This window comes from Vigna umbellata, chromosome 4 (assembly GCF_029865625.1).
Source record: "Vigna umbellata cultivar VRB3 chromosome 4, Vumbellata_1.0, whole genome shotgun sequence".
Classification (NCBI taxonomy): Eukaryota; Viridiplantae; Streptophyta; class Magnoliopsida; order Fabales; family Fabaceae; genus Vigna; species Vigna umbellata.
The window spans coordinates 50,718,261-50,790,349 of NC_142168.1; the positions used below are offsets into that span (position 1 = coordinate 50,718,261).

General features: G+C 37.3%; 2 protein-coding genes across 3 annotated transcripts in view; both read right to left on the reverse strand.

The window, feature by feature from the left end:
* Nucleotides 1-2,906: 2,906 nt before the first annotated feature.
* On the reverse strand, nucleotides 2,907-6,861 carry LOC148200513 (somatic embryogenesis receptor kinase 2-like). The gene is made up of 4 exons (XM_088113213.1): nucleotides 6,317-6,861; nucleotides 5,891-6,232; nucleotides 4,249-4,643; nucleotides 2,907-3,568 (listed from the first exon to the last, which is right to left on the reverse strand). Exons 1-4 carry the CDS (start codon nucleotides 6,534-6,536, stop codon nucleotides 3,254-3,256), a joined length of 1,272 nt encoding a protein of 423 aa, XP_087969339.1. The 5' UTR covers nucleotides 6,537-6,861; the 3' UTR covers nucleotides 2,907-3,253.
* A 63,694-nt stretch (nucleotides 6,862-70,555) lies between these two features.
* LOC148200514 (somatic embryogenesis receptor kinase 2) overlaps nucleotides 70,556-72,089 on the reverse strand; it is a 13,523-nt gene continuing 11,989 nt past the window's right edge. For both annotated transcript variants that reach the window (XM_088112540.1, XM_088112541.1), the window contains exons 10-11: nucleotides 71,898-72,089; nucleotides 70,556-71,217 (exon numbers count right to left, since the gene is read on the reverse strand). The exon at nucleotides 71,898-72,089 is cut by the window's right edge and continues 203 nt beyond it. In XM_088112540.1, the coding sequence (XP_087968666.1) occupies nucleotides 70,903-71,217; nucleotides 71,898-72,089 (507 nt within the window). In that variant the 3' untranslated portion in view covers nucleotides 70,556-70,902. The remainder of the gene's footprint in view (nucleotides 71,218-71,897) is intronic.

Here is a 72,089-nt window from a genome sequence, read left to right on the forward strand (position 1 = left end):
TTCATCATCCGACAACCCCTTAGCATGTGCTTTTTGTTTAATATCACTTTCTTCACCCTTATCTTCTTCATCAAATCTTCTGTATTTCCATCAACTTGTACCTCAAAACCAATATCAATATCTTCTACCTCCTTCACGTCCTCATTAATCTCACTTGAACTAAGATGTTCCATATATACTTCATCCTCATTGTTCACTTGCACTTCATCCTCACTATACACCTTCACTTCAACCTGTCCATGCACCTGCACTTCATCCTCACTATTCACCTCCACTCCAACCTCTATATGCACCGCACTTCATCCTCATTGTCTACCTCTACTCCAGCTTTTGTGTGTAGCTGAATATCAGCCTCAGTCAACAACTTAGCCTCATTTTCTACTTCAGCTTCACCCTCCACAAATCCTTCATCACCATCCTCAACATTTGCTAAATGATCAACATCACTACCCTCACCACTCTCTAAAGGTCTTCCACAAAGATAAAGATCTTCATTCACATCATTTTCAACAACCTTTGGCTTGTTCATTCCATGTACACCAAACAAGTTAACTTGCCCAAAATATTTTGTCACGTTGATCATATTCATTTCACCTCTATCATCATATAACTTATATAACATAGTTTGTATACTATAAAATAACTCATTTATTTCAACGTACCCCAAATCCTTAAGGGCACCTAGTATTTCAAAATAACTTCATTTGTTGGGGTCAACGTCCCAATAAGTTATCCCCTTATCTATATACTTAAAGGGCATCTCTTTTATCAAGGTCGCACCATAGTGAACCACTACTTCAAACCTTTGGTTAGACATCCCAAATCCAACCCTACAAATGGAAACCAGGACCATTAAATAATCTTAAAGTAACACCTATAAGACCAATAAAAAGCCCCCAAAACGTGACAATTTTAACCATAATTAAACACAAACCCACAACGAATTATATTCAACATAATTACACCCAAACCAGCAAGCTTTCACTACACAATTACAAAATTTTAACCACGATACCCATGCCCAATCAAACAAAAATTACATTTAACCAAATTAACAGATTCAAGCACAATTAAACCCTAACACCAAAATCCAACAAACACAACATGAGGTTACGAACACTTCCCTGACCTAAGCTCTTCCAAATGCAATTTCAATGAACCACTAACCCAAATTGAACACCAATTTCACTAGTTTCTTCAACCCAATTTCACCCTAATCGCAAATCCCTTTGGAACTAATTGTAATTTCTTTTATAAAAACCATTTCACTTTTAACATTGTCACAACACTTGGGCTGGTATTACCACGTATTTTAAAACTGAACAACTCATTGAATATTGGCTAAGGTAGACATTACATCATTATCGATTTAAACATCGTTAGCAAAAAGGACAAAATTGAACAATTTTTACAAAAGAATGAACTACTTTGAACATCTCAAAAAAGTGAGACCATTTCGAACAAAACTAACTAATATAGGGATCAAAATAGGTATTAAGCCAAAAAGTTATAAATAGTTCATGCTAAAAGTTTTGATATTGTTTGGTTCCTTTACTTTGAGAAACAATGGTTTTGGTCCCTAATTTCAAACGACATTAAGTTTTATGCTTTGTGATAAATTTTGTTCCACATCTGATTACATGAGTCTGCTACATGCTAATTTTTTTTTAAATTAAAAAATTATTAAAGTATTATTCTTCTTCCTCCATGTCTCAACTCCGATATTTCCCACTTCTATTGTCATTGATATCTTTTCTCATTAATCACCTAGAAACAATCATCACAACTCCTCTATTTTTCAACTCCATTATCAACCCCTTCAATTTTCATACAACATAGAAATCCATCTTCTCTAATTTTTGGATTTCCCCTATTTTATTCATTCAACTTCAACAAAAACATACACCATTTTTTCATATTTACAATTTTCTTCTTGTGTAACCAGGATGTTTCGTCATCTGCTCCCACATTATCAATCACATAAAAATCACTCTCATTTTTCTTCACCTTTCATCACACAGAACCCTACAATACCCCTTCATCTACTCAAATTCCTTTGTCACCCAAGATGGATGTATCATATTGAACTTTATATGAAGATTTTGAAATGGTACATGAAAAATCAATATCACTCAAAAGCTTCGATAATTGAGAGTTTTATTGCTAATATAAGTATTGAGTTTTGTTCAAATTACATGCAAAAGCAAATATGATAGGAGTTTCTTCTAGATCATGGTTGAAAGGTGTTCTATAAGTAGGTGCTTTTGAGGTAAATGTGCTAACCAAAGATCGCGATGAATTGTTGCAAGCACATCTATACATACTAAACAACACATATGAGGTGATCTCTTACTTATATGCACAAAAAGTCATTGTGAAGAGAACATTCTAAGACAATCAGAGAAATAACAGCTGATGAAGCATAATAGTATATTAAAACCTTGTTTAAAGCTGAGGTTTTGAAATATTCAAAATCTTGAAACTTTGATGTGACTAGCAAATGGACTGATGTTTGATATTATATGTTGTACATGTTGCGAAATTAGTAATTTCACTTTTTATATGAAGTCTGTGGATTATAAAAACACAGTACAAAATAGTGGAGTCAACCTTGAAGTTGAGTCGCCAAAATTTTTTTCATCCAAAGATCAAAATCCTGTATTTAAATCAATGACGTATGGTATAATAGAAGAGATCTCGAAGGTTGATTATATTCTGTTTACTTGTCCAGTGTTCAAATGTAAGAGGATTGACAATAAGAATGATGTCAAAATGGATGAATCGAGTATGACGCTAGTTGATTTTTGGAAGGTGGGTTATCCAGACGAGCCCTTTATCATGACATAATAAGCATCTCAAGTTTTTTTATGTAAAATATCATGCATTTGAACATTGGTATGTCACTCTTCGAGACAAAAAAAAATTGATATTGATAAAGAAGGGTGCAGGGAAAGTCTCCCACAATTTCACAAACATCATCATCAAAATTGCAGATTATAGAAAAGTATGAAAGATAGTGTGCATAGTTCTGCTGCAATTGTTTAATCTAAGTAAATTTCACTTCATCAAACTACAGCAGAAGCAGGTGATACACATTGTAACTCAAGAAAGCGACCCTTATGCACAAATGGAAATGAATACAATGCAGTGGACTGGACTTACAGGAAGGAACAAGAGTGAAAGAAAACTTCTATAGCTGATAAAAATGACAAATAATTCTATTTTCTCCCTTTAACTTACTATTGTGCCAGAGTTACCTTGGACCAGATAACTCAACTGCATGTAGATTTTCAGTTGAGTCAACAATCCAATCAGAATTGGAATGAGGGGTGAGATCCACTTCCTGGCGCAGAACCTCCACCTTTTGCCACTCGTCCCATCTTTCGGCCAAACCGTCACCGTCAAGCATTCGCACCACTTCTGACATCTTAGGCCGGTCCATAGGGAAACCTTGTGTGCAAAGCAGTGCAACCTGAATTAACTGTTCCACCTCAGCATCTATGTAATTGCTATGGAGATCAGGGTCCACAAGCATTTCTAGCTTCTTTTCCTTCAAAAGTCCTTTAACCTAACAACATACTCAGCTATGTCAGATCTGGACATGACATTACTATAAAATATTATGCATTTCAGAGACAAAAGCAATAAGTACTAAACTATGAAATTCTTGTCGACAAGTAACATGGACTATAATTTAAAACTAGTGATTGTTTCATGGAAGATCATGAATGCACAGTTCAAATGACTACAAGTCAATGTTCAACATCATGTTAATCCTTTTCCAATTAGAGGCATAGCCTGTTTTTTCTTTCCTAAATCAGATCATGATAAATTATATAGGCATTAAGTAAATTTCAGTACTGACAGCTGCTAATAGCATTAGCAACATTAACCTTGACCTAATTTTCCTAGCCTGCACTAAAAAAGTATTATGAGTTAGAACTTGTTTTCTCCTGCAAGACCTAACAGGCCACATTTGATGTCATAGATACCACTTTCAATAATAAAACAACAGTGAAAGTATTTAGAAGCACAAAAGTAGCATTGAAATTAGTACAGTGGTGGCAAGAAAATGGAAAAAATGGAAAATTTGAAATATGTTCTGCATGCTACCATCTGCGGGCATAATTACTAGTCCTATGTCATCCTTGTCCGAAGTATTGAAGGAAGGAGAAAACTACTTTAAGGGTGAATGAAAACAAATGTAATTAACGAATACACAAGGATATGCATTTACAGTCAACATACCCAATCCAGCAACATAACATCATCATCATTCGCAAGTCGAGCTAAGTCAAAAGCCCTTTGTCCAGTGATCAGCTCCAGAAGCATTATACCATAACCAAATACGTCAGTTTTCTCTGAAGATTTACCAGTAGATAAGTACTCTGGGGCTATGTGCCCAATTGTGCCTCGTACAGCAGTCGTAACATGGGTGTCCTTGTAGTCCATCAGTTTAGCCAACCCAAAATCCCCAACAACAGCCTCAAACTCCTCATCCAACAATATGTTTGCAGCTTTTACATCACGGTGGATAATCTTTGGATCACAGTGATCATGCAAATATGAAAGACCTCTTGATGATCCCAATGCTATTCTTTTTCTTGTTGGCCAATCAAGGGGTTGTTGATGTGCTGGACGCTCTATAATAATGCAAATACGAGATCATGAGACAACACAAATTAGGGAAAGATAATGTAGAAGACTCATGTTTGACATAAATAAAATAAAGAACTGAGTTAGTAGCACAAGTTTAGTTGACATGTGGTATAACCAAGTTCATTTCACTTACTGTAGCATAGAATGTTACACAACAGTAATAAACATCATGGGTCTTTTGTTCAATGACTATAGTGTTAACAAACTCAATTTGCATAAATCGGGCAATTTCTTTATCTTATGGTGCTTTATCTTCTCTTCTTTAGTCTGAGTCTATATTTCATACATACTTTCAGCAGGAAATGGTAAATCAAGCGCAGAATCATTTTCCAAGCCAGAAGATAACAAAATCTATAAGTGAAGTCAATGGTAGTTAACACTTAATCCAAAAACGGTGGCCCAAAATTCCTCGTTTTGATGTATATGTTGACATGAATAAGAAAAAAGAGAGCAAAAGATAGAGTGACTTTTGTTACTTTCTGATAGGATCTAAGGCAAGGGATAGAAGGCGGGAAAATGAGAGAGCGGTTAGGAAAGGCGGGATGGAAGATCTTATATAAATAGAGTTCTATTCTTTGTTAGAGGGCAGCTAGCCGTACACTTTTGTGAAAACAGGTCTTGAACCTTGTTGAGGGGGATTAGGCTCCCGTTATTGTATTTCGTTATACGTTCCAGTAGATACATTCACAGAGAAATTCATTCTATTCCTTTGTTATTTATTGTTTCTGTGCTGTTTGGGTGTTTGGATATTGTGAGAAAGTTAGGTTTCTCAATCGGAAACCTAACACTTTCCTTAACATCATATTAGAGAAATAACTCTAGGGACTTTGGAACAAGAAGTCTCTTTTAAACCACAGATGACACAAGAAAACTTTTTTCCAATCCACATGTCTTTACAAATTTAAACCCTAATTATCTTTTTCATTAGTATTCTATCCACGTACCAGAGCTGTAGCACATTAAAACTATCCATGTACTTCAAATGCCAGTAGCAAGGATTGATAGAATTTGAAAATTGAGAGGAATAACTGACAATGACAGGTAATCAAGAAAGGAGAGTGCATGACAGTTGAAAAAGTAAAAAATCAAACTGATATCTTATGTAACTTGTTTCCATCCCCTGAAAAGCTAAATTCAAAATAACTACATAGCAAAACTGAAGGGCTTTTAACATAAGCCTGTTCTATTTTGTTGCTAGGCCAAAGACTGGAGGAAAAAGGAAATGCCATACCTCTTAAGCATGAGGCAACACTTCCATTAGCCATGTAAGGATATACAAGTAGTCTTTCTGTTGGTGTCATACAGAACCCACGTAAACGGAGGAGATTTCGGTGCACAGCCATGCTGATCATCTCTACTTCAGTCTGAAACTGAAGTTCCCCACCAGGTGTGCGCTCCTCTTTCAATCTTTTCACAGCAACCAGTGAACCATCTGCCAAGCGTCCTTTGTACACCTTACCAAATCCTCCCCTTCCAAGAATGTTTTTATTACTAAAAGTATCTGTTGCAACTTGCAGTTCCCGGAGTGAGAACCTCTTGAGCTGCCCAAGGTGTACTTCTGGATCTTCTTCAGCTGCAATTAGATGAAAGGAAAGGAGTCAACTCTCCAATTATTCTTCCAATGCACTACTAACTCGAATAGGAAGGGAAAGCTCACCAGGTACATCAAAGAAAAATTCTTGTGGTTTCCTTCGACGCCACCATGCAAATGCAATTGCTGGAGCAGCAAATAACAGAGCAGCACCTGCAGCTACTCCTCCAGCTATTGCACCAGTGGCACTATTTCCTCCTGCAATTAGACAGAGGAAATCACGAAACATAAGTGCTTCTTTTATATTAGCACAAAATAACTGTAAACTCATAGCATAAATAGGCATTGAACCTATTAAAATGTATGACTGACCAATGACTAGATAAAAAAAGAATTTAATCTTCAAAACTTCACAAGACAATAAACAGCAACAATGGATAATGAACAATAAGTCTATGTAAATCTACACCAACTCACTGGCATGACACAATAAGAGTCTCAACGTTCAACGGAAAGAAGAAAATAGTAACACCAATAATTAAATTTCAATAAACCAAAAATAGAAAAATCAGGACATGGAATATTGGCCGGTCATCACTGTTGAAATTTAATGTTTATTATTATTATTTATGTATGGGAACCCAACTTTAAGGTTAAGGTTTACGGAAGTGCCTTGACCTTTTGTATTCTGCTCCTTTGTACTCTATAAATACAGTAGTAAAATTGTGACAGTGTAATAAGTACNAATTGTAAGACGTGGCAATCGTGAGAATTCAGTCCAACAAGCTTTAAGTCCAGCATTGACACTAAGCTCTGGATATTTGAAGAGTATCCTTGTGGTACCTTGATACTCTTTAAACAAAGACGAAAACTTATATTCTGTTGTCTGGACATTGTGTAACATGCAGGGGGAAAATAAGTAGGTTTACCAATCTCTCTTGGTGCCAACTCTTCTCGGATCTTCATGTCAACCAAATCCAAACGCGCATTCACTCCATCTTTTGTTTTTCCCTGAATGTTTAGTAGTGTACCAATCAAGCTATCACAAACATTCTTCTCTACATGCATCACATCTATGCAATGTCTAACATCTAACTTTGACCAATATGGAACATCAAAGAATATTGATTTCTTCTTCCAAGGGGTGGTTACAGAAGACTTCTTGGATGTTTTCCTAAATACATGATGTACTCGATTAACTTTTTCAACAACTTCAAGTCCAGTAAGTGGAATGGGTGCATTGTCTTTCTCTTGTACTCCATTGAATGTTTTCTTTAACCTTCAATATGGATGATTAGATTGTAAAAATTGCCGATGACGCATATACATTGTCTTCCTTCCGTGTTTTAATTGATGAGTTACAGTGTTTTCTTCACATATAGGACATGCTTTATCACCCTTCACATTATACCCCGACAAATTACCGTAAGCTGGAAAGTCATTAATGGTGCAAAATAACATGGCATGCATCATGAAAGTTTCTGAAGCAAAGACATCAAATATTTCAACCCCATTAACCCACAACAACTTCAAGTCTTCAACTAGTGGCCTGAGATAAACATCTATGTCATTTCCAGGCTGCTTTGGACCAGATATGAACATTGACAACATTATGTACTTTCTTTTCATGCACAATCCAGGAGATAAGTTGTAAATTATCAATATAATGGGCCAACAACTGTAATTTGTACTTAAATTACCAAAAGGATTCATTCCATCAGTAGCTAAGCCAAACCTAAGATTTCTACACTCTTGACCAAAGGGGGAATTCTTGATCAATATTTTTCCATTGCTTTGAATCAGCTAGATGACGAAGCAGCCCATCAGTTGTTCTCTCATCTGCATGCCATCTTAGGTTTTTAGCGTCTTTGGGATTTGCGAACAAACGCTTAAGTCTGGCCACCAGTGGAAGGCACCAAACTACTTTCAAAGCATAACCATTCTTTTCTGTGTGACCACTATCTTTACCGTTGTTCTTTTCCTTGTATCGTGATAACCCACATTTTGGACACTTTGTCAAAACATTATACTCATTCCTATACAATATGCAATCATTTGGACATACATGTATCCATTTATACTCCATACCCATCGGACAAAGAATTTTTTTGCATCATAATTACGAGTGGGTAATGTATTTTCATCTGGCAGCATTTCATTCAACAACGAAAATAATTCTGTAAAATTCTTATCAGTCCATCCATTGCTCGCCTTTAAATTCATGAGCCTTAACACCGTTGACAACCATGCAAACTTAGTTGATTCATACACATATGCTTAGGCAAAAGCTTCTGCGCCAACATCGCGGATCATGTCCTCTAAGTTGTCTTCTTCCGGTCGATCTTCCATATCCATGGTGGAATCATATACATTTTCAGTTGGATGTTGGAAAGTTTGTTGCCTCGTTGGGCCATATCCATGTTGTATAACTTCGTATGAAACCATCATAGATAAGATGTTCCCTAATATCGGTTGCATTCAACTTCCTCCCATTCAAACAGTTCACACAAGGACATCTAAACTTGACTTCATCATAACCACTTGTACTCGCATTACGTTGCGCAAACTCTATAAATTCTTCTACCACTCTCTCGTACTCAGTGCTGATGCGTGGTAAATTAATTCACCCTCGATCCGTACGCATGTTTACTGAAATTGTTTACACAATTCAATAATCTTGAATGATCACTTTAATAGTGTTTGTATTCAAGGTGTGACCCTATCCCATTCAAGAAGATTCACTTTTTTTAGTTTATTAAACATATCAATTTTAAACAACATATCTAAAATTTCACGAAATTTTGTCAGCATTTCGCATTGGTGTTCAGGTTACACGAAATGAAAGTGATTATAAATCACAATCAAATATGCACCCAAAGATCAATACAAAACACAACTGCAAGATTTCATGAAATTTAAGACACATATATTAAAATTGATAAGTATTAATAAACTATGAAAAAGTTATTACACTTCTTAAACTATCCAACCGGAAAATTCAAGATTAAATACTTGTAAATTATTATTACTATCTCCTTTCTATTCATTTGTAAAAGTACATTTGTTAAAAAAAACGGGAGATAGTCAATAATTTTTGTATTGAATCTCAAACAGCAAACTAAGGCTAATGCACAACAACAATATATATATTCAAACACACAAATAATTACATATGCAACATACAATATATTCACGTAAACAATATATTGAAGCAAACAAATAATTACATGTTCATATTAAAAGGAAAATTTTAAGAATATGAATCTGGGAGCGTGAAAGTCGGTCAACTATTGAGAATAATATCTCACCAAATGTTCGCATATAATATCTCACCACAAAAATATAATATCTACACAAAAACAAAGCACACATTAGTTAGTTTTCTTAGGCTAATTATTTGCATTATTAACTGCAGGAAAATTGTTGAATAATATTTTGAGACATTTGGAGGACAATCACACAATTCAATACTCTCCATAAAAGAAGTGTGGACAAGAAGGAGAGCTCAAAAGAATTTGGCTGATTTAATACAAAGTCCAGCTGCCACTCACATGGGTTTTATTTTTTATTTCAATTAAAGAGACAGTTTCTTTCTACACTTCTATTTATATATAAAAAATCTCATTTTAAAAATGACTTCAAAATTGCAGAACTCAAAAATTAAGACTCACTGTATAATTCAAAAATAGAATGAAAACTTTATTTATATGGAGGTGCAAGAAGAAAATGTCCTATGATTGGTAGAAAAGTGTGACTAAATTATTATAAATTCTTATATTTGAGTTTGACTTCTTTAAAGTAGTCAAATCTAGTGACAACTCTAAATTTCTTTCCACAATCTTGATCATCATTCATTGTGCACAGAATGGCTCCAAGCAACTCCTCTTCAAACTTTAATTTCATGCATTAGTAATTTATTTGTAACAATATTAGCATTTGGTTGACTAATTTCTTCATAAATCAATAATTCCCTCGTTACTCTCTTAAAGTTATTTTTGAAATAATTTATTTTTTCTTGTTTTTCTATAAAATAAAAGGACACCAAAAATAAAATTATACCTTAGAACAATATCATTTTAATAAAAAGTTTCAGTATATCTCATTTCCACTCTACCAATAGTTCTTCACATAATATCTTTCTTTTCTTTTCCATTTTCTCTTCTCAGCCAAACCTTTTCTTCCAAATTCTCTTCACCCATTATCACCATCAAACCAAGCAAAAATCAAAAGGTGAGGAAATTAAGTTCAAATAATTAAGCTTAATCTAGAATTACTTTTTGAAATAGCAGAGAACCGAATCAAACTTATGCTACTAAAATCGCATATAGACAATTGAACCAACATATTTGAACAACAAACTTATTGCAGAGAAAGAGGAAATTAGTTTTCTTCAAAGGGAGCAAATCATATATCACACATGAAAATGCAAATCATCAACATCATTCTAAAATAACTCACTTCTGTACCCTTTTCTTTTTCTGACAAATGATACAGAATTAGACCCACTAAATGGTCCTGCTATACACAATTTATCCAAAGCTCATAATTGCTTCTGAGGAAAACTTAGGGATACCTTTATCAAAGAAAAGATACACAAAAACTTAAGCGCAGTTAAGCTTCAATGATAACAACCGTGTGCAGGCCTCACGAAAAATATCAGAATAACACAAGTCATAATTATATAATTAATATATCATCATGCTAACTCACTCTATATATACATATAACAATTTCTTATTTATTTTTCTCTTTCTTTTCTTCATTGCAGGAAAGCATGAAAGAGATTTATTTTATTCAATAGTTTCTGTATGTCACCCACCGTCAAGGAGTCAGCTTTTCGGTCTTGCGAAAGTTGTCATTTTAAAAAGTTTTCTTCAAAGGGAGCGGTTTTAAAAAAACTTACCACGAAGAACAAAGTGAAGGGATGAACGCCGTGGAGAAAGCGTTGAAGTCCAGCGGTGCAGGGTGGCGGAGTAGCGACGGTGTTGACTGGAATGGAGGCACGAACGCAACACAGAAATGCAACAACGAAGATGGCGAAACGGAGGCACCAACGCGCATGAGAGGATACTTCGCTGCAGAGAGCAATGAAGGTGCGACTAGGGAAGAAGAAAAACCAGTTTTGCAGGGAGAAGAAAGAGGAACAACAGTAAGGTAAAATGTTTTTACATCCCTGGAAGTAATGTAAAGCAGCCTCTACTACCTCGAGTTAATCCAATAAACGAGGCAATAAACCACTATATGCTTCAGTTAACCCAATAACCGATGCCAAAACTCCAGAAAAAAATCTTATACACCTCAGTTTACCACCTAACCGAAGCATAAACAACTTTTTACACCAGCTCTTACTTAACTGATGTCGTATGGTTTGCACAGAAAAGACTTCAACGTTCCATAAATCAGATGTGTCAGTGATGGACAAGACATATTGCCTCGGGTCCCCAATTAACCGAGGCAGTATGTTTTATAAGCCTCGGTTCACTATGAACCGAGTCATAAAAGTTTGCCTAATTTACGAATGTGCCACCGTGTTTTAATAGGCTTTGGTTCGGCTAAAAATGAGGCATATTGTGTGATTTTAATTTACGAATGTGCCAACCCTAATCATCCCCAATCGAAGGTCAATCTTGGTCTTCCATATCCAAAGGTTAGCTCAAGTCATCACCAGCCGAAATTCAGCTGAGAATGTCCCAACAAAATTTTGACCGAGTCGGTCTCGACTGAAATTCCACCAAGTCAGCCTTGACCAAAATTCCACACCGAATCAAGTGTTCGAATCACACAACTGAATGTTCACATGAGGACAAAAACCAAGAGAGGGGTGAATTGATTTACTTAATAAAAATTGTGCCCTCTTAAAATTTTCTTTTTTATGGATTGATTTCATAACAAATTTATTCGTTTAAAAAAGAACAATAAGGATAAATAATGTAGGGAAAAGACCCTACATCCAATTCTTAATCTCTCTAAAAAGGATTAACTAATCACTAAAAATAGAAAGAACTTACAATAACAAATAGTAGAGTAAAGCTTAGAAAACACCTCTTTTGAAGGCACGAACAACACTTTCTTTGACACACAAAGGATGTACAACTTTTCCTAGTCACAACAGATGTACACAATCACTTAGACACACTAAGTGAAAGCTCTCACTTCTACCAACACTAGGCTTTATAAGCCACTTTTCAAAAGCACAAAGAGTTTCTTTACAACACCATACTAAACCTCTAAAATGAATAGTTTGTTCGAAATTTGGTTTAAGCAAAATATATAGACACAATATTTGAAAATTAGGTTAAAAAGTTGAAGAGTCTTTTCACAATTATCATTGAAGATCGATTATCATAAGTGGGAATAATCTGAAGCTATTTCAAAAATTATTTTCTCTTTATGATAATCGTTTACCAAGTGTGATTAACTGGAGTAATCGATTATTAGTTATGATGGTTGATTATTCTAGAGCATTTTTGAAATTAAACTCTTACCTATGTAATCTTATGCAACTAGTTGTGTATTCTTCTAAGTTCAACATATAACCATAAAGGACTTATTATAAAAGCTTAAAAGTAAACAACAAGTCCTCTAACATATTTGCAGTGTTTTGGATTCTTGGACCTTCTTTTTGTCATCATTTAGAAATTCATATCTTTAATTCTTCCCTTATTGCTAACAATGTCCAACAAAAATTTGGCGAAGTCGAGTCCGACAAAAATTTTAGGGAGTTAAGCCTGATTGAAAGTCTATCGTGTTAGCCCCAACCAAAATTTGAACGATTCGACCACGATCGAAATTCGATCTAGTCGACCCTAACCAAAATTTGGTAACGTTAGCCTCGACCCAAATTCGACCGAGTTAGCTCTAATCGAAATTCAACAAAGTAGACCCAGACCGAAATTCGACAGTGTCGACCCTGGCAAGTCAATCCAGACCGAAACTCAGTCAAGTAGGGCTCAATCAAAATTCGATTGAGTTTGTCTCGATCAAAATTAGCTGGGATGGTGTCAATGGAAATTTGACTAAGTCAGCCTAGGCAGAAATTTGACCTGATCGATTCAGGATGAGTGAATTGTGGTCAAAATTAAAAATAAAATTGAGTTAACTCTGAGTGAAATTCAATCAAACGGGCTTCGACCAAGCTATATAGGTCAAATGTTGGTTGAGTCGGTTCTGACCGAAGGTCAAGTTGATGAATGCATATTTATACCTTCATTTAACTTTTAATATTGATTTCTTAATTGATTTTTGTGTTTAAAATTTTGTTTTAATCATGATTTTTTCTAAGATAACTAAATGAACTTGAGAGGTTAAAAATAATTTTTTAGCTGAATAAATGTTGTTTTATTATTTTGAGGTGTATTGATGCAATTGAAGTTAGGTTTAAGGTCATAAATTATCTAAACTACAAAAAATCAAGTCAAACATTGAATGAAGAAGGTAAGAAAAAAATAAAAAAGTGAAGAAAAATATGACTACTGAAAAACTAATTTAGCTGAACCAAACTTAATTTGATTAAGCCATGAAGAAGGAATGTCCAACAAAAATTGAACTTTGTGAATTTCTCTATTTTTTTTTCACAAAAAGAACTTTGATAATTCAATAATCTTTATGATAAAAGATAGTTTGAGAAAAATACTTTAGATATTTTATTTGATATTTTGAAATAAATATCTTATTTAATTATATAACAAACATCAAAACATAATAATTTTGAAATCTTTTGAAATATGACAAAATCTTTTTGAATATTTTTAAATCTCCATAAAAATCAAATATATTATAAAGATATTAGATTTATTTAGAAAATAATTGTCGTTGGAGGATATTACGTTATAAGAAGAAAATTACAACTAAAAAGTCCAAAATAAAGCATAATTCAATTTCTATATAATAAATCTTAGAGAAATACATTAGGAGATCTTAGGAACCTTCCAATAACCTTATTTTGTCATATCTATTCTCTTTCACGTCATTTGTCTATATTTTTTCCTTTTATGTTATTTTTAGGTTTCATGTATTAAATTTTTAGGATTGTTTTTTATGTAATTTCTTAACTTGTTGTTACATTTTCTTAATTTAATTTTGAGGTTAAGTGGAATTAGTTTGTTTTTTCTTTTGATCGTTATTTATATTTATTTTTTTTCTTTTAATCAAATAAAAATAATAATTTTTACATTATAATATAGTTAGTATGATATTTAATCTATGTGCAAACTAATTAATTGTCGAAGAGAAATGAGTGGAAAGTATCAAGAATGATGTAATAAAAAAATTTGGTTATATGTTAATATATTTAGAAAATTATTTATAAATTTTTTTTAAAATAATTTAATGTAAAATATAAATTCTCAAAATTATAAATTAAAAGTAAAATAAATTTTAAATTAAGATAAAAAGTGATTATAAAATTTCAGTGAATAAAATATTATATTTGAGTATAAAATATATTATAATAAATTGTAAGAATGTAAATAAATTTATTTTATTTTATTTTAATATAAAACATGTACTAGCAAAATATCAATTTTATTTTATTAATTATTTTAATTTTAATTTTATGATGATAATAAAATATATTTTTAAATATTGAATTATTATTTATATTTTTATATTTTAATTATTGATTTTGTTAGATTAAAAAAATTAATCTTTTATTGTATTTTATTTAGTTTTAATCGATTCCATTTGTTTAATCAATTATGGGTTTCGTTTATAAGTAAAAATAAAAATTAATGAAATATTTATAATAAAGGTTACTTTTTTAGCCTATAAGGATGAAAGTGTAAGGTAGAATTTGTAAGTGTTTTTTTGTGATTTTCGAGATTTGGGTTTTATTAACCTTGATATTGATTTCTTGTTGTAGATATTTTTATAGAAACTAAAATACTTTCTATGTTTCTCTACTATTAAAATTAAATATTTAAAATTCAAAAATTTATATTGAAATTTTGATAAATTTATTCATAAAAGTAAATAAGGACTTTTTTTTCTACTTACAATCTCAAAACATTATAATCCAAAATTACTCTCACTAAAAGTGATTCTTTCTATATTTCACAGTCTAAAATCTATTTTAAGATCAAGAAAATATATTTCAGATTATACAATTTAAAAATAGTAATAAATATATATTTAAGATTATACAACCTAACATATATTTATATAGATTTAGAAGGATACTAAAGATTATATAATTTACAGTATGTTTTTCTTATTGGTTTTGGACTTTATAATTCGGAATATTTTTGAATCCGAAAACACATTCTTGATCATCTAGTCCGGAAGGTATTATATAAAATACATTATATTTAAATTACTCTTAATAACATTAAAGAAGTATCTTCACTAATAAATATAACTCGATGAATCTAGATAATAAATAAAAAATTGACATTGATATATGTTTAATAAGTGAATTATGATATTGTCATTAAGATATTTAAATTATTTTAATAATTTTTATTAATAAATATAATAAACTTAGACAAAACAAAAAATATTAATATGTATTAGTAAAGATATTATATTATTGTCATTAACAATAATATAATAATATTATATTAATAATAAAAATCATCATAATATCATAATATTATAATAATAATAATAATAATACCGAATTATACAATTTAGGATAAATTTCCAAATTTAAAATATATTTTAAATTATGAAATTCAGAAAGTTGTAAATAAATATATTGAGTAATATTATACCATCTAAAATATATTTTTGAATCTGAGTATATATTTAGAAATGTATAATTCACATTAATAAAAATCTGCACAAAACCTTCTCTCATGTTAAACAAAAAGTGTTTTGGTTGTATGGGCTAAGTCGTACAATGTCTCCACGTCCTCCTCTTCTCGTCTCTCGGTCGTCCGGTTCTCACTCCTTACTTCTCGATTTCCTTCTCTGCATGCGGGTGGGAGACCTGCGAAGATTCTCCGATGTCAAAGTCAATTTGAGAGTAATGGCGTTTTTCGATAGAACAGTAATAAATGTGCAGTAAATGCAACCTATCTACCACTCACCCTGTATTTGTATTTATAGTTTTTGCTATGGGCATGAGATTAGTGAAAAGTTAATCACGACCCAAATTCAGCCCAATAGCTTTTAGCAACTACTTACCTTAATCTAAATCCTAACCTGGTTAATTAGCGATGTGGTCGGCTGGTCTCCCGAATTTTGGTCTTACGACCGGCCGACCCATATAGGCAATCTGGTTAATTGACGATATGATCAGCCGACCTCATATGAGTTGTTGTTCATCCAGATGGCAAGCGGCAAGGTTGCATAATTGGATGATCATGGACATACGGACGTCCGGCCTATCACGCCCGACCCCTCCTGATGACGAGCGGCAAGGTAGCGTGATTGGACCATTATGGTTATGCGGACGTCCGGTCTGTTTGATGCCTGGTCCCTACTGGTACACAAGCCCCCCAAGCCCTAGTATATGCAGTGTATGTAGGGCTTTGAGCGTGGTGTCTGCCCTGATTGTGGGGTAGCGAGGTTTAGTGGACTGGTATTGGGCCGGATCTCATGGGCTTTGGGATCTCGACTTTTCGAATTTGGATTTGGACGGGAAATACACGTGTCGCGTTTGCAGTGGCGAAAGTTGAAGCGGCCTCGCATCTGGAGCGTTGATCGTGCTGGCCTTGGACGGTGCAGATGTGCTTGACGGTTACATAAATTTTTCTATAAATAGGGAGAGGGGGTGCTGTCATTTTCACTTTCTCCATTTTCATTCAAGCTTGTATTCTTTTTCCCTCAGGTAATAAATGGCTGTTGTCCATATTGATTCTTCTTCTGAGTCGTCGAGCAGGATCGGGGGAGTTCGGCGAGGGGCGATGGTGAGCGAGGTGCTTCTCCAAGTTCGGTGTTGTCGTCCTTTCTGGAGGAGACCGTCCGATCTTCCGGACTGGAGCCTCGTTCTCCAGAGGCGGCGGGCGGTCGGATCATCAACGGAGTCCCCATCTTCCTGCTCAAGGGCGACATTCGCATAGACGACTCCCCATATGAGTCGGACGGTGATGGTACCCTGGTGACAGAATATGACTGGGCTCCTTATGGTGCCAGTCTGTTTGCTTCAGCATACGGCACTGATGACAAATTTATGAACACCGAAAAACGGTGCCACAAACTTGTTTAACAATCGGCAAGTGTGACCGAATCGTATCAAGTAATAAACTCGGTAAGACCAAGTATCGTTCTCCCAAAGGACTCACGGCCTAGTTTAGCTATATGATTTGTTGATTATTTAAGACTTAAGAACAAATTGATTGTAGGTTTTAATGCAAGAGACAATAATTAAATATGTATGCATGAATTTGATCAATGGAGAAAAACAGAATACAAACACTTCAATGAATTAGATGGATGAGTATGTTGTTGGGGTTATCAATTTCATCTTATCCACTCTCATATACTTTTAGGAATTCATCATTCTTATCATCAATTGCTAATGTCACTCTCTAAATCACCTTGCAAGAAGGTCTATCCTTAATTACGAGTTCATATAATTCCTAGCATTCCTAGTAATTAGTTCTGAAGTGCAGGAGCTAAAAGGCAACCAATATGCTATTGGGAGAAATTCCCCGGATCTAGACTTCCCCGTACGTTCCCGTATCGACAAAATCAATAATCATGGCAATGAATGAGTTAAACAAAGCAAGCAATAAGCAAAGAGGAAAAACCCTAACTAAAGATGAAAGAAAACCATATATCTTAATATAAGACGTTAAAACAAATTCCATATATGAGAGTTTCACAAGACTACATTGATTCCCCAACAACAATACAATGTTTAGTTCACCATATTCATGGTGAAACTAGATGAACAATAATGAAAGAATGAAAGATAGAACCCTAGAAAGAGGAGGAGGTAGCCTGAGCATCCAAGATCTTCCTTCAAGGGGTGGAAAGAGAGTGTTTGTTTCGTCTCAGCCAAAGATACAAACCCTAGGACGTCCTAAAGCTTATATACTATTCTAAAATTACAGAAAATTAGGCCCAAGCCCAAAATAGTGTCGCTCAGCAGTAAACTACCGCTCAACGGTAAGTGCGTGAGTTGTTTTTCTTCCCTCAGCGACCTTTTCACCCTCAGTGGAGCCAACGTGACTGCCTGAGTGCCGCTCAACGGTAAACTGCCGCTGAGCGGCAGTTGTGGCTTCTCCTTTTGCACTTTTCGATGTCTTTTCTGATTCCATCTCTATCCTTCTTCACTTCTTTCACCAAATTCACCTTAAAACCTGCAAAGACACTGAAATCAAGCATAAACCTGTCCAGCTCTCTTATTTCTAAAAATATAACCAAACCATGATTTCAAGCTAGTTTCTAAGTGTTAAAGGTTGCTTTTAGTATCAATTTTAAGCATTAAAATAACAGTTTTTCAACTGTTATCAGGCACCCGCGAGTTACTAGCTTGGAGGGTCAACCGTCTTCATGTCATCCGGGACGTGGAGGATTCTAGGTTGGTCCGGGCAGGGTTAGTTTGAGGAATGAAAGAGTTTATTATGGGAAGAGGTCGAGCCCGGACGACTTCTTCTATATGTATGCCAATGTTTTTGCTCAACTCTTTGTCCCGGTGCCATTTACGGAGTTTCAGATGGCTGTCCTTCGAGAAGCGAACGTAGCCCCGGCATAGCTGCACCCCAACTCCTGGGTGGCCATGCAAGCATTTCTAGCCATGTGTGTGGCCGTGGGTGTTACCCCGACAATCCGGGTCTTCTTCCACTACTTCGAGGTCCGTCCGCCCCCTCAAGGCGGTTGGGTGTCCCTAACTTCTATTTGGGATAGGACACTCTTCCGTCCTTACTCCGACTCATTCAAGAACTTCAAGCATCACTACTTCAAGATTATCATCGATGCTGTCGGTCGTCATGAATTCCATGAGTCTGCGGGGAATCCCTTGTTCCCTTTTTACTGGACAAGGGTACCCCAGAAAATAAAAGTGTTCCCTGTCGGGGTGTTGGGTCCGGCTGACTTAGAGGCTGTGCTCACCATTAACGCTCTTCCCCGCCGAATTTCCGTCCGTCACTTAGTCGAATGCCTTCGTCATGAGGATTGTGAACGAAAGGCGTTTGGTATGGTATTATTATGTTGAATTCATTTTCTTTAGTATGTCGACCTTAACGTATCTGAGTTTTCTTGTTTTTTCCAGATCTGATGACTGCTCCTGCACCCCGCCAAACCAACTTCATGGCCTCCAGGAAGTGAGCCGGGGCTGTTAGCAAAAATCAAAGATGAAGTTTTGATGATGAACAGATTTACACAAGTCAAGATCCATAAAGACAAATTGAAGATCTCTGTATTTTATAAGGCTTTTATAATAATCAAAGTTGATGTAATAGTGCTCAAATATGTATTAGGGTTGATTCTGGTAATTTATATTTGATTTATTTACTGTTGAGAATCATCCACAAGCTGTTTTAATCGATTAAACCCAGTTTTAATCGATTAAAACGAGGCTGGCACTGAAAACCCAATTGCCCCTGTAATAATCGATTAAAGCTAATAATAATCGATTAGTTAATCGATTATTCCTGAGAATAATCAATTAACACTAGCCGTTGGGGGTTTCAGATTTGAAAAACTAGCCGTTGGGGGTTTCAGATTTGAAAAACTAGCTGTTGTACTCATTATTAATCGATTAATATTTATGTTAATCGATAAATGCGTTAGATGGCCCATTTCGAAGAATGGAAGGGTATTAGGCTGAGTCTATAAAATGGCTCACTCTTTATCTCAAAAATAACTCTTCCCTTGTGCAAAAGATCTATGAACTCTTTGAGAACTCTGTGAGATTGTTGAAGCTAAGGAAACTCTTGTCTGCAAAGTCCTGAAGTGCTTCTACGGTGATAGAGGAATAGCTTGTTCATCCTTGGTGTTTCTGAGGAAGTGCCTGGAAGAGAATCATCCTTCGTGAAGCATTCGAAGGAGGTGGTCATCCTTTGTGAAGATTCAAAGGAAGTGTATGTTCGTCTCTTGTGGTTTCAAGAGAGGTGGTATTTCTAAACTCTTACAAATTGTTTTTCTTTGTGACTAATATTTGTAAGTGTTTTGTGTTAGTGAAAAAGGTTTATCTTGTTTGAGATAAGCGACTAGACGTAGGATCCTAGTGATCTGAACCAGGATAAAATCACCTGTGTAATTTTTCTCTTTCCCTTACTCTGTCATTTATATTTAATCATTCGCCAGTAAGAAAAATTAAGAGAAAAATAATAAAAGGCACAATAAAAGTATATAACCAATTCACCCCCCTCTTGGTTTGTTCCACGCTAATAATTCCGTTGCAGCGATTCTAACAATTGGCATCAGAGCTTGCTTTGATAGTCATTCAAATGGCAGGATCACATCAAACCTTTGCAGAGGGTGCATCAATCAATAGACCCCCACTATTCACAGGTGAAACTATGCATTCTGGAAGGTAAGAATGCAAATATTTATTGAATCTATTGATTGTGAAATTTGGGATGTTATTGCGTCTGGCTCTTCTGTTCCTACTAACAATACACAGGAACCAAAGCCCAGTGGTCAATGGACCACTGAAGAAAAGAAAAGATTTCAGAATGACGTAAAAGCCCGGAATATCATTGCATCAGCATTGACTGTTGATGAGTTCTACAGGGTCTCTGTCTGCAAAACTGCTCAAGAAATGTGGGACGTACTGATGGACAAATTTATGAACACCAAATTATGATGTCACAAACTTGTTTTTCAATCGGCAAGTGTGACCGAATCGTTCAAGTAATAAACTTGGTAAGACCAAGTATCGTTCTTCCCAAAGGACTCACGGCCTAGTTTAGTTGTGTGGTTTCTTGATTAGCTAAGACTTAAAAACGAAATATTTGGATTTTATATGCAAAAGACGAAAATTAAATATGTATGCATGAAGTTTTGATCAATGGCAAAAGCAAATGATAAACACTTTCAATGAAATATATGTATGAATATGTTGTTGGGGGTCAATTTCATCTTATCCACTCTCATATATTTTAGGAATTCAACATTCAAATCATCATTGTTAATGTCACTCTCTAAAGTACCTTTCAAGAAGGCTTCTCACCAATCACGAGTTCATACAATTCCTAGCATTCCTAATGATAGTTCATAAGGCAGGAGCTTAACGACAACCAATATGATATTGGGAGAAATTCCCCGGATCTAGACTTCCCCGTACGTGCCCGTATCGACAAAACCAATAATCATGCATCGAATGAGTTAAACAATGCAAGCATTACGCAAAGAGGAAAAACCCTAACTAATGATGAAAGAAAGCATAGATCTTAAATAAAAGATGTAAAAACAAATTCCATATATGAGAGCTTCAAAAGATTACATTGATTCCCCAACAAACATACAGAGTTTAGTTCACCATATTCATGGTGAACCTAGATGAACAATAATGAAAGAATGAAAGAGATAGAAAAACCCGAGAAAGAGAAGAGGAGAGCCGTCACCATCTCCCAATCTACCCCCAAGGGGTGAAAAGTGTGTTTCTACTTCCTCCCAGCCAAAGATACAAACCCTAGGACGTGCAAGTCCTTAAATAGGGCATAAAAATAACATAAAACAAGTCCAAGCCCATAAAACAAAAAAAGAAAACCGGTCCAAGCCCACTTAGAATGCCGCTCAGCGGTATTTTATCGCTGAGCGGTACTAGCGCATGATCCATTTTGCCCCCCAACTGCTGTTTTGCCCCTCAGCGGTGATTTCGGCACCGAAAAGTGCCGCTCAGCGGTATTTTTCCGCTCAGCGCCACTCGGTCAGACTTTTCTGTGTTCTGGTTGGTTTTTCAGCATTCTGGTTGACTGGTTGACTTTTCTGGTTGACTGGTTGACTTTTCTGGTTGACTGGTTGACTTTTCTGGTTTCTGGTTGACTTTTCAGCACTCCAATCATTCGGTATTTCAATTCTTCTTTCAAATCATTCAATTAGCCTACAAAATCAAGGGAATCTTGCACAAAACCATTAAATTCACTTTCAACTCTTTATTCTCAAAACTAAAGAAAAAATATGAATTCAAGCTAGTTTCTAAGTCTTAAAGGTTGCTTTCGGTATCAAATTTAAGCATAAAAATAACGGTTTTTCAACCGTTATCACGTACTCAGAGTGACGCATGAAGGAACAGATGATGTAAAGAGGGCAAGGAAGAACTCCTTAATCCAAGAGTATGAAATGTCCGGATGAAGCAAGGAGAAACAATTTTAGACGCTAAAAAAACGCTTCACCAACATTGTCAATCATCTCATTAGACTGGGTAAGTCATTGATACCGATGAACTTAACATTAAAATCTTGAAGTCTTTAGACAGGTCGTGGCAACCAAAGGTGACTGCAATCTCGGAGTCACAGAACCTCAACACCATGACTATGGCGGCACTCTTGGAAAGTTGAGGGAACATGAACTAGATCTTGGAAGACTTGATGAAGAAGAAGCAAAAGCCAAAACAACAAGAAAAGTTTGGCATTAAAGTCGGAGGTTGAAAGAAGCAAAGGTAAATCGGAAGATGAAGACTTAGACGAAGAAGAAAATTTGAGACTCATGATAAAAAGGCTCAATAGGTTCATGAAATCAAAAGACAAAGGAAGATTAAAATTCGAAAAGAAAGAAAATCAAGGATCTTCCTCACACTATAAATGTTATGGTTGCGGAGAAAGGGGGCACCTAAAAGCAGACTGCCCAAATCAAAAGAAGAGTGAAGACAAAAAGGAGAAAAGATTCTTCAAGAAAAAGAAGGCCTACATTGCATGGGAAGATGACAACGAAACAATTTCCGATTTGAGCGAATCTGATGAAGAAGCAAACATTGTTTAGTGGTGAACGACGACGCTGGAAGCCAAGTAAGTACATCTAGCGATTCTGATAATTATAGTCAAATTAGTGAAGATGAATTGCATGAAACTTATGCTGCTTTAATAGTAGAATCTGAAAAATTAGATAAAGCTCATAAGAAATTGAAAAAGGATTTCAAAAATTTAAAATTAAATTTTGAAAATATTCTTGAAGAAAATAAAAATTTAAAATTAAATTTTGAAAATATTTTTGAAGAAAATAAAGATTTGAAAAATAAAGTTTTATTTTTTGAAAAGGGTAAATTTACTAGTAGTGATGAATGTGCTTCTTGTGAAAATTTTAAGAAACTACTAGAACACACAACCTTAGGAGAATGTAGTAAAAATAACGAAAATAAGGTTGTTAAAAATAAGTATGTTCCTAAAATTAAAAATAAACATAATAATAGAACCCGTAGAACATGGGTAGAAAAAGGAACAACTTATAGGAACACAAACTTTGTATCATGCTTTTATTGTATGAAAAAGGGTCATACTTCAAATAAATGTAAAATTAAGGATTATGATGTTCCAAGTGGTAGATATGTTTAGGTTGTAAAATGATTCTTTTTTCTAAATCTAACCCAAAGGACCCATACAAGTAGTTGGGTACCTATTGTTTAATATTTAGAATTTCTTTAAAACAAAATTTAAGAAAATTTTATTCCAAGGCCGATGAAACTATTTTTTTTATATCTTCTAATATACAAAGCATATATAGTTTTCAATCGGAAAACATTTGAAATAGAAGAATGTGTGCATGTTGTCTTTGATGAAATTGTAGACCTTGAGGCAAAACCTCTTGAGTCAATTGAATTAGATGCAGGCAATGATGAAGATTTGTAGAAGACAACAAATGAAGCGAAGAATGATGACAATCCTCAAGATGAAGATCTAAACAAAATGTGGAAACAACCTAGAGGATTATCATTACGAAGTTGGAGGCATATCTAAAGGGGTAAACATTAGAAGAGATCTAAGAATCTTTAGAAATATCTTAGGATTGAATTTTTAAATGCGTTCCAGTTTTGCAATTTTGAAAAACTAGCCATATTTTTGTGTGCTTTAAAATTCCTATTTATATAGTTCAATGTATGTTTAAACAATGTTTTATAAGTTCTTCATCCTAAAATTATTTACTTTAAATATCCTATTGTGTATGTTGAATGAATCTTTAAATTTGAAATATTTTTAGCTCATATGCATACATGCTTTTATAAGGGGGAGTATTATCTTAGGGGGAGAACATCAAACACACCTTTTTAATTATGATCAAAAAGGGGGAGAAAGTGTTTATAAAGCTTATTTAAGCTTATTTGCTTATTTGTGTTTATTCACTAATGCACTTTTTCTTCCATAAGTTGTGGTTGTTTCAGATTATTAAAAAGCTTTAAACTCAGAAGAATTCTGATCATCATCAAAAAGGGGGAGAATGTTAGCAAAAATCAAAGATGAAGTTTTGATGATGAACAGATTTGCACAAGTCAAGATCCATAAAGACAAATTGAAGATCTCTGTATTTTATAAAGCTTTTATAATAATCAAAGTTGATGTAATAGTGCTCAAATATGTATTAGGGTTGATTCTTGTAATTTATATTTGATTTATTTACTGTTGAGAATCATCCACAAGCTGTTTTAATCGATTAAACCCAGTTTTAATCGATTAAAACGAGGCTGGCACTGAAAACCCAATTGCCCCTGTAATAATCGATTAAAGCTAATAATAATCGATTAGTTAATCGATTATTCCTGAGAATAATCAATTAACACTAGCCGTTGGGGGTTTCAGATTTGAAAAACTAGCCGTTGGGGGTTTCAGATTTGAAAAACTAGCCGTTGTACTCATTATTAATCGATTAATATTTATGTTAATCGATTAAATGCGTTAGATGGCCATTTTAGAAGAATGGAAGGGTATTAGGCTGAGTCTATAAAATGGCTCACTCTTTATCTCAAAAATAACTCTTCCCTTGTGCAAAAGATCTCTGAACTCTTGAGAACTCTGTGAGATTGTTGAAGCTAAGGAAACTCTTGTCTGCTGATGCACAAATTTATGATCACCAAAATATGATGTCACAAACTTGTTTAACAATCGGCAAGTATGACCGAATCGTTTCAAGTAATAAACTCGGTAAGACCAAGTATCGTTCTCCCAAAGGACTCACGGCCTAGTTTAGTTATGAGATTTGTTGATTAGCTAAGACTTAAGAACAAAATAATTGGATTTTACTATGCAGAAGACGAAAATAAACATGTATGCATGAGGTTGATCAATGGCTAAAACAAAAGACAGACACTTTCAATGAAATATATTGATGAATATGTTGTTGGGGGTCAATTTCATCTATCCACTCTCATATATTTTAGGAATTCAACATTCAAGTCATCATTGTTAATGCCACTCTCTAAATTACCTTTCAAGAAGGCTTCTCCCTAATTACGAGTTCATACGATTCCTAGCATTCCTAATAATTAGTTTTTTTAGCACAGGAGCTTAAGGCAACCAATATACTATTGGGAGAAATTCCCCGGATCTAGACTTCCCCGTACGTTCCCGTATCGACAAAACCAATAATCATGCATTGAATGAGTTAAAAAAGCAAGCATTGAGCAAAGAGGAAAAACCCTAACTAATGATGAAAGAAAGCATAAGTCTTAGATTAAGATGCAAGCACAAATTCCATATATGAGAGCTTCAAAAGATTACATTGATTCCCCAACAAACATACAAGGTTTAGTTCACCATATTCATGGTGAACCTAGATGAACAATAATGAAAGAATGAAAGATAAAATCCTAGAAAGGTGAAGAGGTAGCCTGAGCATCCAAGATCCTCCTTCAAAAGGGTGGAAGAGAGAGTGTTTGCTTCGTTTCTGCCAAAGATACAAACCCTAGGAAACCCTAAAGCTTATATACTATTCGTAAATTACAGAAAATTAGGCCCAAGCCCAAAAATAGTGCCGCTCAGCGGTAAACTACCGCTCAGCGGTAAGTGCGTGAGTCGTTTCTTCCCCTCAGCGGCCATTTTGCCCCTCAACGGTCCTCCCGTGAACTCCTGAGTGCCGCTCAACGGTTAAACTGCCGCTGAGCGGCAGTTGCGGCTTCTCCTTTTGCACTTTTGACGTCTTTTCTGATTCCATCTCTCTTCTTTTCACTTCTTTCACTAAATTTACCTTAAAACCTGCACAAAAACACTGAAATCAAGCATAAACCTGTCCAGCTCTCTTATTTCTGAAAATATGAAGAAAAGTATGATTTCAAGCTAGTTTCTAAGTATAAAGGTTGCTTTTAGTATCAATTTTAAGCATGAAAATAACAGTTTTTCAACTGTTATCATCTGCAAAGTCCTGAAGTGCTTCTACGGTGATAGAGGAATAGCTTGTTCATCCTTGGTGTGTCCGAGGAAGTGCCTGGAAGAGAATCATCCTTCGTGAAGCATTCGAAGGAGGTGGTCATCCTTTGTGAAGATTCAAAGGAAGTGTAAGTTCGTCTCTGTGGTTTCAAGAGAGGTGGTTTTTGTAAACTCTTACAAATTGTTTTTCTTTGTGACTAATATTTGTAAGTGTTTTGTGTTAGTGAAAAAGGTTTATCTTGTTTGAGATAAGCGACTCGACGTAGGATCCTAGTGATCTGAACCAAGATAAAATCACCTGTGTAATTTTCTCTTTCCCTTACTCTGTCATTTATATTTAATCATTCGCCCAGTAAGAAAAATTAAGAGAAAAATAATAAAAGGCACAATAAAGTATATAACCAATTCACCCCCCTCTTGGTTTGTTCCACGCTAATAATTTTGTTGCAGCGATTCTAACAGGGGCTAGTTCATCATCGGCCCAGGCAAAGGGGGCACCGAACGCTCCTCGCCCTCCCCTCGTGAGGTGGTCCTCTTCAACTGGTGGGCTGCCCCTGGTACTTGTGGCGCAGCCACAATCGGCCCCCTCGTCGAAGCGACCAGGGGCCTATTCCCGCAGACCGGGCGCCTGTTGTAGATCCCGTTCCGAGCCTTGCGTTCATGTTTGTGGATCCGTCTTCTAAGGCGGCCACCGCCTCTGATTCCCCCCTAGTGCGAAAAAGGAAAGACCCTGTAGGCGAGGGTCCCAAAGAAAGCCCGCGAGGGCAAGGAGAAAGTCCCCTCGGCGCCACTATGGGCGGGATATTTAGTCCGACATTCAACATGAGTGACCGGACAAAATTTCATATGAGCTCTTCTTGGTGAGCTCTGATCGAGCCGCTCTCTGAGGCGGAGTTAACTAACGCCATGTTGGAGATGTCTACCTGGGCGGCCTCCCTCGCTTGGTATTTGAAAGAGTTCGCCGATCGTTGGGGGGTGGATGACGTCCGTGCTGAGCTCTTGGCCGAGAAGAAGAACTCTACCTCCCTCCAATCGGACATGGAACAGTTGATCCTGACCCACGATGACTATGACAAGAGGATCGAACTACTGGAGGCCGACCTAGAGAAGGCCAAGAGGGAGTCAGGTGATGCGAGCGACCGCCTGGCCGTCGCCCAGAGCGATCATGAACGGCTCCTGGAGGAATGCAGCCAACTAAAGGCGAAGGTCGCTCGTCAAAGAAGCTCTGAGACCGAGCTCCTCAAGTCAAACCAAGCTCTTACCGATGATCTCGCCAAGGCAAGGGAGAAGATATCCGAATTAGAGGCGGGTATCGTCTTTGAGCATGAGGAGGGTTTTAACAAAGCCCTTTGTCAGGCGTCCGTCCTTGCTGGTATACATGAACCCTTTGCCTTGGGTTTAGACATTGAAAAAGACATCTTTGATGGCGTCTTGGCCGATCTCAACACCATGGCTGATGACGAGGGGCCGGAGACTGAAGGGCCCTCCGGTGCCGCGGGAGCTGACGAGGTGGTGGAGGTCGAAGATGAAGATGAAGAGGCGGATGACGGCGATAATTAATCACCTTTTCCTTTTTGCTTTTAGGGTTTTTTGTTTAGATTTTTTGATGTATTCTTGAGGCCGCCCGTCCAACATTATGAATTGTCAAGATGTTGGCCGGGTCGTCCTTTTGTTAATGTTGGCGTTTTTTGGTGCCTTTGCTAATGAATACAATCTCTTTTCATTCATCCGGTTGTTTTTATTTCCGCGTTGTTAGATTTATTTTCGCTTCCATCTCCATTTATCGTTCGTCCAAGTTAACAGTGGTTCCTGGGGATTTCTCCGTTCATCAACTTGGACTTTTTGGATGCTCAGACGGCAGTGGTTCTACGGAAAGAACTCTCCGTTCACCGTTTGGCCAAGTTGACAGTGGTTCCCGGGGGAACTCTCAGTTCATCAACTTGGACTCTTTGGATGCTCGGACGATAGTGGTTCTTCGGAAAGAACTCTCTGTTCATCGTCCTGCCAAGTTGATAGTGGTTCTCGTAGGAACTCTCCGTTCATCAACTTGGACTTTTTGGATGCTCGGACGACAGTAGTTCTTCAGAAAGAACTCTCTGTTCACCGTCCGGCCAAGTTGACAGCGGTTCCCGAGGGAACTCTCCGTTCATCAACTTGAGCTTTTTGGATGCTCGGACGGCAGTGGTTCTTCGGAAAGAACTCTCCGCTCACCGTCCGGCCAAGTTGACAGTGGTTCCCAAGGGAACTCTCCGTTCACAAACTTGGGCTTTTTGGATGTGCTTTCCTCGTGTTTATTGAGATTAGTCGTGAGAGAAGACGGACGTCCTGTCATTGTATTAATCGTTGAAAAATGAGTATACATTTTTTAAGAATAATTCAACTGAAATAAAATCTTAAATGTGTGGTGTTCCAAGTGTTTGGAATTGGTCGTCCGTCCGCGTGTTGCAGTACGCTCCATTTCCCAGTGCTTCTACCACCCGGAAAGGTCCCTCCCATTTTGCCGCCAATTTGCCGTGAGTGGTCACTCGGCGAGCCTCTCCAACCTTTCTCCATACCAAATCGCCCTCCTGAAATCTCCTTGGTCGCACCTTGGAGTTATACTTTCTTTCCACCATGCGTTTGCATGCTTCAGCTCTTAATGTCACCTGGTCTCTACGCTCGTCCAGAGAATCCAGCTCGATTCGCAACTCTTGGTCGTTCAGTTGTAGGTCCTCTACTTGACGTCGTAACGAGGGCTCCCCTAGTTCGACTGGCAACATGGTGTCAGTGTCGCACGTCAGGTTAAAACGGGTTTCTCCGGTCGTTCCATGGGGCATGCATCGGTAAGCCCACAGGACTTCTGGTAGCTCGTCGTCGCAAGCTCCCTTCCTTTCTCCCAATCGCCGCTTCAGCTCGGCGACCACGATTTTATTCATTATCTCGAACTGATTGTTCGTCTGTGGGTGCTCCATCGAACTGGTGACGTGCTTAATCCCCAAGTTTTTGAAAAATTCGGCCAGTTTTTTATCGATGAACTGCCGGCCGTTATCCGTGATGATTGTCTTAGGGAGACCAAAACGACACACCAACTTCCAACATAATTTCTGAACCTGGGAGGCCGTTATGGTTGCTACAGGCTCGGCTTCCACCCACTTAGTGAAATAGTCAACGGCTACTAGGAGGACCTTCTTCTGGGCCCAGCCTATGGGCAATGGTCCAATAATGTCCATGCCCCATTGGGCGAACGGCCATGGCGACGCTATCGTATGCGAGGTGTGAGGCGGCAAGTGGGTATTGTTAGCGTGTGCTTAGCAAATGAGGCATTTCTGCACGAACGTCTTTGTGTCCGCTTCCAAGGTCGGCCAGTAGTAAACTGTTATTTTCATGCTTAAAGTTGATACTAAAAGCAACCTTTAGACTTAGAAACTAGCTTGAAATCATGCCTTTTGTTTATATTTTCAGAAATAAGAGAGCTGGACAGGTTTATGCTTGATTTAAGTGTTCTTGTGCAGGTTTTGAGGTGAATTTGGTGAAAGAAGTGAAGAATAAGAGAGAGGACATTCGAAAAGACAAGAAAGAGTGCAAAAAGGAGAAGTCAAAGGCACCGCTCAGCGGCAAACTACCGCTGAGCGGCACTCAAGAGGTGACGTTGGAACCGCTGAGGGGCAAAATGGCCGCTGAGGGGAAGAAAGAAGACGCGCAATCACCGCTGAGCGGTAAATACCGCTGAGCGGCACTTTTTGGGCTTGGACTTTTGTAATCTTTTGTAACTCTAGATTAGTATATAAGGGCTTGCACGTCCTATAGTTAGGCATCTTTGGCAGAAACGAGGCAAACACTCTCTCTTTCACCCTTTGAAGGAGGATCTTGGATGCTCAGGCTACCTCTTCACCTTTATTGGGTTTATTCTTTCATACTTTCATTGTAATTCATCTAGGTTCACCATGAATATGGTGAACTAAACCTTGTATGTTTGTTGGGGAGTCAAAGTAATCTCTTGAAGCTCTCATATATGGATTTGTTGAGTACATCTTTGAATTAAGACATATGCTTTCTTTCATCATTAGTTAGGGTTTTTCCTCTTTGCTCAATGCTTGCATTGTTTAACTCATTCTAATGCCTGATTATTGGTTTTGTTGATACGGACACGTACGGGGAAATCTAGATCCGGGGAATTTCTCCCAATATTATACTGACAATATTATATTGGTTGCCTTTAAGCTCCTGCACTCATGAACTAATCATTAGGAATGCTAGGAATTGTATGAACTATTTGATTAGGGAGAAGCCATCTAGAATGGTACATTAGAGAGTGGCATTAACAATGATGATTTGAATGTTGAATTCCTAAAATATATGAGAGTGGATGAGATGAAATTGACCCCCAACAACATATTCATTCATATATTTCCTTGAAAGTGTTTACTTTTGTCTTTGTCATTGATCAATTCATGCATACATATTTAATTTTCGTCTTTGCATATTAAACTTCAATTATTGTGTTCTTAAGTCTTAGCTAATCAACAAATCACATAACTTAACTAGGCCGTGAGTCCTTTGGGAGAACGATACTTGGTCTTACCAAGTTTATTACTTGAAACGATTCGGTCATACTTGCCGATTGTGAAACAAGTTTGTGACATCATATTTTGGTGCTTACAAATTTGTCCATCAAGTTTTTGGCGCCGCTGCCGGGGACTCGTGGTTTAACTGGTTAATTTGTGTGATTATTGATTATCTTTGACTTATTTTTTTTTTTTTTTTATTTTTCGAATTTTTTATTTTATTTTTTTTATTTTTTTATTTTTCTGTTTATTTTTCAGTTTGTATTTTATTTGATTTTTTTTATTTTTTTTTTTTGTTTTCTGTTTTTCTGTTTTCTGTTTTATTTTCTGTTTTTTATTTTTCGGTTTTTATTTGATTTTATTTTATCTTTTTAGATTAGATTTTATTTTATTTTATTAGATTTTATTTTTTATCTTTTTAGGTTAGATTTTATTTTATTTTATCTTTTAGATTAGATTTTATTTTTTAGATTAGGTTTTATTCTATTTTATTTGATTCTATCTTCTAAATCTTTTATCTTCTTATATCTTTTCAATCTTTATTTTTCTCTATCTTTTTGTGCTAACAATTGTTTTTAGGGTTTTGTGCCTAATGTCTGCAGAATGCAATTTGGTCAAGAGTTTAACTATAGGGGCACTCAATTCTACCAAAGTAATCTCAACCAATGGTGGGAACCTCACTCAAGCATGGATCAAAGCCAATTTTGGCAAGCTGCTGGACAATTTGAGAACCAACCACAACAACAATGGCAGCAACAACCCTTTCTATCAGGAAGTTTGGATAGGTTGGAGGACACCCTTCAACGATTTTTGAAAAATTCCGACTCTACTCAGAAAAGCATTGAAGAATCATGTAAAAGAATGGAGATGCAACTTCGTCACATTAGTCAGATATTAAATGATGATGTTAATACTGATGTTAACCTTAAGGAGGAAGGGCAAGTCATTATCACTGAAAGTGACAAGATTCTTGATGAGGAAAAATTAGAGGGAGATGAGGAAAGGGTAGAGAGAAAAGAGAAAGAAGAGTTGAGTGAGAAAGATAAAGATGAAGAAAAAGAAAAAGAATTGGTTGAGAGAGAAGAGAGAAAGAAAATTTGTGTGAAGATAAAGAAGTTGAGGAGAAAAAGAGAAAGGAAGAAAAAAATAAAAGAAAGAAAAAGAGAAAATTTAGGGAGAGAAAAAGGAAGAAAAAGAAGATGAGAGGAAAGAAGAAGAAATCACATGAAAAATCACATCCTCATCTAAAGAAGAATCATAGGAAGGAAAAGAAATTTAAGTGCTTTATGGAAATCTTCAAGAAATTGGAGATTAAAGTTCCTATGATTGAGACACTGCAACAGGTTCCTGGTTTGATCAAATTTCTGAAGAAGTTCAGTAGAAAGAAGAAAAAGAAGAAGGAACTTGAGCTTTACTGGGTCAAGCTAATGACGTTAAAAGAGCGCTTGCTGGGAGGCAACCCAGTGATTTAAAACTTTTGATTTGGTTTTGTAATTTTAATTTGTGAACATTATTCTGTATTATTTTGTTGGATTAGCATCTACTGAAGGATGCTAGGTGGTTAAGTATCTACTGAAGGATACTAAGTTTGTAACACCTACTGATGGGTGTTGGTGAGAAGATTTTGCACCTACTGATGGGTGCTGGTAAGTTTGAAACACCTACTGATGGGTGTTGGTGGATTTTGGGTCAGGCTCGTGACGTTAAACAAGCGCTACCTGGGAGGCAACCCAGTTGATTGATTGTTTTCTGTTTGTTTATTTTTAGGATTTGCATAAGCATTTTTAACATTGAATTGCAGGGAACCTATGAGGGGTATGCTAGGAAGGCACGTAGGTCAAGAAAAGAAGGAGAAGGGCACATCACGAAAGTGCCGCTGAGCGGCAATTACCGCTGAGCGGTACTATCGCAGATGGGCTTAAGTTCCCCTTAGCGGAACCCGAGCCCATTGGGGTATTTTTAAACCCTAAGCTGCGCGTTTTTACATTCTTTCAAGCTCTTCTCTGCACTAAGACTCCCACATATCTCCTCTTAGGTTTCCACATCTTTTTACTCTTCCCTCTTTAGAAAATTTCTCTTCCACTCACTTTTACACTAGTGTGCTATCAAAGTTTGGGGTTGGAAGAGAGCATTCTAGTTTGGAAGCATTCTCATATCATCTAGCATCTCCACCCAAGTAAGTAAAATGCATTTTGTTCATTCTAGGGTTCTTGAAATTGACTGTGATTGTCAAAGCATGAATATTTAGGGGTTTTGATTTCTATGCATGATTTGATGATATATTTGATGTTTGAACCGATTAAACTGCTTGATTATGAACTGGAAAACTGAAAATTGCATTTGGGTGGAGTTAGGACAGTTTAAAAACGAGATTTGCAAAAATCTGCAGATCACCGCTGAGCGGCATTTACCGCTGAGCGGCACTCTGCCAGATTTGCTTTTTCTGGTTTGTTGCGTGTTTGAATGTGGCACTGGTGGCGCTGAGGGGAAATTCTGGCCCTCAGCGGTGGTTTAGCTTCAAAAGGAGTTTTGTTTTGTGTTTACTAATGATTAACATCATGTTCTGTGGTTTTGGATTTATGTTTGAATGCAGGAATGGCATCCTCTTCAGGAAAGAGATTGAAAACCATGGCAACCAAGAGAAAGGAAAAGGAACCAGAGCAGCCCCATAATGGCAGGTTCCTCTCTAGGAAACATGAGAAGCACTTTAGGGTGGTTCAGGACAGGAGACTTCTAATGGAGAGAAAGGTTGGAATGATACCTAACTTTGCTCCTCAATTTGGAGAGCAAGTGTTAGGGAATGATTGGGGAAGCTAGCCACTTATCCATCACCTGCCAACATAGCTGTGGTGAAAGAATTCTACACCAATGCAAAGAAGATTGGTGATTATCCAGCTGAGAATTATTTGGGCTATGTTAGAGGCCATGCTATCAGGTATGATCCTGACTCCATCAATAACTTTCTGGATACTGTGTGGGCTGGTGAGCAATGCCAGTTTGCTCTTAGCATGGAGGAAGGTGCTGACTTTGAGGATGTTGAGAGAGTATTGTGCATACCTGGAGGACACTTCCAAAGGAATAGATCTGGCTCAGTGGTAATATTAGGAGGACAGATTTGACTCCTCTTGCAAAGTATTGGATGGCATTTTCTCATGCCAACATTCAGCCATGTTCACATGTGTCAGATATTACTCTCAGCAGGGCACTCTTCATCTACTGTGCTATCAGAAACTTGAATGTTAATATTGGGCAGGTGATAGCTGATGAGATTAGTGTGTGTGCTAACACCTCAAACAACAAAGCACCACTGGGACATCCTTCTTTGATCACTCACCTTTGCAAGCTAGCTGGGGTGGACACTTCTGTTCCACCATTTGAGAGGCCAAGAAAAGCTATAGATGAGGCCTATTACAGACAGTACTGTGGAGGTGAGGAGGCAGCCCAGCCAGTGCCACCACGCCAGGCTCGTAGAGAGAGAAGGCCAGCACAGAGCAGGACTTCTGCTGATACTCATGAGGCAGAACCATTCCAGATGAGGGACATGTATATGTCTCTTATAGGTGCTCAGTTGCAGTCCATCCACAGAGGGCAGGTGGCCACGGCTGAGATGATAGTGGGGATGTATGATACCCCTCCAGCACACAGGTGGACTATGGATGAATTCCATAATGTGGTAGCTTGGCCAGAAGAACCATGGCATGGAGGAGCTGAAGCAGCTGAAGCTTCAGCCCGAGACATGGATGAAGATGAAGCTGAGGAGGAGGATGCATTTGATGAAGATGATGATGAGAGGAAGAGGAAGATACAGAGAGCTCGGACTGATGAGGAGCTGAGATAGCATTTACTGATGAATGCTATCATATGATTATGCTTTTGTGGTTTAAGTTTTCTGAACTTATTTGTTTTTGTTTTTAGATTAGGGTTTGATGTACTCTATTGAACACCTGGTTTGTGATGGTTTGCTATTAACTGTGATTGTGTGATAAGTAATGATGATGCTTATTGATTGATTGATGTTGAGATGATGTGCACATTAAAATGCTTATACAGGTGATTCACAAGCTTTGTGAACAAATGCATAATATCATGATTGTGATTGTGAAATTAAGCAGGATGTGCATGTCAAATGTGAATGAGCTTATATGTGAGGTTTTGAGCTCCAGAGTTGTTATTGTTGAATGCTATTACTTTGAAAGCATGAATGACTTTGCCCAGGTTTTCTATGATTGAATCAATTGCTTGTTTTGCATCATATGATCAAAGGCCGTGTTTTTGAAACCCTTTTTATTGGCCAAATTCATAAAGTTAGCCTTCTAAAAGAGAACACGTTGTGTTCTATCCTTTGAACCCTTAGCCTTAAATATACACTGAACACCCTTGATTGAAAATCTTTACCTTGAGTTAAGTAGAAGATCTTGTGTGGTATTGTTAAATGTTCAAGTTTGGGGTTATTGGGGAAACATGAAAAAGGAAAAAGCATTGAGCTAAGAGCTAAAAAGTAAGAATATGCAAAGAAAAGAAAAGAAAAAGAAGCAAAGCTCAATGCAAATGCAAAAGCAAAGGCAAAAGAAAGTTGGGAATGAATAAGAAGATTGTGTTGTTATGATTCTCTTAACTCAAGGATTTTGTGATCCAGAAAAACCAATTTTCTTGTTAGCCCAGCCACATTATAAGCCATTGAAAAGTCCTTGTGATGATGCATGCTTGTGAATGTATTTGATTGTGGTTAAATGAAAGGCAAAGTTGATTCATGTGACATTGTGATAGTGGAGTGAATGAGTGAAACACTTTACCTCTTATACACTTGTGTGTTGAGTGAAACACTTTACCTAGTGAGGAAATATTCCATAAGCACATGAACATCCATGCTTAATTGATTGATCATTCATGAAAAATAGCATTTGTTGGAATTTAAATGACTTTGTGAACACTAAAGCATGTGCACATCTTGATTGAACTCTTGGTCTTAAGTTTGAGTGAAGTTATTACTTATCTTGAAAAGAGGATTTTGAATGAGTGAACCATCATATGAATTGGTTGGAGATGGAGTTACATTTTATTTGCTTGAGGACAAGCAAAGTTCTAAGTTTGGGGTTGTGATAACAGTTGAAAAACTGTTATTTTCATGCTTAAAGTGATACTAAAAGCAACCTTTAGACTTAGAAACTAGCTTGAAATCATGCTTTTGTTTATATTTTCAGAAATAAGAGAGCTGGACAGGTTTATGCTTGATTTAAGTGTTTTGTGCAGGTTTTGAGGTGAATTTGGTGAAAGAAGTGAAGAATAAGAGAGAGGACATTAGAAAAGACAAGAAAGAGTGCAAAAAGGAGAAGTCGAAGGCACCGCTCAGCGGCAAACTACCGCTGAGCGGCACTCAAGAGGTGACGTTGGAACCGCTGAGGGGCAAATGGCCGCTGAGGGGAAGAAAGAAGACGCAATCACCGCTGAGCGGTAAATACCGCTGAGCGGCACTTTTTGGGCTTGGACTTTTGTAATCTTTTGTAACTCTAGATTAGTATATAAGGGCTTGCACGTCCTATAGTTAGGCATCTTTGGCAGAAACGAGGCAAACACTCTCTCTTTCACCCCTTTGAAGGAGGATCTTGGATGCTCAGGCTACCTCTTCACCTTTATTGGGTTTATTCTTTCATACTTTCATTGTATTCATCTAGGTTCACCATGAATATGGTGAACTAAACCTTGTATGTTTGTTGGGGAATCAAAGTAATCTCTTGAAGCTCTCATATATGGATTTGTTGAGTACATCTTTGAATTAAGACATATGCTTTCTTTCATCATTAGTTAGGGTTTTTCCTCTTTGCTCAATGCTTGCATTGTTTAACTCATTCTAATGCATGATTATTGGTTTTGTTGATACGGACACGTACGGGGAAATCTAGATCCGGGGAATTTCTCCCAATATTATACTGACAATATTATATTGGTTGCCTTTAAGCTCCTGCACTCATGAACTAATCATTAGGAATGCTAGGAATTGTATGAACTATTTGATTAGGGAGAAGCCATCTAGAATGGTACATTAGAGAGTGGCATTAACAATGATGATTTGAATGTTGAATTCCTAAAATATATGAGAGTGGATGAGATGAAATTGACCCCCAACAACATATTCATTCATATATTCCTTGAAAGTGTTTATCTTTTGTCTTTGCCATTGATCAATTCATGCATACATATTTAATTTTCGTCTTTGCATATTAAACTTCAATTATTGTGTTCTTAAGTCTTAGCTAATCAACAAATCACATAACTAAACTAGGCCGTGAGTCCTTTGGGAGAACGATACTTGGTCTTACCAAGTTTATTACTTGAAACGATTCGGTCATACTTGCCGATTGTGAAACAAGTTTGTGACATCATATTTTGGTGCTTACAAATTTGTCCATCCAAGTTTTTGGCGCGTTGCCGGGGATTCGTGGTTTAACTGGTTAATTTGTGTGATTATTGATTATCTTTGACTTATTTTTTTTTTTATTTTAAATTTCGAATTTTTATTTTATTATTTATTTTTCTGTTTATATTTTTCAGTGTATTTTATTTGATTTTATTTTATTTTTTTTTGTTTTCTGTTTTTCTGTTTTCTGTTTTTATTTTCTGTTTTTTATTTTTCGGTTTTTATTTGATTTTATTTTATCTTTTTAGATTAGATTTTATTTTATTTTATTAGATTTATTTTTTATCTTTTTAGTTAGTGTTAAACTGATTTTCGTCGCGCAAAAACAGAACAAAATCTGGTCCCCACTAATGTAGTATAGGACAACCAGAGAATCAATCCTAGGACTCAACAAAATTAAGTTTTAAAATGTAGAGTTAAGTCTTGTATTTATTTACTAATTATTTACTTACTAACTACTACTAAACAGTGGGGACGTTTAAAATGAAAACAAAGAAATAAAAAAATTAGGAAAAGCGAAACTATAATCTGTTTTAAAATAAAAGAAGGAAGAAAATAAAGAAATAAAACCTAAACTAAAGTAATGAAGAGATTAAACCTATTTATATCCAAAACAAAACCTATATACTAAAACTGGAACAAAATCAGAAATAAAACCAAATTGAAAAGAACTTAAAACTCAATATTGAAAAGCATCATATCAACAAGAATGTAAAGGCTGAAACAGAAGTAAAGCATATCATAAATTCTAAAATACTCAAAGTGAACAACTGGAACATCAAAACTCAAACTGAACTTCAAACTATCACTATCGAAAGCAAAGACAGAATTGATTTCATAGGTGAATGTACATTGATATGAATAAAAGAGTGCTTAGAGTTCTCAAGAAGACATCATGATAATGTGAATCCCAATCCAGGGTATTCTAGTTCATATTTCAGAACTTTAAATTGACTCTTTCCACTAATTTTCCAATCAAGGTTCATTAACCTATTCATCAATCTAAAATTCGCAAACAAATTCAAGAAACACAAATTTGAATCAATTTTTATGCATTGAACTCATCTCTGACTCGAGAAGACATCTCGATGAAGAATGCTCACTACGGAGACATTTAATTCCAAACGGAACCATAGAAGTGCAGAGTTACAGAATCCAAATCATTTTCTCAACACATAACAAGTACAGAAATCAAAAACAAAGAACAAAATCGAAACATAAACAAGAACAGAACAAGAACACAAAATCAACTTTATTAACATGAAAAGAAAATTTACAAACTACCGGAAATCACCAAGACTCTCGCGGCCTGTCACCCTCGCGATCGTCTCAACAAAATCCAAAGTCGAGAACTCTACTTCTACGAAAGCGGAAAAACCCTAACCTAAAGAGCTTAGAACTATGAACAGAGAGTGTATCTCAAAGTGTGTAAAAGTATTATTTACAAGGTGAAAGCCCTTTTTATAGGGTCAGAAAAACAAAAGAAACTAATGAGGGAAAAGGAAAAAGGGAGAAAAATAAAATAGGAGATGGAGAACCTAGTTGTGACGCTTCGAGCTCTCCGCGTGGCATCTCCGGTCAACTCCATTTGCTCGCTGGTCAGCTTCTCCGGGCAGGTTCTTTTCTGATTAAATGGCGAGAACACAAGCTTCATCATCTGGGTCACCATCAAGAGCTATTGAAGCTCTCTTTTCTTGCGCTCTCTGGAAACAAGCCCTAGAGGTTTTCTTTCTTTTCTCAAAATGAATTTCTCGCGCATTGCAAATGAAAATGAATTTCCAGACCCCTATGGCAGCAGCAGATCCAGCGCTAAAACGGCGTCGTCCCACTTATGTAGGCCCAAATCTAGCGTCAGTCCATTCAGCCCAATGAAGTGTTGGTGTGCAGCGGCTAGATCAGCAAACCAAATTCAAATCAGCAGCAACAACAACCCAATTGTCAACTAAGCCCAATTTCCCAGCAGCTCATTCAATTAAACACCTCCCAATCAACTTCTATTATGGCCCAATCTGTAAAAAAATCAAACAGCAATTAAGAAAAACAAGAGAAATTATGCAATTAAAACAAAACATTTTTATTGAAAGAATTTCAGAAAAATACTAATTTTCTAATTATTAACAAAGCTAAAAATTACACCTAAAAACCTCTTTTTAACTAGAATTTTATAAAACTAAAGAATTAAGAGAAAAACATAAAACTAATCTAATTTTAAGAAATTAAAAACTAAAGGAATCTAAGAAATGATTTTTAATAAAGAAAAATATGTAAATCTAGAGTGTTATCAGTTAGATTTTATTTTATTCTTATTCTATCTTTTAGGTTAGGTTAGATTTTATTTTATTTTATCTTTTAGATTAGATTTTATTTTTTAGATTAGGTTTTATTCTATTTTATTTGATTCTATCTTCTAAATCTTTTATCTTCTTATATCTTTTCAATCTTTATTTTCTTCTATATCTTTTTGTGCTAACAAATCTTTTCTAGGGTTTTGTTTTCTTGTGCATGCAGGAGGCAATTCGAACTAGAAGTAAGAAAACAACAGAACCACTACTTGAAGGGCTAGACGAGAGTAGAAGGAGGAGAAGAATCAGAACGTCCAGAGAACTTTTCCCTTCTCCTGAAACTCTCCTACAATCATCACCACAAGGTTCTGTTCATAGCACAGGGAGTATGGAGAACAATAATAATGCTAGAAGAACTCTTGCAGATTACACTAATCTTGCTGGACCTCAGCACTTCAATAGCATAGCTCGACCTAGAGTCAATGCAGCCAACATGGAGGTCAAACCAGCATTAATTCAACTGGTAAAGAGTAATCAATTTAATGGGTTATCACATGAAAGCCCATATGAGCACCTTACAACATTTAATGAGATCTGTAACACGGTCAAGATTAATGGGGTGCCAGACGAAGCTATCAAACTTAGCTTGTTTCCTTTCTCATTGGGAGGCAATGCTAAGCTTTGGTTGAACTCTTTTCCAGAAGAAAGTTTCACGGAGTGGGAAGCAGTGGTTGCAAAGTTTTGAATAAATACTTCCCACAATCTAAAGTGACTAAGGGAAAGCAAGAGATATCTTCATTCAAGCAGGGCATGGAAGAATCACTTGGACATGCATGGGATAGGTATAAAAGCTTGTTACGTAAAACTCCCACGCATGGCTTTGAAGATCAAGAAGTAGTCCTAACTTTCCTTGGAGGGCTTGGTTCACAAACCAAGATGATGCTAGATGCCTCAGCTGGAGGCAATATCAAATGGAAGACTCCAGAGGAAGCAACTGAAATCATTGAAAATATGGCTACAAGTGATAATGAGCTGCACAATGAAAGAGGAGCTCCTATGCACAGAAAGGGGTTCTACAATTACAAACGCATGATGCTCTGCTAGCACAGAATAAATTCTAACTCAACAGCTAGAGACTCTGACAAAAACTTTGGCTCAATTACCTAAAGAGTTGAAGTCTGCTGCCCAGATACAAACCCAGTTGTGCGAACTATGTGGAGGTGATCACATAAATGGCCAGTGTGCTTTTCCAGTGGAGGCCGTGGAGGATGTTAACTTCATGGCTAATCAGTTTCCATACCGTCAAGGGAATTATAATCAGGGTTGGAAACCACATCCAAGCATTGGCCAAGGACAAACTGGGCAGGCTAATCAGTATAATAAGCAGCAGCAGCAGCAACCAACCTTGTGGCAACAATTATCTATGCTTAATGACAGATCAACAAGGTTGGAAGAAACTCTTCAGCAATTCATCCAGAAAACTGAATCTTCTCAAAAGAGCACTGAAGCTGCTATAAAGAATTTGGAGATTCAGATGGGTCAGATCACCAAGCAATTGGAAGAAAGACCCAACAGAAACTTTGGGGCTAATACTGAGGTTAACCCCAGAGAAGAGTGCAAAGTGGTCAAGAGTGTAAATGAAGAGATCATTGAGTTGGAAGAAGAAGAAACAGAAGAAAGAAGAGAAATAGAGAGTGAAAATAATTTTCCTTTTCCAATAAATCAGAGAAACAAATGGATTTCACAGAATTATTTAATATGTTGGATAATGAAGCACCTTGGGAGCAGATTCTACAGAAAATCACAGTTTACACAAAATCTGATGAGAACATCTCTACAAAGAAAAGACGTAGAGATGAGGAAGCAAAGAAGTGTATAGCTGTTAAAAAAGAGCCATTCCCTCCTAAAGCATCTGATCCAGGCAGCTTTTCTATCCCTTGTACTATAGGGAAGAAAAAGGTAAAGAAAGCTCTCCTTGATTTAGGTTCAAGTGTTAACTTGATGCCTTATTCTTTACTGGAGCAAATTGGCAAGGTTAAAATGAAACCTGCAAAGGTTAGAATAGTAATGGCCGATGGATCTTCAAAGGAGTCAAGTGGAATTGTAGAGGACATTATAGTTTGTGTTGGCAAACTTCAGTTCTTGGCAGACTTTGTGGTGATGAAGATGGAGACCGAGAAGATACCTATCATACTTGGAAGACCGTTTATGAAAACGGCCAGGGCTATTATAGATGTAATGAAGGTATAGTGGTTCTCCAAGACAGAGAGGAGAGAGTGGTGGTGGATGTCTTCAAAGATGAGACAAGCAAAGGAGGAAGAAGCCAGTTATAAAGCTGCATTTCGAGATGCACCCATAACTAGAGGTAAATAAAAATCTTGAGGTTTCTGATAACCATTGTTTGTTGTTTTCAGGCACCCAAGGTAGAAGAGATTGGAAAGGAGAAGAAGTTCCTAGAGACTGGAAAAAAGACTCCAACTTGGCACATGTAAGACTCAAGAACAAGTTGTGGGTTTTAAAGGCTTTAAAGAGAAGGAGATGATAGAGATAGAGTCTCCATATTCTAGAGACCAAAACAGTCCAAAGGAAGCAGTTGAAAGGTTGGTGGAAGGACATATTAACTATAAGAAGATGGAACGTGAGCTTTAACAGGGTCAAGCTAGTGACGTTAAAGAAGCGCTTGCTGGGAGGCAACCCAGTGGATTTAAAACTTTTGATTTGGTTTTGTAATTTTAATTTGTGAACATTATTCTGACATTTTTTGTTGGATTTAGCATCTACTGAAGGATGCTAGGTGGTTAAGTATCTACTGAAGGATACTAAGTTTGTAACACCTACTGATGGGTGTTGGTGAGAAGATTTTGCACCTACTGATGGGTGCTGGTAAGTTTGAAACACCTACTGATGGGTGTTGGTGGATTTTGGGTCAGGCTCGTGACGTTAAACAAGCGCTACCTGGGAGGCAACCCAGTTGATTGATTGTTTTCTGTTTGTTTATTTTTAGGATTTGCATAAGCATTTTTAACATTGAATTGCAGGGAACCTATGAGGGGTATGCTAGGAAGGCACGTAGGTCAAGAAAAGAAGGAGAAGGGCACATCACGAAAGTGCCGCTGAGCGGCAATTACCGCTGAGCGGTACTATCGCAGATGGGCTTAAGTTCCCCTTAGCGGAACCCGAGCCCATTGGGGTATTTTTAAACCCTAAGCTGCGCGTTTTTACATTCTTTCAAGCTCTTCTCTGCACTAAGACTCCCACATATCTCCTCTTAGGTTTCCCACATCTTTTACTCTTCCCTCTTTAGAAAATTTCTCTTCCACTCACTTTTACACTAGTGTGCTATCAAAGTTTGGGGTTGGAAGAGAGCATTCTAGTTTGGAAGCATTCTCATATCATCTAGCATCTCCACCCAAGTAAGTAAAATGCATTTTGTTCATTCTAGGGTTCTTGAATTGATGTGATTGTCAAAGCATGAATATTTAGGGGTTTTGATTTCTATGCATGATTTGATGATATATTTGATGTTTGAACCGATTAAACTGCTTGATTATGAACTGGAAAACTGAAAATTGCATTTGGGTGGAGTTAGGACAGTTTAAAAACGAGATTTGCAAAAATCTGCAGATCACCGCTGAGCGGCATTTACCGCTGAGCGGCACTCTGCCAGATTTGCTTTTTCTGGTTTGTTGCGTGTTTGAATGTGGCACTGGTGGCGCTGAGGGGAAATTCTGGCCCTCAGCGGTGGTTTAGCTTCAAAAGGAGTTTTGTTTTGTGTTTACTAATGATTAACATCATGTTCTGTGGTTTTGGATTTATGTTTGAATGCAGGAATGGCATCCTCTTCAGGAAAGAGATTGAAAACCATGGCAACCAAGAGAAAGGAAAAGGAACCAGAGCAGCCCCATAATGGCAGGTTCCTCTCTAGGAAACATGAGAAGCACTTTAGGGTGGTTCAGGACAGGAGACTTCTAATGGAGAGAAAGGTTGGAATGATACCTAACTTTGCTCCTCAATTTGGAGAGCAAGTGTTAGGGAATGATTGGGGAAGCTAGCCACTTATCCATCACCTGCCAACATAGCTGTGGTGAAAGAATTCTACACCAATGCAAAGAAGATTGGTGATTATCCAGCTGAGAATTATTTGGGCTATGTTAGAGGCCATGCTATCAGGTATGATCCTGACTCCATCAATAACTTTCTGGATACTGTGTGGGCTGGTGAGCAATGCCAGTTTGCTCTTAGCATGGAGGAAGGTGCTGACTTTGAGGATGTTGAGAGAGTATTGTGCATACCTGGAGGACACTTCCAAAGGAATAGATCTGGCTCAGTGGTTAATATTAGGAGGACAGATTTGACTCCTCTTGCAAAGTATTGGATGGCATTTTCTCATGCCAACATTCAGCCATGTTCACATGTGTCAGATATTACTCTCAGCAGGGCACTCTTCATCTACTGTGCTATCAGAAACTTGAATGTTAATATTGGGCAGGTGATAGCTGATGAGATTAGTGTGTGTGCTAACACCTCAAACAACAAAGCACCACTGGGACATCCTTCTTTGATCACTCACCTTTGCAAGCTAGCTGGGGTGGACACTTCTGTTCCACCATTTGAGAGGCCAAGAAAAGCTATAGATGAGGCCTATTACAGACAGTACTGTGGAGGTGAGGAGGCAGCCCAGCCAGTGCCACCACGCCAGGCTCGTAGAGAGAGAAGGCCAGCACAGAGCAGGACTTCTGCTGATACTCATGAGGCAGAACCATTCCAGATGAGGGACATGTATATGTCTCTTATAGGTGCTCAGTTGCAGTCCATCCACAGAGGGCAGGTGGCCACGGCTGAGATGATAGTGGGGATGTATGATACCCCTCCAGCACACAGGTGGACTATGGATGAATTCCATAATGTGGTAGCTTGGCCAGAAGAACCATGGCATGGAGGAGCTGAAGCAGCTGAAGCTTCAGCCCGAGACATGGATGAAGATGAAGCTGAGGAGGAGGATGCATTTGATGAAGATGATGATGAAGAGGAAGAGGAAGATACAGAGAGCTCGGACTGATGAGGAGCTGAGATAGCATTTACTGATGAATGCTATCATATGATTATGCTTTTGTGGTTTAAGTTTTCTGAACTTATTTGTTTTTTGTTTTTAGATTAGGGTTTGATGTACTCTATTGAACACCTGGTTCCTTATGATGGTTTGCTATTAACTGTGATTGTGTGATAAGTAATGCTTGATGATGCTTATTGATTGATTGATGTTGAGATGATGTGCACATTAAAATGCTTATACAGGTGATTCACAAGCTTTGTGAACAAATGCATAATATCATGATTGTGATTGTGAAATTAAGCAGGATGTGCATGTCAAATGTGAATGAGCTTATATGTGAGGTTTTGAGCTCCAGAGTTGTTATTGTTGAATGCTATTACTTTGAAAGCATGAATGACTTTGCCCAGGTTTTCTATGATTGAATCAATTGCTTGTTTTGCATCATATGATCAAAGGCCGTGTTTTTGAAACCCTTTTTATTGGCCAAATTCATAAAGTTAGCCTTCTAAAAGAGAACACGTTGTGTTCTATCCTTTGAACCCTTAGCCTTAAATATACACTGAACACCCTTGATTGAAAATCTTTACCTTGAGTTAAGTAGAAGATCTTGTGTGGTATTGTTAAATGTTCAAGTTTGGGGTTATTGGGGAAACATGAAAAAAAAAAGCATTGAGCTAAGAGCTAAAAAGTAAGAATATGCAAAGAAAAGAAAAGAAAAAGAAGCAAAGCTCAATGCAAATGCAAAAGCAAAGGCAAAAGAAAGTTGGGAATGAATAAGAAGATTGTGTTGTTATGATTCTCTTAACTCAAGGATTTTGTGATCCAGAAAAACCAATTTTCTTGTTAGCCCAGCCACATTATAAGCCATTGAAAAGTCCTTGTGATGATGCATGCTTGTGAATGTATTTGATTGTGGTTAAATGAAAGGCAAAGTTGATTCATGTGACATTGTGATAGTGGAGTGAATGAGTGAAACACTTTACCTCTTATACACTTGTGTGTTGAGTGAAACACTTTACCTAGTGAGGAAATATTCCATAAGCACATGAACATCCATGCTTAATTGATTGATCATTCATGAAAAATAGCATTTGTTGGAATTTAAATGACTTTGTGAACACTAAAGCATGTGCACATCTTGATTGAACTCTTGGTCTTAAGTTTGAGTGAAGTTATTACTTATCTTGAAAAGAGGATTTTGAATGAGTGAACCATCATATGAATTGGTTGGAGATGGAGTTACATTTTTTGCTTGAGGACAAGCAAAGTTCTAAGTTTGGGGTTGTGATAACAGTTGAAAAACTGTTATTTTCATGCTTAAAGTTGATACTAAAAGCAACCTTTAGACTTAGAAACTAGCTTGAAATCATGCTTTTGTTTATATTTTCAGAAATAAGAGAGCTGGACAGGTTTATGCTTGATTTAAGTGTTTTTGTGCAGGTTTTGAGGTGAATTTGGTGAAAGAAGTGAAGAATAAGAGAGAGGACATTAGAAAAGACAAGAAAGAGTGCAAAAAGGAGAAGTCGAAGGCACCGCTCAGCGGCAAACTACCGCTGAGCGGCACTCAAGAGGTGACGTTGGAACCGCTGAGGGGCAAAATGGCCGCTGAGGGGAAAGAAGAACGCGACTGAGCAATACCGCTGAGCGGCACTTTTTGGGCTTGGACTTTTGTAATCTTTTGTAACTCTAGATTAGTATATAAGGGCTTGCACGTCCTATAGTTAGGATCTTTGGCAGAAACGAGGCAAACACTCTCTCTTTCACCCCTTTGAAGGAGGATCTTGGATGCTCAGGCTACCTCTTCACCTTTATTGGGTTTATTCTTTCATACTTTCATTGTATTCATCTAGGTTCACCATGAATATGGTGAACTAAACCTTGTATGTTTGTTGGGGAATCAAGTAATCTCTTGAAGCTCTCATATATGGATTTGTTGAGTACATCTTTGAATTAAGACATATGCTTTCTTTCATCATTAGTTAGGGTTTTTCCTCTTTGCTCAATGCTTGCATTGTTTAACTCATTCTAATGCATGATTATTGGTTTTGTTGATACGGACACGTACGGGGAAATCTAGATCCGGGGAATTTCTCCCAATATTATACTGACAATATTATATTGGTTGCCTTAAGCTCCTGCACTCATGAACTAATCATTAGGAATGCTAGGAATTGTATGAACTATTTGATTAGGGAGAAGCCATCTAGAATGGTACATTAGAGAGTGGCATTAACAATGATGATTTGAATGTTGAATTCCTAAAATATATGAGAGTGGATGAGATGAAATTGACCCCCAACAACATATTCATTCATATATTTCCTTGAAAGTGTTTATCTTTTGTCTTTGTCATTGATCAATTCATGCATACATATTTAATTTTCGTCTTTGCATATTAAACTTCAATTATTGTGTTCTTAAGTCTTAGCTAATCAACAAATCACATAACTAAACTAGGCCGTGAGTCCTTTGGGAGAACGATACTTGGTCTTACCAAGTTTATTACTTGAAACGATTCGGTCATACTTGCCGATTGTGAAACAAGTTTGTGACATCATATTTTGGTGCTTACAAATTTGTCATCAATCGCTGCCACTCATAAATCTCCTCAAAGTGAGTCTTTTGTGCAAGACTCATATCCTCCAACTGTTTAGATAACCTTGCAAAATGTTCTTCCATAGAAGTTGAGGAAGAGGAGGGTATGTTGGATGGTCCAGCATCAGACGGAGCAGCAGCCCTTACTGGGTCAGCCATATGAGTGTCCATGTCATCATCTTCATCTACATCAGGATGTTCATCATCTTTGTGAATAAGGACTCTGCCTCTAGTAATGAATCCCATTTGACGAAAGGTAGTATCTCCAATTTCTGATCCCACAACTTCAATAGTTTGAACGAGTTCTCCTTCAACAGGGACACCTTTGAATTCTAAAATCCTAGAAATAAGAAGAGCATAGGGAAATTGATATGAATGGGATTTCTTGGCTTTACCATTGTGTCAGCAATGAGAGCAGGCCAGTCGATGTGTATGTGATTTAGAATCCCATACAACAGAAGTAAATCCTGCTCAGAGCATTGAGCATGGTGGGTTGCTCTAGGACATAAAATCCAGACAATCAAGTAGTGGATCATCCTTTCTTCAACTTTAAAACCTCCAACCAGTAATTGCCTTCTATGGGTTTGCCGTTCAGGATGACGTAGGAAGGATTGAAAAGTCATCATCCTGTTGAAATCTTCAAGTCCTAAATGGACTTTGACAACATCATCCCAGATGGGAAGTTGAGCAACATTGGTCCATACGTCATCATCTAAAATGATGCGTACTCCCTTGGCCTTAGTAGATATTATCCCATCTCGATAGCGCAAGTTGAAGTAGAAGACTCTTATAAGATCAGGATAAATGCATCCTTTTTGTTCTAACAAATGCGTTAACCCCTGCTCAGCAAAAGTGTTTGGAAATTGAAAACCATAGAAGCGGAAAAAGTCAAGACAAATAAACTTTACCGCCATGATCTTCCTTTCTTGCCAAGAATTAACAAAGTCTGCATGTTTCCCTTGATCGAAATCCATCCATCTATGTTTGCAAGACGTGGTTGAGAAGAAGGGAGGCTCCAGCTGTTCTGCGACGGTGCCTTCTTGAGTCAGCCATGGAGGAAGAATGTGAAATGAGATTTTGAGAAGGTGAAGAGAAATGAAGAAGATTTGAGCTCTAGATTTGATTTCAGCAGTATTTGGGTGCAAAGGAGTGTCTAATAATCGATTATGGGGGCTATTATAAGAAAAATGGAAAAAACTAGCCATTTATGGCCGTTTATAGCCATTATGGGATGCTCAACGGCTCTATTTTTGAAACTGTCAGCGCGATAATCGATTATGGCTCGTGATAATCGATTATCAGTTCAATAATTGCTGCCCAGAATTGCATAATAATCGATTATGCATAATGATAATCGATTATCTGCTCAAAAATTTTCCAGAATTGAATTTTATGCATGAATAATCGATTATAATTTAGTGATAATCGATTATGAAGCGTTAAGTTTACAAAACATGAAAAATTTCATAGATTTTGATTCTAAGAAATGTCTAACACTCCTAACTCTCTTCTAAGCTCAAAAATCTATCTTTAGGTTTGGTAAAGATATCAGCTAATTGATTTAAGGTATCAACATATTCAATTTGACAATCCCCCTTTTGAATATGATCTCTTAAGAAATGGTGCCTAATTTCTATATACTTAGTTCTTGAATGCATTATGGGGTTTTTGGTCAAATTTATCGCACTAGTATTGTCATATTTTAGAGGAATTTGTCAAGGAAGATATCAAAGTCTTCCAATTGTTGTTCATCCACAAAATTTGAGCACAACAGTTTCCAGCTGCAATATATTCAGCTTCGGTGGTAGACAAAGCTACACATGCTTGTTTCTTTGAGTGCCATGACACTAAAGAACATCCCAAGAAATGACAGATTCCACTAGTACTTTTCTATCAATTTTACAGCCACCATAATCTGCATCAGAGTATCCTATTAAACTAGGTGAGGCATCAGAGGGATACCAAAGTCCAAATGAAGTAGTTCCCTTAAGATATTTTAGAACTCTCTTAACTCTAGTCAAATGAGATTCTTTAGGATTGGCTTGTGATGACAGGGTCGCACCTCTCACAAAAGTTGTGCATAAAAGAATGCAGTATAGTACTAGGAAGTGACTCCTAGGTCGTCTCTCAAGGACCAATTTGGGTTCAGTCTTAGATCAACACGTAGTAGGGGGAATTGAAAATGTTTGTGATTTTTAATAAACTGAATTAAAACTTAAAAGTAAACACAACGGAATACAATTAAAGATATTCAAATGAAACACCTAAACTAGAACATTAAATGCACAATGTTGTAAGCTATCCTACACATTCACCACCAAAAAAGAAGAAAATCATTTCAACATATAATATAAAATATTTTAAGGCAAAAGAAATAAAAGAAAATTAACTTCTCTACCATTAACCGTGGCCCAAACATCTATCAAGAGAATTTAAAATTTTCAAATGCTTCTAAAAAAACTCCTTGACCGTGCACTTTCATGTGTTCATCCAAAAAATATTAAAACAATGGTAATGCTCTTCCTTACGTGAATGGTGCACTACCACATCTATCTTATTTTAATCACCACATGCCACCTATTACCAAAAAGAAATTGAAAAGACTTTGCTTATACCTATCACCGTACACCTACCACATCTAATCACTTCTTCATTTCAAACAAGAAAAACCATTCTCTTTTCTTCCAGCCGTGAATCACCTTAAAGTAATGAATGAGAACCATGCAAAATTCAAAAGCCGAAACCCCACTCCCTTCTTCCTTCCTAAAACCGTGACACCTACTCAAGTCTACTCTTCACTTTCATTTTTTTATTCATCATGACATGTGTCCTACTTCTAGATGATCCCTTTTTCTAAATTTTAATTCAATGATGTGCTTTTCATTACCACTCCCTGTCAACTTACTACACTCATCATTTCCAAGACTTATTCCTCTCTAAAAGCAATTAATCATTTATCAATTCTTTTCACTACAACCATTATTAAGTGCAGCCGTGTAGAAGTGACAGAGTTCATGGAATAAAATGAAAATGCAACAAAGCATTCAATTGCAAATTCTAGTGGAAATGGCACTACATAAACACGTTAACAGCAAAGAGGGAAGGGTACGTTTACTTCCACATATTTAGAACAATAAATTCACTCTTGGTTCAAGCATTAAGAGTAAGACAAACAAAACCTATTGAAGCTAAACTCCATTCTCTGCTGGCCACCTTGCTCACTAAACTCAACCAAGAACTCTCCTCGGTGGCAGCTGAACTTCTTCTCCACTCCTTGCCTTCCAACCAAAAGAGTAGTGTGCAGAACCTCCAGTAGCTGGATGTGTCCGTGAGTGTCTCCTTCTTTCAGGCCATGACCGTGTCTTTTTTTTTTTCTCTTTTTCCTAACTCTCCAAGAAACATGCAAAAGCAAGCCAAGAAAACTTCTCTGAAAATACAGACTGAGAGCCCCCAGATCGTGCCTACACCGTGCGCTACTGCACCTTCATTCTCCCGTCTCCATTCAAGCGTTCAGCCCCCAAGAAAGATTCCAAAACACCATCCGCCCAAAACCAAAAGAAAACCGAGAATGTCCCGTGTGTGGCCAAAATGTGTGGCGGCTGGCTCTCCCCCTTAAGGTCGTGTGTCCCTTTTTTTAGGGTAGGGTCCACACCATAAAACCCTAGGGTGCCAAGTCATTAACTTTTAATTTTGGTCTAATCTAATTTACCAAAAAATTGACCCAAAATATAAAAGTTGAAACAAAAATTCTAAACTACTGAATTACAATTTAATTAATTCTAAAATGTCTGTGTGGAGAGTCTTGAATTTATTTGGCATTCTTCCTGATGTCCCAAAATGTATTTCCGAAATTTTCCTGCACTTCAAAAATGCAGTTAATCAGCTCAGAAAACCCAAATTAGCACAATTACAAATTTCCGACCAAATTAAGCAAAATTCGAAAAACGGGGAAATAACAAACAATTAAACACAATTCCCTGGTTTATTTAAGTGCAATAAACTAAATATAATTCAAGAAATAACGACTCATCAAATAGACCACACTTAGTCTTTGCACTCCTGGGCAAAACCAAGACGAAAACCAGGGAACTACTCAAACATCAGGGAGCTGACACAGACTCGACAGACAGACAAAAAGACTCCAAAACAGGAACACAGTTGCACAATTCTCATGAAATCTGGACAGTAAAAGGTATAGGCAGAATCCAACACAGAGTCAACGAAAGCAGATACTCAAAGAATCATCCAAACAATTCAGTACAAGGAAAGCAGTCAATCAGTTCAAGAGATGAATCAAAAGCAACAGAGCCTCACAGATGCACACAATCAGTGTTTCTCTCAAGTGTTTAAGGTAAATCAATGTCACTCAATGCACTCAAGAAAGCAATCACAAATAGACTTGGCAAGCCTCTAATATCAACACTCAAGAACATACGCATGTTCAAATCAAAAGGTCTTTTCATGGTTGTAATGGGGGCCAAGGACAAGGGGGAATATATCTGGATAAGAAGCTACAAACCATAAGGAACAGAGGAGCAATGGGGAACAAGTGTAAACACATTCAAACACACCCACAACCTTTAATTCAATCCTCTTCTTGACTCCATTATTCACAAATTTTTTATTTTTCTCATTTTTTTGTACTTTTTTTTTCATCCTATCTCTTTTCTTTTCTCTCTTTAGCACACAACTATAAGAGACAAGATATAAATCATATTTCTAAAAACAAAACAAGAAGAGGAACCAACTAGCCAATTTATCAGAATCCCTAGGGAGACCACACTTGTTCCCAAGACACTTCCAAAGCTCCAAAATTCCCTAAGGTTAAGGTAATCATGGTTTTTCACTTAGGGCTAGTGTATGAGCTTCAAAACAAAGAATGAGGAAAGTATAGGCTCAAAAGGGGTTATCAAAGGATTAGAACAAGGTAAGCTTATTTGGCTAGAGAGGCTCAAGAACAAAACTGCCTTTATCACTTCCAAACATGCATATCAATCAAGAATTATCCACAAGAGTCAAGCCAAGCATATGTGCAAGCAATCAAGAGACATATCACACACAAGAAAGAACATAAAGTGGCTCAAATTCTCACACAGGGCATTTATGTCACAATCAATTCAACTCTCAAACATCATGATCATCTTCCAAGCAAAGAAAAGCAAGGAATCCAACATCTCAGAGTATCAATGAAATGAAGGAAAACTGACAACCTAACCACAATCCAGAATTCACGAAAGCATGCAAAACTGTACACAAGACACAACAAAACTACCTAGAGAAAAAAAAATTTAACACGGAAAACAAAAATTAACAAAGAAAAATCAGAATCTCCCCAATAGACCACACTTAAACTATACAGTGTCCTCAATGTGTCATAAGCATAAGATCAGAAATCAAAACAGTCAACAGATCATGGACAAGTGCAATAAAAGTAGGGAAAGGGGGAGAAGAGAGAAAGAAAACTCCCCTGATCATGGTGGCAGTTGCCAATTTTGGACTATCAGGGAGATGTCTTCCACCATAGGATTCAGCAAACAAGTTTTGAGGAGGAACAACTTCAGCAGTACTGTCATATCATCCGGAACGAGATGTTTCTTCTTTCTTCTCCCAGCAAACTGTTCCATCAGTAGCTTTCCTTCCACTGGCAGTTGTTCAGTGTGTGACACCGGAATGAAGATCTCTGGCTCAGTCAGAAGAGTAGCAGTACACTCTCCTTCATTAATCATGATTTCCTTAATGTCAGCACCTGTATTCTCATTTAATTCTGCAGCATGGTCATCAAACTCACAATTAATAGCATCTGTTATATGCTTAGAATCTGTCTGTAACACATAATCAATTTCAATACAGATCGGGCAAGAACCAAATTCACAATCACATTCAAAGTTCTCAGAGAACTGTGTCAAATCAAAGTTCAGTCCTAACTCTATAGAGTTATCAGATTGCACAGTTTCCACCTCAAAATCAATATTGATATATGCATCATCCACAGAATCAAAGGTCAGTTCAAGGCTATTATTATTCAAAATTTCATCACGGCAATCATGTCGATTCAAAACAACCCTTAGACCAATGGGTTCAATGGCTGATACTGAATCAAAAATTTTAGAATGGTCAATCAAATCTGTATCAGTATCAGTCATGAATCCTATAGAATCAGTGTGCATCAAATCACAGGCATTTGAATGCATAAGCAAATCAGGTAAAGTGTCTGGAATCTCAAGTTCAGAATAAACCTGTTTTTGCTCATTGAAAATTTTCTTACCAATCTCCAAGTCATCAGCTCCATCCTCAAGGCTATCATTTAAATCAAGGTCAGGGCAAGGATAGTGAACATCAGGTATGTCAATGTGCTCTACAGAGGGAATAATGAATCCACAACATGAGTGTGCACATGTGTATCAATATCAGAATCCAGAGCAGGCTTAAATGGTTCAAGTTTTACCAATTCAAAAACATTAAAATTTACTTGAACCTCAGATACATGAGTAGGGATTTCAAGTTTACAGTAAACCTGCTCAGGTTTTTCATTTACTACCTCACTTGGATTTTGACCCGCCAGCTTTCAGAGCAACTTCTTTGCCTCTGTTGGAGTTCTGTCCATCAAAGATCCACCAGCAGCTACATCCACTAATATCCTTTCATTGTCCAGGAGCCCTTCATAAAAGTAAATCAAGAGCAAATGCTCTGAAATTTGGTGGTTTGGACAGGCTGTGCAGAGCCTGTTAAACCTCTCCCAATAATCTGCCAGGCTTTCTTCTTGAAATTGCTCAATGGTAGTGATCTCCCTCCTAATGCTGACCACCTTTGCTGTTGGAAAGAACTTGTTGAGGAATCTCTGTTGTGTTTCCTGCCAACTATCAAAAGGATACTGGTATAGGAACCAGTCTCTTGCTGCACCTTGAAGGGACATTGGAAACACTTTCATCAACACTGTCTCCTTTGAAACACCAGGAGGCCTCATCGACAAACACACCAAACAAAACTCCTTGAGGTGCCTGTATGGATCTTCATGTGCCAACCCATGGAATTTGGGAAGACTCTTGATCAGATCATATATCCAGTCTTGAGAATCTGTCATCTCCTCTATTGTAGTGCAAAACCTGTCTCAGACCTGGACTTCCACTTCAAACAAAGATTAAACCAAACATATAGAAACATAACATGGGGGAAAACCATTATTTACATAATTTGAAACTTCCAGAAACAACAATTAAATGCACAAAATACAAAAAATGATAAAAATCTAAAAACACAAAAATCGATAAAAGAAGTAAACCCAAACAAGACTAACTAAACATCCTAAAACACATCACACAACACAACAAAAGACCTAAGACTGAACCGTTGGTCCCCGGCAACGGCGCCATTTTGATGAGAGGGTCGCACCTCTCACAAAAGTTGTGCATAAAAGAATGCAGTATAGTACTAGGAAGTGACTCCTAGGTCGTCTCTCAAGGACCAATTTGGGTTCAGTCTTAGATCAACACGTAGGGGGGAATTGAAAATGTTTGTGATTTTTAATAAACTGAATTAAAACTTAAAAGTAAACACAACGGAATACAATTAAAGATATTCAAATGAAACACCTAAACTAGAACATTAAATGCACAATGTTGTAAGCTATCCTATACATTCACCACCAAAAAGAAGAAAATCATTTCAACATATAATATAAAATATTTTAAGGCAAAAGAAATAAAAGAAAATTAACTTCTCTACCATTAACCGTGGCCCAAACATCTATCAAGAGAATTTAAAATTTGCAAATGCTTCTAAAAAAAACTCCTTGACCGTGCACTTTCATGTGTTCATCCAACAAAATATTAAAATAATGGTAATGCTCTTCCTTACGTGAATGGTGCACTACCACATCTATCTTATTTTAATCACCACATGCTCCACCTATTACCAAAAAGCAATTGAAAAGACTTTGCTTATACCTATCACCGTACACCTACCACATCTAATCACTTCTTCATTCTCAAACAAGAAAAACCATTCTCTTTTCTTCCAGCCGTGAATCACCTTAAAGTAATGAATGAGAACCATGTAAAATTCAAAAGCCGAAACCCCACTCCCTTCTTCCTTCCTAAAACCGTGACACCTACTCAAGTCTACTCTTCACTTTCATTTTTTTATTCATCATGACATGTGTCCTACTTCTAGATGATCCCTTTTTCTAAATTTTAATTCAATGATGTGCTTTTCATTACCACTCCCTGTCAACTTACTACACTCATCATTTCCAAGACTTATTCCTCTCTAAAAGCAATTAATCATTTATCATATTCTTTTCACTACAACCATTATTAAGTGCAGCCGTGTAGAAGTGACAGAGTTCATGGAATAAAATGAAAATGCAACAAAGCATTCAATTGCAAATTCTAGTGGAAATGGCACTACATAAACACGTTAACAGCAAAGAGGGAAGGGTACGTTTACTTCCACATATTTAGAACAATAAATTCACTCTTGGTTCAAGCATTAAGAGTAAGACAAACAAAACCTATTGAAGCTAAACTCCATTCTCTACTGGCCACCTTGCTCACTAAACTCAACCAAGAACTCTCCTCGGTGGCAGCTGAACTTCTTCTCCACTCCTTGCCTTCCAACCAAAAGAGTAGTGTGCAGAACCTCCAGTAGCTGGATGTGTCCGTGAGTGTCTCCTTCTTTCAGGCCATGACCGTGTCTTTTTTTTTTCTCTTTTTCCTAACTCTCCAAGAAACATTCAAAAGCAAGCGAAGAAAACTTCTCTGAAATACAGACTGAGAGCCCCCAGATCGTGCCTACACCGTGCGCTACTGCACCTTCATTCTCCCGTCTCCATTCAAGCGTTCAGCCCCCAAGAAAGATTCCAAAACATCATCCGCCCAAAACCAAAAGAAAACCGAGAATGTCCCGTGTGTGGCCAAAATGTGTGGCGGCTGGCTCTCCCCCTTAAGGCCGTGTGTCCCTTTTTTTAGGGTAGGGTCCACACCATAAAACCCTAGGGTGCCAAGTCATTAACTTTTAATTTTGGGTCTAATCTAATTTACCAAAAATTGACCCAAAATATAAAAGTTGATACAAAATTCTAAACTACTGAATTACAATTTAATTAATTCTAAATGTCTGTGTGGAGAGTCTTGAATTATTTGGCATTCTTCCTGATGTCCCAAAATGTATTTCCGAAATTTTCCTGCACTTCAAAAATGCAGTTAATCAGCTCAGAAAACCCAAATTAGCACAATTACAAATTTCCGACCAAATTAAGCAAAATTCGAAAAACGGGGAAATAACAAACAATTAAACACAATTCCCTGGTTTATTTAAGTGCAATAAACTAAATATAATTCAAGAAATAACGACTCATCAGCTTGGTATCTAGCACAAACACAAACACTCTGCATAATATCTGGTCTACTAGCAGTTAAGTATAGCAAGGATCCTATCATGCCTCTAAACATGGTTTCATCCTTATCTAAATAACATGAAGTACACATGGGTGTACTAGCTTCCTTGCAGCTATCCATACCAAATTTTCTAAGAATTTCTCTACAGTATTTAGTTTGGGAGATGAATGTTCCACCACTCATTTGTTTTATCTGTAGTCCTAAGAAAAAGTTTAACTCACCCATCATAGACATCTCAAATTCACCTTGCATTATTTTTGCAAACTCTTCACACAAAGAATCATCAGTTGACCCAAAAATGATATCATCTACATAAACTTGCACGATTAAAATGTGTTTTCCTACTTTCTTAATGAATAAGGTTGAATCAACCTTTCCTCTAGAAAATTCATTTTCAATTAAAAAGGTACTAAGTCTTTCATACCAAGACCTAGGTGCTTGTTTAAGACCATAAAGGGCCTTTTCAACTTGTAAACATGATCAGGGAATTTAAAATCTTCAAAGTCAAGAGGTTGACTAACATACACTTCTTCTTTTATAAAACCATTTAAGAAAGCACTTTTTACATCCATTTGATATAGTTTAAATTTCATCAAAGATGCATATGCAAGTAATAATCTAATTGCTTCTAACCTGGCTACCGGTGCATATGATTCATCATAGTCTATACCTTCTTCTTGACAGTAGCCCTTTGCAACTAGCCTTGCTTTGTTCTTTGTGATATTTCCATCCTCATCAAGCTTATTCCTGAATATCCATTTGATTTATATGACTTGATAATTATCTTGCTTTGGAATAAGTTCCCAGACTTCATTCCTTTCAAATTGGTTTAGCTCTTCTTGCATAGCAACGCACCACTTATCATCTTGAAGAGCTTCCTTTATGTTCTTGGGTTCTATCAGGATACCATAGAGTCTTCTTTTCCTTTTGAAAAAATTAACCTGCAAAACAAAACAATAGAGTTTTGGTCCCCATAATCTCATTTGGGTCCTTTGAGGTTAGAGACAATTTACTTTATAACAGGAATCCAAGCATATTTTCCATTTGGAACATCAAAATGTTTAATTCTACATTTGTTAGAAGTGTGCCCCTTTTTCATACAATAAAAGCATGTGACAACATTTGGGTTTCTATAAGACACAGTTCCTTTTTCAACCCATACCCTACGGGTTCTTTTAATTTTGTTCTTACTTTTAAAAACACTTTTTTTTTATAAACCTTTCTAACAGTTATAGGCATTTCAACATTATTGTTTCCAGTTGCAACTTCAAGAAGATTTTCAAGAATATCAATATTAAGCATATGACTCTTACATGAAAGACATTCAACAGGATGTTCAACATTTGAAGACTCTTTCATTTCCAACTTGCAAATTTTATTTCTCAAACTTACTTCTTCATCTAATGCTTTCTCATATTTAATTTGCAATTGTTTAAATTTTTTTTTCAAAATTTTATGAGCAGCATTCAATTTCTCAGATTCATCAAGCAATTCAAGAAAAGCCTTTTGTACATCAAATTCACTAGATTCATAGCTAGAATTACTTACTTGGCTTCCAGCATCATCAAAATTAGCTGTCAAACACAAGTTTACTTCTTCAACAGAATCACTTGAACTAGATGTGGTTGATGCATTATCCTCCCAAGCAATGCGAACCTTCTTCTTCTTGTGAATTTTCTTTTCTTTTCTTTCTTTACTTCTTTTGTTGCTTGAACAATAAGCTTTCACATGGCCTCTTTCACCACATCCATAACATTTGAAGCTTGAAGAGGAACCTTGATAGTCCTTCTTTTCCTTCAAGATTTTGCTTTCAGATGATTTATCGTTGGCCATCAAGCATAGATTTTCTTGCTCATTAGAATCGCTTGAGCTTGAGGAGTTTGATGTAGACCATGAGTTCAAACAAGTCAACTTAGCCACATTCAATACTTCATCATGAGTGACTCTTAAAAATTTCCACATTTCCTGAGCACTTTTATAAACAGATACTTTGAAAAAATCATCAATGGTTAGTGCAGATAAAATTATATTCCAAGCCTTAATATCAAATTGGGCTCGTCTATTTTCCTTAACAGTCCAGTCAAAATATGATTTTTCTACTTCCACACCATCAACTGTATTTTTAGGAATATAAGGACCATTTTGTACAGCTTCCCAGATGCCTCTGTCAATTGACTCTAAAAATATTTACATTCTTATTTTCCAAAACGCATAATTTGCCCCCGTAAACAAAGGAGGTCTATCAATAGAAGCACCCTCGGCATAAACTTGGTTATGACCGCCCATTTTCAAAAAATTTGAAAAACTATCAAAGCAAGCTCTGATACCAATTGTTGGTATCGAAGGGGGTATTTTTCGAAGAGTATAGCGCAGCGGAATTAAAACTCAGATAGCGGAAAGCGTGTTCGATCACAATTAAAAATAATTTGGTCCTTTTAGTAAAAATAATTTTCTTTCAGAAAATTAATCAAACAGTTGATATACGTAAAATAATATGAGTGTAGAGAATAGAAAAATCACACAGATATTTTTATCCTGGTTCGATTCAACAGAATCTACGTCCAGTCGTTAATCACTATAAATAGTGATTAACAGTTCCACTAAAAATGGTTTAACAGATTACAATCAAATGAACAGGAATAAAACGAAAAGAACTACTCTACCAACTTGAAGAGAACCGCTCCGGCAATCGACCAACGATTCGCAAGCTTCTCCTTACACAAGACCAGGCAGAGTACCTTGCTAACTTGAAGAGAGTATGCTCCGACTATCGACACACGAAGTCCATTACAGAGTTTTCAAAAAATGATAATCGATTATATGAAGTGATAATCGATTATTCAAGTATGACTTGTGATAATCGATTATTGCTTAACCATAATCGATTATACTAGTAAAAATTACAATGTTTAACATTTTCCTACTACATTCAAAATCTACAAGTTGCTTTTTTAAATATTTTCCTACTACATCCAAAATCTATAAGTTGCAGCATCATCAAAACACATCTTCAGGTTTTACCAATACTCCTTATTGGTAACATGTCCCGCCAGATCGGGTTTCCTGAGGATTTTAGAGATGGGGAAATTGGTTCTGATGATCACTTGGTGACTTTGGAAGTACGGCTAGAGCCTTCGAGATGCGTTTAGCAAAGCCAGCGTCACCTTCTCCACTTGCTGGTAGCGAGTTTCGGCGTCCAGAAGGGTACGACTAACGAAGTATACGAGCCTTGGCTGGGGCCGCTCTTGCGTTAGCACGACACTGATGGCCGACTCTGATACGCCTAAAAAGATATGTAGATCCTCTCTTGGCACGGGGCGGTTCATCACTGGTGGGTTTAGCAGGATGGTCTTAACATCCTAAAATGCCTGCTCACACTCGGCATCCCATACGGAGCCGGCCCCCTTCCTCATCTTTCGTAGGACGGGTTTGACCTTCTCGACAAGCTTTGGGATGAATCGCGACAATGTCGTGAGTCGACCGACAAGTCTTTGGACCTCCTTAAGAGTTGTTGGGTCTTTCATCTGCAACACCGCTTCACACTTGTCATGATTAGCTTCAATCCCTCTGGATGTAAGCATGAAGCCTATGAATTTTCCAACGGCTACTCCGAACGTGCCTTTGGCCGGATTCAGTCGCATCCCGAACTTCTGATCCCGTACGTGACCCCTACCGTCCGCCGAGCGGATGACCATGTCGTCCACGTAAACGTCCATGCACCGGCCGATTTGCTCCCTGAAGATCCTATCCATCAATCGCTGATAGGTGGTCCCGGCGTTCTTCAAGCCGAAAGGCATTACTTCATAACAGAAGTTCGCCCTCTCAGTGATGAAGGTCGTCTTCTCCCGATCTAGCCCGTACAACGGAATTTGGTTGTACCCTGAGTAAGCCTCTAGGAAACTCAACATCCGATGACCGGAGCCGCCGTCCACCAAAGCGTCAATGCTTGGCAAGGGGTGTGTGTCCTTTGGGCAGGCCTTATTCAGGCCGGTGTAGTCGGTGCACATCTGCCACTTCCCGCTGGCCTTTTTTTCATCACCACGTTGGCTAGCCATGTGGTGTAGGTAACCTCCCTGACAAAACCTACCTCTTTTAGTTTACCCACCTCTTCTTCGACGACCTTGCTCTTCTCCTCGCCCATTTGTCGCTTTTTATGTGCCACCAGGCGGGCTTCTTGGACAATGCCAATTTATGGGACATGACCGAGGGGTGGATCCCCGGCATGTCAACCACTGTCCACACGAACAAGTCTCGGTTTTTCCACAAGAGTGACCTAAGCTCCTTTTCTACCTCGGGCTCTAGGCCCCTCGCCATGGTAGTCTTTTGGGAAGAGTCTTTTCCTATTAAGATGGGTTGTGTTTCTCCTATGGGTTCCAGTCGGTCCTCCGTGTTCGTCCTTGGATCAAGGTCGACCATGGCCACTTCGGAATCGGTCGCTTTTCTCTTCCCTTATCGGGTGTAAAGTTTGAGTCCGGCGGCGTAGCATTCCCTGACTGTCTTCTGATCCGCTCGGACGGTGCATATGATTCCCTTCTCCGAGGAGTACTTCATAGTGAGGTAGGGAGTGGAAACGATCGCTCCAAAAGCATTGAGGCACGGTCGGCCCAGCAATACGTTGTATGAGGTGTTGGCTTCTACCAGCAAGTACCGAACCCTCTTCTCCTCGTTGGACCGCCTAGTCCCCAATCTTGTGCGCAACTCCACATAGCCTCGGGTGTCTACCTTCCCACCTGCGAAGCCTTCTATCTACCCGTTATAGGGAACGATGAGGTCTTCCGATATGTCCATCTGTTGGAAGGTTTTCCAGTAGAGGATGTTCATCGAACTCCCCTGATCTACCAAGACTTTGTTAACACCGTACCGGGCGATCTCTGCCGTTATCACCATCAGATCGTCTTGGTCAACGTTGGGGTGTGAAGTCGTCGTCCAAAAACGTGATAGGCGACATCGTGCGATGGGGCTTGTCCATCGAGTGCACGGAGGATCGCAAAAGACAATCGCGGCTTCTCTGCGGCTTCTACTGCGGCTTCTACTTCGTCGCCGCTCTGAGCGCAAGCGATCGGTCCGATCGTTCCTAGACCTGTCGAGTCTGTATGCTTGCCGCGGACTGGGTCGCTCTACGGGTGCCTGAGGACGGTCAACTCAAACGTATATTTTGAGTTGCCCCGCCCGGATTAGGTCTTCAATTTTGTCTTTTAGAGTCACACACTCTTCAGTAGTATGACCCATGTTCTCTTGGTATGCGCAGTGTTTGTTGCGCCTGACGGAGTAGGCCGCTTCATGGGTTCCGAGAGCAAATCCGTGCTTAGCGCCTCCCGGAGGATCTTCTCTTGGGGGCGTTTAAGGGAGTGTATTGCTGGAAGCGGGGTCCTCGTCGCGGTTCCTTCTATCTAAGCCCGCCCGGTTTTCCTGTCGAGGCGCCCGATTTTCCCCCGTTTGCCCTTTCCCCCCTTTGCTCCTAACTTTTCTTCTTGTATGACAACTTCATCTCTTCCACCCTAATTCCGTCCGCCGCCCGCTCCCTCAACTCTTCCATAGTTTTGGGGGCACGTCGACAGACGCTGTCCTTAAACGGTCCTAGCTTGAGGGCGGGGAGGATGTAATGTAGGGCAAGCTTTGGGCTCAATGCCTTCACTCGTCACACGGTCTTTTGGTAGCGATCCATAAACGCTCCCAGCGTTTCTTCCTTGCCCTGCTTCAGGGTGACCAGCTCGAAAACGGTTAGGTCTTGAGTGTTGTTGGCGGCAAACTGCCGATTGAACAGGCGTTTTAAGCCGACAAAATTCTCTATAGAATTGAGGGGAAGAGAGTTGAACCATTCAATTCTTCTTCTTCCAATGATAACGAAAATGCCCGACACCAGATGGCGTCATTGCCTGTCCTGAACGCCATCGCGTTCGAGAAAGCCTTGATGTGGGCCTCGGGATCCGTGGTCCCGTCATACATTTTAAATTGTGGCGCAACAAATTGTTCCGATATCTGAACGTCCATGATTGTTTGGAGAAAGGGGAGTAATAGTGTGGACGAGGGCTCAGGCTTCACCATCATCCGTTAGCTTCCCCCGCGGCGCTCTCTGCGTGTATTGATTTGGCCTTACTTCCTTCGGCCTCGGACTGCGTCAACTTCCAAGTTTTATCGCGTCCGCTATTGTGCTCGGTCTGATCCTCCACGGCGGCCTTTCCCTTCTCATGTGCCTGTTCCTCCTCACCTCCCTTTCCAGCAATCTCTCGGGCTATTCGCGCCTTACACTCGGCCTTAACGGCCGCGAGCTCGTCCTCATGGCGCTGCTGCATCTCATCGATCTTCTACTGTAACATTCTGATCATCTCAACTGGATCGTCCATGCTCATGTTGCTCGTGGTCAGCATTGGGTTTAAAAAACAACTCGGCCCCACGGTAGGCGCCAAATGTTTCGGTTGTATGGGCTGAGTCATCCAATGCCTCCACGTCCTCCTCTTCTCGTCTCTCGGTCGTTCGGTTCTCACTCCTTACTTCTCGATTTCCTTCTCTGCGAGCGGGTGGGAGACCTGCGAAAGATTCTCTGATGCCAAAGTCAGTTTGAGAGCAATGGCGTTTTTCGATAGAACAGTAACAAATGTGCAGTAAATGCAACCTATCTACCACTCACCCTGGATCTGTATTTATAGTTTTTGCTATGGGCTTGGGATTAGTGAAAAGTTAATCACGGCCCAAATTCAGCCCAATAGCTTTTAGCAACTACTTACCTTAATCTAAATCCTAACCTGGTTAATTAGCGATGTGGTCGGCCGGTCTCCCGAATTTTGCTCATACGACCGGTCGGCCTCATATGAGTTGTTGTTCATCCGGATGGCAAGCTGCAAGGTTGCGTAATTGGATAATCATGGACATACGGACGTCCGGCCTATCACGCCCAACCCCTCCTAATGACGAGCGGCAAGGTAGCGTGATTGGACCATTATGGTTATGCGGACGTCCGGTCTGTTTGATGCCCGGTCCCTACTGGTACAAAAAGCATCCCTCAACGGGTGAAAGGATGAGAAGTTGGAGTGTTGCATTTCTAGTGAGAAGGGAATAAGAAAACTTGAATGTGAGATGGGAAAGAAAAACCTGGAATGTGGAGGTGCGCGGGGAACAATAGAAACTCAATGTAATGAAAGATATTTTAGAAATTTAGAGTTTTATAGGTCTCCATGAAGAAAAACAAGGTAGGTACAAGAAGAAATGGCCCATCTCAATTTGGTTGATGATAGATATAAAAAATAATGGAAATTATGCGTCATTTATAAAATTTCAATTTTTGAATAGATGATGTTGAACTTAGAATTAAATTAAAAATATATATAAAAGTATTATTCTTCTTCCTCCATATTCTATTATCATTGATATTTTTTCTCATCAATCACTTAGACACACTCATCACAACTCCTTAATTTTCAACTCAATTATCAACCTATCCATTTTTCATACAATAGAGAATACACAACCACTCCATCATCTTCTCTATTTTTTTGGATTTTCCCTTCTTTTTTCATTCAACTTCAACAAAAACATAGACCATTTTTCCATATTTACAATCTTCATCCTCGTAAAAATATCATGAAATGGTTGATGTAGCAAGGACTACATTGTTCGACGACAAGTGTCGCCAAATCTTAGGTGGGCAAGATAGACAATATCGCAGGTGGAGAAAGTGTTCCCTTTATATGTAGGTGGATTTAGAAAATTCAATCTATCATCATGAAAATAAGAAAAATTTGTATTTTTGTTTTTGTTAAATATATTTTTAATTCCTTAGCTTATATATGAAATTAGAATGAGTTGAATATGTTTTTGGTCCATAATTTATCAAAAAAAAATTAGACTTAATATCTATTTTGGTCTCTGTATTAGTTAGTTTTGTTCAAGATGGTCCTCACCTTTTTTTTAGATGTTCAAAGTGGTCTCTTATTTTGTAAAATTGTTCAATTTGATCATTTTCGCTGACGACGTTTAAATCACTAACGGCGTAATATCCACCTTCACCAATAATGAATTGTCTAGTTGTAAAATAAGTGGCAAGATCAACCCAAGTAACGTGACAATGTTAAAATTTAAAGTTAAAGTTTAGTTGAGGACTGTTAGGGTTCGTATATGAAGAGGGTTATAGAGTTCATTGTATTTTTTCCCTCAATTGAGCAAAGCCCTTGTGTCGAAAGACGTATGACTTCTTCTCGATGTTCTTCTTCTTGTTCCAATACATGGGGCAAGGAGATTCTCATTCTTCACATGGTGGTGGTTGGAGGAGACAAAAATGGCCAAAACTGCAAAGAATGATGACAGACAATTTTGGGGATGTCGTCACTACAAGGTTTTATGAATACCTCTTTTCACGTTATATCTATTGGATTTATGTGTTGACAATTAATATTGACTTTGAAGTTATTTTGGTGAGTAACAAGGTGGATCTTCAAATGGAATGTCCTGTAACTTTTTCAAGTGGTGTTATAAAGAAAACGTTGATGAAAGAGATGCTACAATTACCAGGCAAAGGAAAGGGATTTATGATCTGAAAAATTTAGTGCAAGTTTTGAATAAAAGGATAAAATTTTTAGTTGTAGTTGTGTGTGTTGGTAGTATGCTAAAATTTTAATATTGTGGTTGTGCTTAGGTTGATGGGTTTAGGTGGGCAATTTGGTTTTATTTTTTGTTGATGTAATGTTAAGGTTAATGTTTAGGTTCATGCATTTAGGATGGTGTTTGTAGGTTGATGTAGTGCATGATGTATCATTGTCTGTTTTAATAAGTAGAAATGAAGAATCAAAGAAATTTGATTTGGGTTATGGATTGTTCCATTTACCCCCTTTTATTTAAAAAAATCGCAATGTGCTCCCTAATGTATATCAACATGATACATACCAAGGATACTTGAGAGAATATAGTAACAGAAGTAGTAATATAATTCACTTAATAACATTATAATATAATAACATTAATGAGTTAATTCTCAGTCAAATGTTACAAATTACATAATCAAAGTGCATAATCAAAGTACAAAATTAAAGTACAAAATCAAAGTACAAAATTAAATTACATCAAAATTTTCCTAATAATGTTCCCAATCAAAGTACATGAAATTACTACTAAACAACTTTTATCCTAACATCTAATATTCCTTTTTCATTAGTTGAGTTAACTATGGTATGGATTCTTACATTGGATGGGGTGCTTCAAGTATGGTTGAGGGGATGGAGGAGTTGGTGCTATTAGTAGCTGTGATGGTGGAGGGGATGGGGGAGTCGGTTGTAGTGCTTGTGTTGGTAATGGGGATGGGGACTTGGCTTTATTGGTGGGTATGATGGTAGAGGGGATTGAAGACTTACTGTTATTGGTGGTTGTGATGGTTTTGTTACGTTAGGACGTAAGGGTCAATGATTTTTGTTGTGTCCAACTTTACGGCAGATGCTACATTTTTTTTCTATGGCCACCTTGACTCATTTGGGTCTCATCTCTCGTTAGCTCCCATTGCTCCAACCTTCGTTTTTTCTTTAGCCTCCAAGGAAACTTTCTGTTAATTGGTGGGAGTACATATGGGAAGCTTGTTGTTTCCCATAGCAGGTGCCTATTCACAGGATAAATGATGGAGGCATATGTCTCTTCACACGTGGATCTTCTTAACCAACTTGGAATATATTTTTCTAGGTCTACATTTTAGAAGTTCATTGCTACAATAGCATGACAACAAGGGATCCCACTTATCAACCACTTCCTGTAGCTACATTCTTTGTTGTCTAGGTCCACTGTGAACTTGTTCCTAATGACACAAACATGTCTAATTTCAAACATCTTTTGTGCAGACCGATTTTAAGAAATAAATGAAAAATAATCTAAATATGATCATACATAAATGAACACGAACATAAATGAAGAGTATCAATAGATTATTACCTTGGGATCTAATATCTTGATAAATTAAATTCCTTGACAAGTCTTTTTTAATCTTTGGGCAGATAGAAAATTCCATAGATGTCACCTTGGTTCTGTTGGAGGCCTACCGTTTCATGAGATAAAGTCTAATCTCTTCTAGCATGGTGATAATTGGTTTTCCTCTAGCATTAACAATAACACTTTGAAAGCTTCACTCATGTTGTTATCTCAGACATTGCTTTACTTGTGAACCAAGACTTTACCAATACGTGTTGTACAAAAATAATAAAAGGTATTTATAAGGTATTTGAAAGCTTCGTTAATATGCATGTAAGGAAAAAAGTGTACTTCGGGAAAATAGCTATAAGGTATTTATATGCTTCTACATTCACTTCTTTAATATTTAGCATTTCTCTCTCACAAGCTTGGGGGTACGTGCTTGTGGCAGCCCTTCACATTAGATTCTTCAATATTTTTCCAAAAAACCTTTTTTTGAAGTTTGCATACAAGTGCCTCATGCATAATCTTTGTTCTACTCCAAGAAAATTTTTTGGATAGCTGGCAACAATTCCTGTCCACATCAATTTCCTAATCAGTCCTACATCAATTACAAAAAATAAAGTAAAACTAATCTAAGTAATACACGTACCTTTTGCTAGTCAAACATCCGCGTGCATGACCCAGAAACTTCATTAACTCCAAGGTCTTCTACAAATAACTCTAAAAACCACATTCATGTGTCTTTGTTCTTCACTTCAACTACTGCATACACTAGTGGTAACATCTAGTCATTTGGATCCCTAGCAACAGTAGTAACCAACTCTCCTTTAAATTGACCTTTCAAAAAACACTCATCTAAACTAGTAATGGGTCTACAACACAAAACTATCCTTACAAGCTTTCAGACAAACATAAAATCTATGGAACATTGGGTCACTATTATCAGTGTGTACTTTAACCTTATTTATTGATCATGGGTTACACCTCAACAACCTATGCGCATAGTCATAAATCCTTCTAAAATGTTCTTAAAATCACCTTCAAGTTGACTTGATGCCATTAACTTTGCCCTATGTTCTTTAGAAATTGCAACATGGTATCTCATTCATCATCCGACAACCCCTTAGCATGTGCTTTTTGTTTAATATCACTTTCTTCACCCTTATCTTCTTCATCAAATCTTCTGTATTTCCATCAACTTGTACCTCAAAACCAATATCAATATCTTCTACCTCCTTCACGTCCTCATTAATCTCACTTGAACTAAGATGTTCCATATATACTTCATCCTCATTGTTCACTTGCACTTCATCCTCATTATACACCTCCACTTCAACCTGTCCATGCACCTGCACTTCATCCTCACTATTCACCTCCACTCCAACCTCTATATGCACCGCACTTCATCCTCATTGTCTACCTCTACTCCAGCTTTTGTGTGTAGCTGAATATCAGCCTCAGTCAACAACTTAGCCTCATTTTCTACTTCAGCTTCACCCTCCACAAATCCTTCATCACCATCCTCAACATTTGCTAAATGATCAACATCACTACCCTCACCACTCTCTAAAGGTCTTCCACAAAGATAAAGATCTTCATTCACATCATTTTCAACAACCTTTGGCTTGTTCATTCCATGTACACCAAACAAGTTAACTTGCCCAAAATATTTTGTCACGTTGATCATATTCATTTCACCTCTATCATCATATAACTTATATAACATAGTTTGTATACTATAAAATAACTCATTTATTTCAACGTACCCCAAATCCTTAAGGGCACCTAGTATTTCAAAATAACTTCATTTGTTGGGGTCAACGTCCCAATAAGTTATCCCCTTATCTATATACTTAAAGGGCATCTCTTTTATCAAGGTCGCACCATAGTGAACCACTACTTCAAACCTTTGGTTAGACATCCCAAATCCAACCCTACAAATGGAAACCAGGACCATTAAATAATCTTAAAGTAACACCTATAAGACCAATAAAAAGCCCCCAAAACGTGACAATTTTAACCATAATTAAACACAAACCCACAACGAATTATATTCAACATAATTACACCCAAACCAGCAAGCTTTCACTACACAATTACAAAATTTTAACCACGATACCCATGCCCAATCAAACAAAAATTACATTTAACCAAATTAACAGATTCAAGCACAATTAAACCCTAACACCAAAATCCAACAAACACAACATGAGGTTACGAACACTTCCCTGACCTAAGCTCTTCCAAATGCAATTTCAATGAACCACTAACCCAAATTGAACACCAATTTCACTAGTTTCTTCAACCCAATTTCACCCTAATCGCAAATCCCTTTGGAACTAATTGTAATTTCTTTTATAAAAACCATTTCACTTTTAACATTGTCACAACACTTGGGCTGGTATTACCACGTATTTTAAAACTGAACAACTCATTGAATATTGGCTAAGGTAGACATTACATCATTATCGATTTAAACATCGTTAGCAAAAAGGACAAAATTGAACAATTTTTACAAAAGAATGAACTACTTTGAACATCTCAAAAAAGTGAGACCATTTCGAACAAAACTAACTAATATAGGGATCAAAATAGGTATTAAGCCAAAAAGTTATAAATAGTTCATGCTAAAAGTTTTGATATTGTTTGGTTCCTTTACTTTGAGAAACAATGGTTTTGGTCCCTAATTTCAAACGACATTAAGTTTTATGCTTTGTGATAAATTTTGTTCCACATCTGATTACATGAGTCTGCTACATGCTAATTTTTTTTTAAATTAAAAAATTATTAAAGTATTATTCTTCTTCCTCCATGTCTCAACTCCGATATTTCCCACTTCTATTGTCATTGATATCTTTTCTCATTAATCACCTAGAAACAATCATCACAACTCCTCTATTTTTCAACTCCATTATCAACCCCTTCAATTTTCATACAACATAGAAATCCATCTTCTCTAATTTTTGGATTTCCCCTATTTTATTCATTCAACTTCAACAAAAACATACACCATTTTTTCATATTTACAATTTTCTTCTTGTGTAACCAGGATGTTTCGTCATCTGCTCCCACATTATCAATCACATAAAAATCACTCTCATTTTTCTTCACCTTTCATCACACAGAACCCTACAATACCCCTTCATCTACTCAAATTCCTTTGTCACCCAAGATGGATGTATCATATTGAACTTTATATGAAGATTTTGAAATGGTACATGAAAAATCAATATCACTCAAAAGCTTCGATAATTGAGAGTTTTATTGCTAATATAAGTATTGAGTTTTGTTCAAATTACATGCAAAAGCAAATATGATAGGAGTTTCTTCTAGATCATGGTTGAAAGGTGTTCTATAAGTAGGTGCTTTTGAGGTAAATGTGCTAACCAAAGATCGCGATGAATTGTTGCAAGCACATCTATACATACTAAACAACACATATGAGGTGATCTCTTACTTATATGCACAAAAAGTCATTGTGAAGAGAACATTCTAAGACAATCAGAGAAATAACAGCTGATGAAGCATAATAGTATATTAAAACCTTGTTTAAAGCTGAGGTTTTGAAATATTCAAAATCTTGAAACTTTGATGTGACTAGCAAATGGACTGATGTTTGATATTATATGTTGTACATGTTGCGAAATTAGTAATTTCACTTTTTATATGAAGTCTGTGGATTATAAAAACACAGTACAAAATAGTGGAGTCAACCTTGAAGTTGAGTCGCCAAAATTTTTTTCATCCAAAGATCAAAATCCTGTATTTAAATCAATGACGTATGGTATAATAGAAGAGATCTCGAAGGTTGATTATATTCTGTTTACTTGTCCAGTGTTCAAATGTAAGAGGATTGACAATAAGAATGATGTCAAAATGGATGAATCGAGTATGACGCTAGTTGATTTTTGGAAGGTGGGTTATCCAGACGAGCCCTTTATCATGACATAATAAGCATCTCAAGTTTTTTTATGTAAAATATCATGCATTTGAACATTGGTATGTCACTCTTCGAGACAAAAAAAAATTGATATTGATAAAGAAGGGTGCAGGGAAAGTCTCCCACAATTTCACAAACATCATCATCAAAATTGCAGATTATAGAAAAGTATGAAAGATAGTGTGCATAGTTCTGCTGCAATTGTTTAATCTAAGTAAATTTCACTTCATCAAACTACAGCAGAAGCAGGTGATACACATTGTAACTCAAGAAAGCGACCCTTATGCACAAATGGAAATGAATACAATGCAGTGGACTGGACTTACAGGAAGGAACAAGAGTGAAAGAAAACTTCTATAGCTGATAAAAATGACAAATAATTCTATTTTCTCCCTTTAACTTACTATTGTGCCAGAGTTACCTTGGACCAGATAACTCAACTGCATGTAGATTTTCAGTTGAGTCAACAATCCAATCAGAATTGGAATGAGGGGTGAGATCCACTTCCTGGCGCAGAACCTCCACCTTTTGCCACTCGTCCCATCTTTCGGCCAAACCGTCACCGTCAAGCATTCGCACCACTTCTGACATCTTAGGCCGGTCCATAGGGAAACCTTGTGTGCAAAGCAGTGCAACCTGAATTAACTGTTCCACCTCAGCATCTATGTAATTGCTATGGAGATCAGGGTCCACAAGCATTTCTAGCTTCTTTTCCTTCAAAAGTCCTTTAACCTAACAACATACTCAGCTATGTCAGATCTGGACATGACATTACTATAAAATATTATGCATTTCAGAGACAAAAGCAATAAGTACTAAACTATGAAATTCTTGTCGACAAGTAACATGGACTATAATTTAAAACTAGTGATTGTTTCATGGAAGATCATGAATGCACAGTTCAAATGACTACAAGTCAATGTTCAACATCATGTTAATCCTTTTCCAATTAGAGGCATAGCCTGTTTTTTCTTTCCTAAATCAGATCATGATAAATTATATAGGCATTAAGTAAATTTCAGTACTGACAGCTGCTAATAGCATTAGCAACATTAACCTTGACCTAATTTTCCTAGCCTGCACTAAAAAAGTATTATGAGTTAGAACTTGTTTTCTCCTGCAAGACCTAACAGGCCACATTTGATGTCATAGATACCACTTTCAATAATAAAACAACAGTGAAAGTATTTAGAAGCACAAAAGTAGCATTGAAATTAGTACAGTGGTGGCAAGAAAATGGAAAAAATGGAAAATTTGAAATATGTTCTGCATGCTACCATCTGCGGGCATAATTACTAGTCCTATGTCATCCTTGTCCGAAGTATTGAAGGAAGGAGAAAACTACTTTAAGGGTGAATGAAAACAAATGTAATTAACGAATACACAAGGATATGCATTTACAGTCAACATACCCAATCCAGCAACATAACATCATCATCATTCGCAAGTCGAGCTAAGTCAAAAGCCCTTTGTCCAGTGATCAGCTCCAGAAGCATTATACCATAACCAAATACGTCAGTTTTCTCTGAAGATTTACCAGTAGATAAGTACTCTGGGGCTATGTGCCCAATTGTGCCTCGTACAGCAGTCGTAACATGGGTGTC

Coding starts and splice junctions, on each gene's coding strand:
- LOC148200513 (XM_088113213.1), bottom strand. CDS start 6,536: ATGCCTATTTATGCTATGAGTTTACAGTTATTTTGTGCTAATATAAAA. Junction 6,233..6,316: donor ATTTTTCTTTGATGTACCTG/GTGAGCTTTCCC, acceptor ATCTAATTGCAG/CTGAAGAAGATCCAGAAGTA. Junction 4,644..5,890: donor TGTTGCCTCATGCTTAAGAG/GTATGGCATTTC, acceptor GCATTATTATAG/AGCGTCCAGCACATCAACAA.